The 60948-nt window shown below is 37.3% G+C and overlaps 3 protein-coding genes across 9 annotated transcripts; 2 read left to right on the forward strand and 1 right to left on the reverse strand.

Moving 5' to 3' along the window:
- Positions 1–1246: 1246 nt before the first annotated feature.
- LOC135107965 (peptide deformylase, mitochondrial-like) lies at positions 1247–6349 on the reverse strand. Of its 2 annotated transcripts, none has more exons than XM_064018456.1 (8): positions 6209–6349; positions 5395–5472; positions 4956–5116; positions 4597–4676; positions 3830–3920; positions 2847–2967; positions 1962–2163; positions 1247–1720 (listed from the first exon to the last, which is right to left on the reverse strand). In XM_064018456.1, exons 3-7 carry the CDS (start codon positions 5112–5114, stop codon positions 1970–1972), a joined length of 645 nt encoding a protein of 214 aa, XP_063874526.1. In that variant the 5' UTR covers positions 5115–5116; positions 5395–5472; positions 6209–6349; the 3' UTR covers positions 1247–1720; positions 1962–1969. The 2 variants fall into 2 exon arrangements, with proteins under 2 accessions (XP_063874526.1, XP_063874527.1); XM_064018457.1 differs by lacking the exon at positions 6209–6349 and adding an exon at positions 5730–5752.
- Positions 6350–7052: 703 nt separating this feature from the next.
- On the forward strand, positions 7053–29144 carry LOC135107966 (mucin-2-like). 3 transcript variants are annotated; one of them, XM_064018458.1, is made up of 9 exons: positions 7053–7191; positions 11955–12097; positions 12283–12485; positions 12649–12760; positions 13085–13208; positions 13917–14077; positions 16182–16323; positions 16436–23795; positions 24159–29144. In XM_064018458.1, the coding sequence occupies exons 1-9, from the start codon at positions 7096–7098 to the stop codon at positions 26366–26368; spliced, it is 10551 nt and encodes a 3516-aa protein (XP_063874528.1). In that variant the 5' UTR covers positions 7053–7095; the 3' UTR covers positions 26369–29144. The 3 variants fall into 3 exon arrangements, with proteins under 3 accessions (XP_063874528.1, XP_063874529.1, XP_063874530.1); XM_064018459.1 differs by having other exon boundaries at positions 11958–12097; XM_064018460.1 differs by lacking the exons at positions 7053–7191; positions 11955–12097; positions 12283–12485; ... (1 more) ...; positions 13085–13208; positions 13917–14077 and adding an exon at positions 14086–15220.
- Positions 29145–30706: 1562 nt separating this feature from the next.
- LOC135107967 (dedicator of cytokinesis protein 3-like) lies at positions 30707–60688 on the forward strand. 4 transcript variants are annotated; one of them, XM_064018461.1, is made up of 42 exons: positions 30707–30859; positions 33431–33517; positions 34431–34517; positions 34854–34950; positions 35186–35282; positions 35784–35947; positions 36527–36611; positions 36933–36971; positions 37443–37591; positions 37713–37794; positions 37976–38152; positions 38284–38401; positions 38762–38894; positions 39014–39128; positions 39401–39560; positions 39739–40011; positions 40377–40567; positions 40726–40826; positions 40998–41241; positions 41424–41610; positions 42050–42195; positions 42385–42486; positions 43746–43883; positions 44811–45089; positions 45218–45377; positions 45501–45649; positions 45925–46010; positions 46634–46651; positions 47404–47566; positions 47823–48065; positions 48380–48574; positions 48720–48869; positions 48989–49147; positions 49461–49643; positions 49843–50007; positions 50384–50467; positions 50619–50779; positions 51572–51728; positions 52012–52151; positions 53034–53173; positions 53670–53755; positions 54005–60688. In XM_064018461.1, exons 2-42 carry the CDS (start codon positions 33481–33483, stop codon positions 54365–54367), a joined length of 6003 nt encoding a protein of 2000 aa, XP_063874531.1. In that variant the 5' UTR covers positions 30707–30859; positions 33431–33480; the 3' UTR covers positions 54368–60688. The 4 variants fall into 4 exon arrangements, with proteins under 4 accessions (XP_063874531.1, XP_063874534.1, XP_063874532.1 ...); XM_064018462.1 differs by lacking the exons at positions 30707–30859; positions 46634–46651 and having other exon boundaries at positions 33097–33517; XM_064018463.1 differs by lacking the exons at positions 30707–30859; positions 43746–43883 and having other exon boundaries at positions 33099–33517.
- Positions 60689–60948: the final 260 nt, after the last annotated feature.

The following is a 60948-nucleotide window of genomic DNA, read 5'->3' on the forward strand; positions in this document are numbered from 1 at the left end:
GCTTCTTCGCCCTCAGTCTTAATTTCTTTTCCTTCTTCCTTTGTCGTTCTTTTTTGTTTCTCTTCCTTTTATTCTTTCCTTTACTTCTTGCTCTGTCATTCTTTTCACTTTTTTTTTATTTATCCCTCTTTCTACTTTTTTTGTCTTTTCTTCACCTTCGTCATTTTTTTTTTTTTTTTGTCATTCTTTTCCTTCTTCCTCTCCTCATTTTGCTCTCTTCTTCCTCACTTAATTTTTTTGCAACACGTATCCTAGTACTGCTATGAAGTTTCGCAAATATTTCATTATGAATAAATTCTCTCTCTCTCTCTCTCTCTCTCTCTCTCTCTCTCTCTCTCTCTCTCTCTCTCTCTCTCTCTCTCTCTCTCTCTCTCTCTCTCTCTCTCTCTCTCTCTCTCTCTCTCTCTCTCTTAGAATGATTAGATTTCATAATAATTGTATAATGGATCCAAAGGCATCACACACACACACACACACACACACACACACACACACACACACACACACACACACACACACACACACACACACACACACACACACACACACACACATTCTTCATCCTGAATGTAGTCCGAAGACTTTTCCTTTAGTTTATGTTAAAATTATTCGTTTTCTTTTATTTCAGAGAAAATGTTTTAGATTCTTAACTAAGGTAAACACGATGTAATTCGCTCTTCTACTTCCAATTTCACTATAAATTCCCAAGTACACTCACACAATTGACCTCTTCGTTATTATACAGATAGTTCGTATCTTCACAAATTTTACACTAGTTTTTTTTAGATTAGTCCGTCACTAGTGACGTAGTCCAGCCTCCAACACAATTCATGTTCTCATCTCTTTTAATAAACTCGTGAGCTTTCATCAATCACTTCAATTGAATTTCATAATTGTGACATTCATTACCAGGGTTTCCTCTCATCACTGTTCTTCTCCGTACACGTGCAGCATGTAGTAACTCTTTGATTTCATCGTTTCCATATCGTATATGTCTTATTTCACACATCCCTTTGCTGGTAAAACATTTGATTGCTTTAGTTTTTTTGTTTTTTTTATATCTTGGAGAATGTATTACTCTCTTCCTTCCTCTTGAGCAGTTTACTCCATAACAGTTTAAACAAGGGAGAATGTAAACCAGAAATTATAGATTACAGGGAAGCAAGTCTGCAGTGAGGAAAACCTGAGAACAGGTCTAAAATACACTTACTATTAGAACCACAAATTTAATGAAGCAAAAGAATCATTCACTCTTTGCATCTTTTATTGTTTATAAAAAAATGTGTTTTTCCCTAACTTTATACATACATATTCTGTCTATACAAAACTATCTCTCACAGCCTCACTCAGAGAAGTTTAACAGTTTCATCAAGTACCTGTAACCCTGAGAAGCAGCAGCGTGAATGAACAGACAATAGAAAAGTGGTTCAGGTGTCAACCCACACATCCAGTCAGCCTACTCTTCATTGCTCTGTACTGCAGTGAGAAGCTTGCCAATCACCTCCACAGCAAACCCCTCTTCCTTTCAGCTAGGAAAGACTGCGCTACTGCTTCCCTCATAGATCACACCCCATGGATGAGTTCCAAATTTCAGCAAAAATATAAGTCAACTATTGCTAATGTATCTGTACAGGTTTCCATGAAGCACCATATTAAGTGGTGTTCACCTTGAGTTCAGCATCCACAGTACTACTCTGAAGTTCTGGTATGTATCATCAACCTGGAAAGATAATGAATTACATTCCTCCACTTATTTATATAGATACAAATGTTGTAACTTGCATTTACATTCAGTTTTAGTGTGAAAAGCTTTAACATCCTGACATTATTATCATATTGTTTTCATAGGTTTATACAGTTCTCTCTCTCTCTCTCTCTCTCTCTCTCTCTCTCTCTCTCTCTCTCTCTCTCTCTCTCTCTCTCTCTCTCTCTCTGTAAGCATATGAGAGGAAAATTCTTACCTAACTTTTCACTTTTTATGAAATTCTATTTTCACTCTCCCCTGATGTACATTAATTCTGTGCCAACCATCATTTTGGAAAGTTCTTGATGTCATACAATCAATGTACAGTTTTCCATGAAGGTGGTCCATCTCATGCTGAATGATTCTTGCTAACCACCCTTTTTTCTCCAGCAGCACAGGCTCCCCTTTCTCATCCATACCTGAAACATGACAAAGGAAAACTTATAAGGAAACTTTTCTTTTTTCTTTTTCATTTTACATATGTAATTGCAACACTTATGCAAATTATTATTACTATTATTATAATTACTATTTATCATTATTATTATCCCTCCCTAGCCAAGTTTTGGTCATATGGCAGTGTCGTCTCCAGCTTTGACAGATGCCTTATCCTTATGGGAGGATAACAAAGCAAGGAAGCTGACATGTGCATTATATGCAGAAGTCACTACAACCTCTTAACTCTATTCATAAATATATACTTGATAAATCTTTATAATACTTCAGTTAGGATTCCCACCTTTTTTTTTTTTTTGCACTAGCTTACCTGTCTATCCACCTCTCTCTCTCTCTCTCTCTCTCTCTCTCTCTCTCTCTCTCTCTCTCTCTCTCTCTCTCTCTCTCTCTCTCTCTCTCTCACATTCGCAAACATTCTCTAAGACTGCACATTAAATTTTGTTACAGCCCCTAGGCCTCTTGAGGGAGAGGATCCATCTTCACCAATAATGTGTAAGATTCTACACATGATAATAGCTATGTAATATAGTGTCCCTCATGTATATATATTTAATCTAATGCACACTTTGTACAATATGATGCTTATAAAATATAATATTAGATTCTGAAACATGACAAAAGTATTATCTCTAATGATGTGTCTTACCTGATAGCCTGACAGCTTTATATCTTGGTACCACAGCACTGTAGCCTCGAATACTTTCACAGGACTCAGGAAGCTCTACTTTGCTGTAATCTATAACATCCATCTTGGGGTTTATTACTAACTGTGGAGCAAAATCAGTTATATTAGGATAGAATATGTGCAATTCTTCAACAGTAAGCTTAGAAAGATCTTCAATGAAATTCAATTTTATACTGCCATATGTGTAAATAAAGTGCATGAAAAGTACACATGTAACAAAATAACAATAACTTTCTTTTCCATATATAATACAAATAATGTAAGATAAACTTCTTCAATGTTGATTTATCTTTCATGCCAATCTATCTATCCATATAACAGGCCAATATCTCCACAGTTGTAACCAAAACAAGACATCACACCTTATCTGGAGATTGGAATGAAACAATGGAAGGAGTTTCTATATTATTCTCCCAATTACTAACTCCCAAACAGCTTTCCTTAACAGGCCATTTATGAGTGCATTGCTTCAGCATGCATCATGGAGAACCCTTACAAGTTATCCTTAAAACTTGAGGTTGTTTTGCCTTTGTCAATGAAATCCTTTAATTTATATTAAACCTTAGATGAAGAATATAAATGTGCAATTATCTGTCTCATGCCCATCCTTCTGATGAGCGCTTCATAAACAATGAGGCTACTTGTCAGTTCATATGACACACTGAATTGTCCACGTATCATTCACTCAACACTCACTCTTATGCTTTGAGTACTGATATTTGACTACATACACATTATTTTTCAGGGAAAGATATCTCATTACCTTAGGAAACAAAAAAAAAAATAATAATTAAGTAGAAATTAGTAAAAAATAGAAAATTCTGATGATCTACAATTTCCAAAGTTTTAGTCTCTTAAAGTCCAAATTCAGTGAGCCAATTTTAATTCCTCCACTGAGAAAAAAGTTAACAATCGAAAGAGTATAGAAAGTCTGTTTCACTCACTGTAAGAGGTAAAGTAGACATTTCTCTTGCAGCATACACTTCAGCACCAAACTGTTCTTTTCTTTTAGGAGAAAACTCCAAGAGAATCATACTGGAAAAAAAAAAAAAAAAAAAAAAATATATATATATATATATATATATATATATATATATATATATATATATATATATATATATATATATATATATATATATATATATATATATATATATATATATATATATATATATATATATATATATATATATATATATGAAAATGAACTTTCATTGAACACTCCTTCTGCACATGCAAAATGACATCAAAGAAAAAAATCAGAATACTACTTAACATTAAAAAATGTTACTCAGAAAATAAATATCCATTCTGCTTCTTTTCTGTTTTGTAGGGAGCAATACCCTCTCCTTGAAACTGCATTTCAGACTGTTGCCTTCTCCAAGAAAAGGAGCAGAAAGACCAACAACAACTAATCCATACAGCAACACCTGGTAATGAACACGTAATTCTTTAGCATGTCAGCTAGATGGGCTTTTGTTGAAGATGCTTAAAAGTCAAGTAACCTTCAACACCCACTTTCACTGTGATCTGTTTTGCACTGCCTTTCTATATCAATTTTAGATCCTCTGACCAGCTAGCAATCTTATAAAACAAAGCAATTTATAAATTCTCAGCAAATCTGAAGACTTAAGATTAAAGGCAAAATGCTAGGTGTGGTGGAGCTGAGTGTGTTATTTAACTGTAGACCATGACCAGACTTAATGCATACCTTAATGGGATACCTATTTGAGGAGCAGCCAGCCCAACACTGTCATATCTCTTCATGACTTGCTTCATTTGTAAAATAACCTGAAATTACAATACCTTCATTATACATAAGTTAAATTTCATATACATGAAATTCATTGGCATATAAGAAACAGCAAGTATATCAAACCAATAAAAGATTACAAACTATATCTGTAAATAGTGAAATATAATATAAAGATATCAGGAGTTTCTTACAATTATGACATTATCAACCAGATATGAAGAACCCAACAAAGTGTAGATATCCAATAAAGTGAACCTTGATTGCTGCAAACCATTTTTTCTTTTACAACTAAAGTAATATGTGGCACATCAAACCTGCTTTATTTCTGGGCTGTCAAGATGCTCAACCTCCACGGGCCTGGTTGCTGTTCGTAAAACTGGGTCCCCAACTTGACACACATGAAGAAATGGTGGACTTACTGGCTTGGGATTGAAGAAGCTTTTGTAAGCCTCTATGAAACGCTTTCCGGCCATTGCTGAGAAAAGAACAGTTTTAACATGAAGTTTAAGTATTATAGTATTCCATAAAGTTCAAAGTATAAATTCTAAAAAAAAAAAAAAAAAAGACTAAGTAAAAAACTATTCCAAGCAATGGTGAAGAAAAACAAACAGGTAAACAGAAGAAAATGATAATGTATTTGCACCTTCCTTTCTAAAGTAATCTAACACAATACACCTGCATACACACACTACACAAGCAATCCACAGGAAATAAAGGGAATGGAAAACAAACATGAAATATGGAGAAGCTGACCTGATGCTGTAGAGGCCAACCATTACCGTTCTCTCATTGATGTGTGTACATTAGCTTCCATCACTGTTGTATCAAGTTCTGAAATGAAAATGTCATGATTAGCATAGATTTATAACATAATTCCTTTAATTTAGCTATATTTTACCAGTGATTCATCCATAAACAAATATCCATCAGTTTCCTTAAATAAGTTATAATTACAGACTACATGAACCTAATTACAGTATATAGAAAAGGTAAATTATAACACCTTTGGAGCCACTATAAGACCTACGGAATAATAACCCTAACTGCTCATCTTACATATAACTCAAACCCTGTCAATCACCACACACCACTTAACTTTCCCTAACTGATCCCCGGAAAGGAAAAACTAAGCACGTGACGGACAACACGTGAATAATATCAAGTATAAACAAAACCAAAACAAGATCATTATATAATTTTAAGCTTAATTAACGGGTATTAATGGTGTGATGGCCAGTTATTTAACCTGTATTTAATCACCGGTGACATTTAAAGGGAAAAACTAAGCACGTGACAAACAACACGTAAACAATAACAAGCAGAAAGTAACCCAAAACAAGGTTATTCTATGATTTAAACCATAACTGACATATGATGCGAGGTCCTGACAGTCTGAAGGCAAGTTAATAACCCCTCATTTACTTACCGGTGACATTTAAAGGGAAAAAGTAAGCACGTGATAGACAACACGTGCATAATGCCTAATGCAAACAAGCCAAAACATGGTTATTATATCATTCTAAGTATAACTATGAGGTGCTAACGATGTAGGTAGTTGAGTGATTACCATTACGTGAGAGCGAGGAGTCCCAGCTGACCGCCGCAACACTGTGTCGTCTGCAACACCACAACACAACAACAACACCCTCGCGTTCCTATAATGTTGACACTCCTCCCTCCACGCGCTTATTATCTCTTACTATTTCCTTACTATGCCACTCTCCTCACTATCTCTATGACTTAGAATCTGCATGTTAAATTGTTTTATTTTGTTTATTCTTCGTTCTTTCCTTCCGCGATGTGTGTGAGGATTAACACGGCTGGGTTTTATTATTTAACTATTTCTTCTGTCTTATTTACTGGATTGTATTGGGTTAGATTTGTATGTTTGGTTAATTTATTCATATTAATCTCCCTTATTTGCTTCTCCGACACACAGGGGATTGATACTGCGACTACATTTTTCTCGATATCTCTGAAACAACATTGCAATAAACTGGACTGCAGTAGATGAGCTAAAATCATATTTCTCAACCTAAATCAAGTATAAATCTCTCTGTTATTAGTCGTGTTGTGGAATTAATGCTACCAGGGTTATGTATTTCCTCATGAAAATGAAACCCAATCAACTGGACTTCCATGAGTTAAATAATGTACAGATTATTTTTGTTCATTTAGATGTACATTAACTATATAGTTACATAGTCTTGTAAGGGATTTATAAGAGAGTTTACAAAATACCCCTAAACTCATAAAAGCAAAGGGCAGTAAACTGAACATTGATGAATTAAATAACCCGCATATTATATTTCTCCATCTAGATTTGGCCAGAACATGTAGTTTGGGAGTGTGTATGGGGGATTTCTAGGGGAGGGATTACTTTTCAGGAGGAGATGGATGTGCGTGGCGGGGCGAGCGTCAGCCAATGGGCGGCGCGGGGCTGTAGGGGAGAAGATGGCTGCCTCGGAGGAGGAGTCTGGTCAAAGTGATAGTAAAAATGATGATTCTGCCACACATGAGACTAGCAAGCAATTTTCCACCATTCACCAAGTAAGTTGAGGATCCGAGGAATATTAGAAAAATATTGTGGGCCGCGTCCCTTGCGTAGATAAGCGAGAAATGAGGTCTAAAAACGTTGTTGACAGCCAGAAAATGTCCTTGTTTTTGGTAGAAATACTGTGCTCCCGAGGTGTGTTGGGGCTTGATTTTAGCACCTGTAGCTGTTTTATACACTGCATACCACAAGTTACCATCCCCGCGTGGTAATGATGCACCAAGTATCAAATTAAAGCTGTGTATCGAGAAAAAATAAATATTAGTGGAGTGAAAAATGACTGACGGCGGTCACGTAGACGCTGGAATTTCAGTGGTATTCAATATTTGGGTCAGAATGCATGCATGAGTGTTGCTCTGGTGCTGGTAGCGAAGCTTAGTGCTCGCCATGTCCACAATGAGCCCGAGTGCGGAAAATGGTGACATATTTGGGTAAGATTCTAAGTGTGTACATATGTAAATTTGGTCCCCCCTTCTTTGCGAGTAGTAGACATTCGTGTATGAGTATTTAGGGCCAAGTGAGTGGTGCTATGATGTGTGTACTTGTATAAAGATGCCATCAGTGCTGTGTTCATATGGCCTTCCTCGTCACTTCCACCTTAGGGACAACCACCACCACCACCTCTATATGATTAAAGTGATGCTTAGACTGACATTATATTCTTCGTATCATTAGAATTACTGGTAAGTACATACAAGTACTTTATTTTACCCGTGGGATTTGTCACGGCTTTATTTATTTATTCTATATGTTTATTAAATTTATTATTCCACAAGTTATTTACATGAGTAGACACCCTCATTCCCCCCATCCATGCCTGAATACTTGGCCAAATGTTGTGTGTCTTTCATTTCATGGCAATATTAGTTTAGGTTATAATATTTGTTTGTATGAAATTGTGAACTAAATAATTGACCTCTATACAACATATAATCTTCCATTAATTTGATGTTTCATGCTTCACACTATTATTTTGTCATCATCTCCTAATTTGATATTGAATGCCCTCCCTCATTCTGATCTAATATCATTATAGTAAGCATTCATATAGGTGTGAAAATCAATGACTGCATAATATCATTTTAATTATTGCCCATAACATTCCTGTCATAATTTGCTTCAGTGGAACAAGGTTACTTCAGCTTTCTGTATACTGATATAAGTTTCTTATATATATATATATATATATATATATATATATATATATATATATATATATATATATATATATATATATATATATATATATATATATATATATATATATATTTGTCCATTTCATGATCTTTACTTTTCTTCAGGCTTATCAGCTTAGAGAAAAATGTGGGATTTAATAATTCTAATCACTTACTGATCATTACAGGTTATTATATGGTATTTGCAACTACTGATAGTTTAGCAAATATTTAAAATTTGCAATAAGTCACGATTAAATGCAATTTGATGCTTGTGATATGGAGTTCACTTCCTTTTTTTTTTTTTTTTCTCAGAAGTAATAACATACTTCATAAATTTGTCCTCATTGAGCTGCTTGATGAACTCATCTGATGTAAAAATTATAGAGATATATAAAGGATGCAATTAAAAAGAATTACCTGAAGTTCTTTCCTGCTGCCACTTCTGTCAAATCTTATGTTATTAGTATGGCCACATGTAAAAGATAGGGACTTAGAATAGAAGCTGAGGTGAGTAGCTGTACCATTTACAAAACTAATGTGGTTTATCTGGCCTTAATCCAAACCCTTAAACCCCACTCAGGAATTATGCTATGTTCTGAGGATCTGAGCCTTGTTAATGTAATTTTCCTAGGAAGAGGGTCACTAGAACATGAGATCAGTTGAGCATTCAATTTAAGCTATTGAAATAACAGAAAATGTGGAAAATGTAAGATTATTCCCAATTTGGCTAAAGTACCAAACTGTGCCATCAGACTAACTACTGGACACAGGAGAATGTTAACAAAACCCACTTTCAGCATTATACAGTTGGGAAATCCTCATTCAGCCGCCAAACACAAAATGTGAAGCTGTCTGTATAGAGAAATATCCCCACACATGACTCAGCTATGTTGTTAGGCCTATTAACATGATCATATCTCAGCCTACCATACCTTGCTTGTGACTCTGTAGCATTTATTCTTGACACCACTGCCAGCCATTATCACCTTATTGACATCAGTTCCACAATTCGTTTTCCTAAAAATATATATATATATATATATATATATATATATATATATATATATATATATAAATTGAAAATGCTTCATTAAAATAAAAGTCTAATAAATTAACATATTTGATGACATTTCTATCAGGTTCAATTCAAATCTCATTCCAACAATGTGAAATTATTTTTAAAATTTTAATTAAGTGTTTATTTTGGAATAGAAATATTTTTCAGTTTGATTTAGACCACGTGGCCATTTAAGTTAAACTGACTTATAGAAATGCATGCCTTATTGAAATTTAATGAAAGTCACATTTATTATTGATACAATTTCTGTACTTACATACATTATTGTCTTGATATGATATGCAATTTAACACAGGTAAATATTGTCATCAAACCTTTCCAACACAGTATCTTCCTTGTTGAAAATATCCAAGTGAAATTCAAATGGCTTTATTTAATGCTTGAACAAAAATTCTTTAGGAATCTAATAATTGCTTTGAACAGTTTGTTTAATAAAACCTTACATTAGACAGATTGAATAAATGCTACATAAAAAGGAGAGAAAAACAAGGTTCAGTAATACACTAACTATATTGTCTTATCCAGTGTAGAGTAAATTTTTGCCTGTTCATTCCTCAGAATCAATTCAGTTACATTATTTTCCAAACTTCAGTTTCAATTCAATAGTAATGCACAGTCAATTCCAGTTCAGTGCACCATGTCCAATTTGGTACTCTTACAGTAGTAACAACAGTGTAATGAACATAACATATATTTGCACATTTGTGTTGTAGTCCAATTTTTTTCTATACCTTCATAATTGTGCTGCACTTCTTGCTCATCTGTTTTGAACACTTCTCATAAAATTGATTCCTTTGGCTTAATGAAAGTCTTTATTTTCAAGAGCATATTATCTACCTGTCTGTTTCATATTTTCACCACAGAGATTCATGAAGCAAATATATAGATTTAATGGAAGTGTCAAATTGGAATTGGGCCTGCTGTGACTGTCCAGTCCATTTTCATTGCTCACTAGATGACTGTCCGTTAACTTATCTCCATTTTCAAGAGATAAAGTAGACCCAAAGTTGAAATTTATAATTCAGATTTTCCACTTAAGATTGGAGGGTGAATGAGTAGTGTTAAAGTGTTGCAAAAAGTTCATTTACAATAACCCTACATGAAATTTTAGCCAGCATGGGAGATGCTTGAACAAGTATTGTTCAATGTCTCAAAAACTCAATTCCTCCATCTATCAACTCACCACAACCTTCCAGACAAATATCCCCTCTTCTTCAGTGACATTCAACTGTCCCCATCTTCTACACTGAACATCCTTGGTCTGTCCTTTACTTATAATCTAAACTGGATACTTCATATTTCATCTCAAGCTTAAACAGCTTCTATGAGGTTAGGCATTCTTGGACATCACCAGTTTTTCTCACCCTTCCAGCTGCTAACTCTGTACAGGGGCCTTATCTGTCCATAAATGGAGTATGCTTCACATGTCTGGGGGGGTTCCACTCATAATGCTTTTCTAGATGGGGTGGAATAAAAAGCATTTTGTCTCATCAACTCCTCTTCTCTAACTGACTGTCTTCAGCCTTTTTCTCATTGCCACAGTGTTGCATCCCTTGCTATCTTTTACTACTATTTTCATGCTAACTACTCTTCTGATTCTGCTAACTGCATGCCTCCCCTCCTCCCATGACTTCACTGCACAAGACTTTCTTCTTTTTCTCATCCCTATTCTGTCTACCTCCCTAATGCAAGAGTTAACCAGTATTCTCAGTCATTCATCCCTTTCTGTGATAAAATCTGAACTCCCTGCCTGCTTCTGTATTTCCACCTTCCTGTGACTTGAATTCCTTCAAGAGGGAGATTTCAAGACACTTATCCTTCAATTTTTGACAAATGCTTTGGAGAGATGCTGGGGACCAGCATCTCTGTGGGCTTTTTTATTTGTTTATTTATTTATTTATTTATTTTTATTTATTTATTTATTTATTTATTTATTTATTTTATTTATTTATTTATTTTATTTATTTATTTATTTATTTATTTTATTTATTTATTTTTATTTTTTTATTTTTTTTCCTTGGCCAGTGTCCCTCCAGCATAAAAAGATAAAGGAAGGATGTACATAAGTGATTACATACTGCACTCGTCACACACATCATCTGTTACTTAGTGATTTATGATTCGTGGCTTTATAAATTTGGAAAACAAAAAAAAACAAATTTTTCAGAAAGTAATCTAAAGCTTAGTTTTATGTATTATGAATAGTGGTACTACTGGCTTACTTTGAATAATTTTAAATATGTTCACAATACACTGTTGTCTAAGAGGTTATGATTGGCCAGATTGACTAATGTTTGTCACACAGTGTTAGAGTATTGGGAATTTATCCGTTTATCTTTTATTGATAAGTTGATATAGGATCACTACCTAATGTTGGTAAATTTATAGAATAAGCTTGATAATACCTATGTAATATATTAATATGCATATAATGTATGTTAAAATTACATCACCATGTTCATTAGTAAGGAATTCACTGGTATGACACTCTTCCCCATGTCAGCAGGAGATCGAAAACCAACTGAGCCGGCCAGGTGTGAGCTATGAGAACAGAGTTAGTGCTGTTCTGTCAGGCTGGGAACACCTAGCAGGGACAGTTGAAGGAGATGTTGGCCAGTTGCAGCCCCTTGCAACATTTCTTTATAGGTATGTAATTATTTGTTGCTTTTTATATAGAAAATGCTAATTTTCTAAATGAATGTCATTGCCTGTGTTATTGAATCCCTTTCGTATTAACCTTATTTCATCACACTCCTTTAGCATTAATCTTTGAGAGTATGATTACTATATTATTTTCTTAGCATGAAATTACAAACTGTAAATTTTTTCAGATGGAGTTTACGTTTAATTCTTCAAGGAGAATGGCCTGGTCTTGCCCAAATTGTGAAAACACGGCTTGGTGTGACGTTGCAAAGGTGTTCCAGAGTGGCTGTGCTTCAGCCTCTGTGTCGCACTCTTCTTCCCCTTGTGTCTGACCCTTGGGGTCACACAACAAAGACAATATTTTCTGATTCTGAAGTTCAAGATGAAGAAGGTATGTTAGAATTTATACAAGAATCATCTGTATTTGTCCTCATCAGGTATATAGTCATGTCATGCATAATGTTAATAGTAATTAGTTTTCATCTAAGGGTTTTATGTCTGTAGTTATAGAAAAACAAAAGAATACACATGAAAACTATGTATCAAATTTCCAGCTATAAAATACATCTCCAATGAGACTTGGGAGGTTGTGCGAGTGCGTGTGGACACAATGGTTGAGTCAAGATGTGAGGAACTTGCCTTCAGGGTTCTCAAAGTGTGCATAAGGTATGTAAATGTATTGGTATTTTAATATAGGAATTTTTTTGGCTGCTACTCTTTCTTAATTTTGGATTACATTTTTAAGTGAGTTCATCATAACATTGATTTGGGTAAACTCTTTAAACAACTTACATAATTTATTTTTAATTGCAGTGTTTTCATATAGTGTTGCTGTTTATTGTTGTAAACTTTTATCTTCTCCAAAATGCCAGGAAAATATATTCTCTCTTCCCCAACCAAACAGAAAACAGTTCTCTCATGTAAAGAGTTATCTCATCACTTGCCAATTGCAAGTTAAAAGAAAATTTATTGGTTTCTGTGTTTTGGCAGATGTATACGATTGAGATCAGAAGGCAAGGGTGTCCCACTGTACACAGATGAAGACCATAACCACTTCGTTGATCTCTACTTTGTGTTGCTGTACAAATTTCAGCGCAAAGCCTTTTTAGAAGAAGTAAGTAAAGAATCATTTTGTAAGGTGAAAAGAATGTTGAAGCATTTAGAAGAATGGCTTTAGTATGTACTGTTCTTGTTGCTTTAGAGTGTACAACAACTACAGTGTAGCACCTTTTATTAACTTCACCTCAGATTTTACTGATTACATTTAGTATATATGTTGCGTACTAGATGCATAATTTTCACAAAAAAAATCTAAATTTTAATGTCTGCTTGCTTTTGTTGACATACAGATTATCTTGGATTGAGTCTGAAATTTCTTTTGATCCCATCAAAATATTTATAGAGTAATCTTTTTTTTTCATAGTGATTGGGTATAGAGCATGTTTGTATATGCATTTACTTATTTGTATTTTTACAGGATTGAGGTGAACTCATTATGACATTTTTTAAAGACAATTTATCAGTGTATATGTATGCATGTGTGTGGATGTTTCTGAAACTGTGATAAAAGAGATCTTGACACAGGGTAGTATGCCATTCTGGCAACTGATGGATTAACTGATTGATTTAAGGTGCTAAAATAATAGTGTCATGTGGTATTGCAGTAACCACTGAGGTGAAGAGAAGAATAATTTTTATTTACTATTTAATTATTTTTTTGTTATAAAGCTTATGTTATTCTGATGGGCTTTATTCTGCAATTAGTGATGGGGCAGAAGTAATGGAAGGAATCCACTCATTCAGCATATGTGTTGTTTAACAGGTGAAGGCGCTAGATGTGCATGAAGGAGTCAATCTTGTTCAGCGGCTGGTAACCAAGCAAGACAAGGCAAAAGTTTGGAAGCATCGACTAAAGATTGCTGATCTTGCCATTCAAATATTTTTAGCCACATCAATTGTGAAAAAGTACAGTCATGATTTCTGGTAAGTCCAGTCATAGAATCTTGTTGTTTGGCTAATTTTTTATATTCATTTCAGGTAGTTCCATCCCTCATATTTTAGGCACTCTATTGCTAATGCATAATTTAAGTGTTTGAAACAGATAAATATTCAGAAAAGCAACTTCCTTTTACGATACTAATGTGGCTGGTCAGTTTTTTTTTCTTGTCAGCAAAATTTTATATATATATTAGATATGAAGGCTGTAGGTGTTGTCATCCCCACCAAATTAAAGTCTTGGTCATGTTTAGCTTATCATTAGTAGATCAAATTCTGAGATACACAACAGATTAAATGTAACACATTTTTTACATTGGCTATTCAGGCATTAAGGGAAACTGAGAAGTTGGTAACAGCTTTGTGTGACAGTTGCATCAGTGCACAGTTGAATAAATGTGGTGTAGAAATTTATTATATTCATTATGAAATTACTGGTATAGAGGTTGAGGAAATGTATTTTGTTATCATATAATACAACAAAACTGTTCGGAACCTTGCCTTTACTCAGGTGATATATTTAATTGCATTTTTATTGCATAAGATAAGTTAACAAGAATTGGTAATTAGAGTATTTACACATTCTTTGTTTATTGTTCTGACGAGCATGGCTGGGGATCGTATCCAGGGCTGAGCAATGAAGGTTGATAACTACAACTGCCTCTCACATACTCTGTGGCTATGGCTGGACTGCAGCAGCACACTCCCCTTATTCAGAGTCACCATTCATCAAGGAAGGCTGGCAGGCTATCAACGGCATAAGCAGTGATGAGCTGTTGGTGCTGCCTATTCAGTTTCCTATTCTGTTCTCTTAAGTGGTATGAGAATTCTTTCTGTATCACCTTTGAGCTCTACACACTGCTCGGAATTATTGATGCAGCTCAAGCAGCTCCTCTTTAACAGTTCTGGACAATGCAAAACTTCATAGAACTTCCTGCTAGTAGATGGGGCTGGCTTGGCCGGCTACACAGACTGGCTTTGTTCTGCTTCCAACTTAACTTCTTGCACCTCCTCCATGATGTCTCCAATGGTGCTGTCAGCATAAGATTTGATGAATTCAAGCATGGCCTCACTACTCCTTTCTGCAGAATCTTCCATCAGAATGCACCTGCTTCTCCACAGCTTGTTGATGTGAGTCACCAAAGGGAAGGGCAGAGACTGCCAGGAAAAACTGGGAACGTATACATGTGGAGACATAGGTCAGACACATTAGTATGTGGAAAGGCAGTGGAGGTTATCATACAGAGAGCCTGTGCTTTGCATCACAAAATCAAGCAGGTTTCAAGCAACGTTGCCCCAAGTGTGACTTATCAGTGGTGTAAATAGTTGAGACATTGCTCAACCATGGCCACTTTTACTTTTACTCACTGCTGCTACAATTGTAGTGAGAAAAAGAAAGGGAGATGAAAGTTTCAGAGATGTGAAACAAAGATGTGTTATTTTGCCATGGTGAAATAAATCTATTTATGGTTGAAGTTGTAAGGTAAATGAAGGCAAAAGTTGATTATATTGGAACAAATATGCACAGATGATCTTAATTGGAGAACAGTTTTGTTTCTAGATAGCGCTATGTTGAATGCAAAGAAGTAAGATGAATTACAATTACTCTTGAATGTTTCAAGGGGTAGAAACTGAACATCGGAAATAAGGAATTATTTTAAAGGGGAGGAAAGTGGCAATAGGTGCTTTTGTGTATCCATAAAGATGAATAACTAACTGATAAAAGTTTATCAGGATGATTTTTTATGTCTGAAAGGGATGAAAGAATTACTGTGAATAGGTCTGACACTCTATCCTGAGGTGTCTTGCTTGTTGAGATGGAATAACAGAATGGGATGAAGAGATGAGTGTATAATGTATAGATAGTAACTGCTGAGTGTTCAAGAGGAAGCATCCTGTGTGAGCCAGGAGGACAATATGTCAGAATAGTTGAAAGAGAGAAGTGGTGTGTGATTATTATTGTGTGTTTGTTTTCATCCAGTGTTGTAGTTATTTGGATTGATTGTTATATACAATTTTTTTTACAAAGTGAATAATGAAAGCGACCAATGTGTGATGCTGGTGCATTCATTTTTCATAATTTTTGCTACAGGGCTGTGTTTCTTGAGTGGTGTGGTGTCCAAGAGGCTGCTGCCGTTGCTGATGATGTACTTATTCAAATGATCCACAAGTATATGCAGTTGTGTGAAGCCTCACAGCACATATACTCTATGGGTTCCATCCTTCACAAGAAGGTATGTTTGTAATATTCTGATCTGGAGCATTCTACTGATTTCATAATGCCATTTCCTGCCTTCCATTTTTTATCGTTGAATTTGAGACGCTAATTAAGAATTTTAATTTCAGTTTGGAAATCGCTTGGCTTCACTTGTGACTGAGCTGTTGATTCGTGCCCTCACAATGGACATGAACAGCTTAGAAGCCCTAAAATTGAAGCAGATAGAAGGATCTCAGAAAGAAGAGCAAGTGCAATTGGAACGACAGATGGCTGATGGATTCATGGATCTGGCCACAGTTTTCACCCATCACAAAAGTGTGGCAAGGGAGTGTGTCCTCACTGCATTTAGCCTTCACCCAACCACTGAACGCCTAGTCTTACTCAGCAGTTTTGCTGGCAACTCTCCCTCATCAGATAACTCCCATGTTCTTGAACAACCACACTCATTTTCAAAACACTCCACACCACATACTGCCTCTCTTCTGCCACAATCCTCCTTTTCAACCAGTCAATCCTCTCCTACTTTTATTCCACCCTCTTCATCACCTGTCCCACATTCTTCATCTGATATATCTCAACCACCTTGCTTGTATCAACCAGGATCGCCTCCTCAGTTTTCTTCATCTCCCAGTATCCCACACCTATCCCCCTCTCATATTCCCCCAGCTTCTCATCCAGTACCATCCTCACTAGTGGCATCCTCCCAACCCACCACTGTTCCCACATCTTACACCATTTCCTCTCCCACCCCACACTTTCCATCTGCCACTTTGCGTCCTGAAGCCTCCAATGATGGTACAGAAATGGAACTATCCACCACGTGCCTGCAGTCCACTTCAACCTCTGACATGCAAACAGGCTCCTTCAACACATCAGAGGGCACTGGTGTTGTACAAACTACACAGTCCACCACTTGCCTTCAATTGTCTTCAAGTGATTTTCATACACCACCATGCTCTCAAAATGACTTGCAAATTCCTGATTTGTCCACATTGGAAAACTCCACAGTCAGTGACCCAGTCCACAATAGTCTTAATTACGTTGGTGTTCAAAATAGTGTTAACGTTGATAACATGGAAGTGACTAGTTCCAGTGAAGTACAAGTGAGTCAAAATGATTTACAAACTGATGAGCTTAACATTAAAGGCCGAGTATCTCCAGTGAGTGATCAGAGAGGTCTATCATGTGAAGACCATTGTCTAACAGACATCACGATAGACACAGGACAACCTTACCCAAATATGTCGTCTGTTGCTGATTCTGAAGAGTCGCAGATGACCATTGAAAATAGTGCTCAAATTAAGATGGAAGATCTCTCATTGTCGCAAACCAAAGATATAAGTACTAATGATAAGGAACTGGATAGTATAACCCATGGAGTATCCAGAATGAAAGATGATGTAGACTCTATGGATAAGTTCTACAAAAGCACAGAAAACTTTATTGAACAGTTAAGCCAAGAGCCGCCCATTAAATCTAAATTGACAAATCTTTGCCCAGGGCATCAGAATTATGATGTATTGACCCAGCCTAACCAAGTCCTTGATGCAGAACAGCTAGGCATTACTAAAGAACTCTGTGATGACTTAGCAGTAGTGCTCAGCAGTCCACGGTGGCAAGTGTTGTCGTGGATGCTGGACTGGGGTGAGCTCTCAAAAATTTGTGGGCAGTACATCAAGGATGCTGACAGTGCTAAGAACATGACCAAGGAACTGAAGTATCTCAATATTGATTATAGTCAGTTTCAAAACATGCCATCTGCAGAAATTACGGAGTTCACTGGCATAGAAAAAGGATATGAACACTTTATTGAGCATGAATCTGAAAATGAAGTCTCAGATGATGAGTGCAGTGTGCGTCCTAAGGGAGGTCACATCTCTCCAACTGTCGAATTGAACACTGACTCTGCAAAGATATCAAAAAGGGGAAGAGGACGACCAAAGAAAATGTCACAAATTAGTAGACCTTATGACTCAGACTCAGACCTTGATACTGCTGAACAGTTGAAGGGATCATCCTGTTACATGATTTCAATGTCTGAGTCAGAAGAGTCTGATATAGATAATAAAAATAAGACATACTTGCACATGGACTCTGAGCGAAGTGGGGTCATAGAAGGTAAGAGAGTAACAGCTGTAAGCAATCAAGACCGAAGTAAGCGTATCAGGATTGATGCCGAGACAGGCAAACTGCGAAAAGACAGGAGTTTATTGAATAGCTTGCGACTCTTTAGACACCAGAAATATGGAGGTGATCTTGTGTATGACTCTGAATTTGAAGGGTTACAGCGCTCTGCTGAAAACTTTGCACCTCCTCTCAGTTCGTTGAATCTTAACCCACGTGTTGTACTAACAGAACGGGACAAATCAGCTGTAGATCAGCAGCTTCAGAGGTCAATGACAACAGCTATGGCAGGGAAAAGAGTTGGTTCTGGGAAGGCAACTCTGTCTAGTCAGTCACGTGAATCTTGGAGATATGCAGGATCCTTTGTGGCACCCAATCCCACCAGTGCTGCTCGTCCAGCCACCTCAGTCCCTCTCCCACGCTCCCCTTCAGTCCAGTGTTATGTTCGTCATAAAGATGGTAAAGTGCGCTTTGCTTCCTTCAATAGATCCATTCTGGCTGGCAGTCGCCCCCCTAATCCAGGTGGTCAGAATAACTACTTGAAATTGTTGAAAAGACCAACATCAGGTTATGATGATTCCTATGCAAAATTTTTGCTGCAGCAGAACCCCAGTCTCAAAGGTAAAGGGCCAGAAGATAATGCAACCAGAAAGAGCATGACACTTGATGCCAGCTTAGATTATCTTAAAAAACAAGGTACAACAGTCACTTATAGAAGAAAAACAGGATCAGCCTTAGCTCTTGCAAATGCTCAGAAGACTGTCTTGAACAGAATAATGTCCCCAGAAAATGCTTTATCAGCCATAAGTAGTCGAACTGCTATTGCAATGCCTGTCAGTAACAATCCTCCAAACTTACCTCCATCAGACAAGACAAATCCTGCTAATCTTAGTCGGGTCTTACCCAAAGGCACTACTGTTGTGAGGAAACCCAAATCAGATGGAGCTGGACCCAGCGGCCTCAGCAATAACAGCGGGTCAGGTAGCAGTTCAGGTACGCGAACTGTGGTCTCCCGACCAGGAAGTTTTCCAACTGTGGTTGCTCGTCCCAACACAACAGTCTCATCGGTCGTTCGTTCAGGGAGCTCTGTCATGGCTGTCAGAACAAATGCATCAACTATTCGAACAACCTATTCCCGTGGTGTGGTGGTAACTGGCAGCCTGGGAACACAAGAGGTGGCTACTAACAGAAGTACATCACCTCCATTGACTGACAGCTCTCCATCTACACCAGGAGGTGTCCCTTCTGGGTCAGGATCCTCTTCCTCTTCAACGCCGGCCCCTTTAGTCTCAGCCACGGTGGTAGGTAGTGTCCTCACAACTGTTCCAAGCAGTTCCCCCATGGGGACACAAAGTGGAAATACTGGCAAGCAGCAGCAACAGCAACAGCAACTACTGCAGCAATCCTGGGATGTTGTTCAGAATGAAGGCGTGTGTGTAAGTGGTGTTGAGAGTAATACCACCATCACCCAAATGAGCAGCACCACCAGAGGAGCCACCACTTGTACCACCACCGTGGCTAGCCCTCCGGGGGACACCAGGGCAGCTAGTATGTTAGAGACTTTACTCAGAGACCGACCTGTTCCTCCCAGCCCTCTCCATACCCAGTCCACCACAGCTATCACCACTATTACTGCTGCCCTACCTAGTACCATAACATCTATAGTAGGCAGCAGTAGTGTTCCTATGGCAGTTACTGGGGAGAGCCAAGTGACAAATGCTGTGGTGGGTGCCTTGAGCAGTACTGGCAACAACAGTGGCAATGTGGTCATTGCAAGTGGATCAAATGCCAACAGTGGCGTAATCATGGCGAGTGGTGTTGTTGGAGCGCCCACAGGGGGAGGTGTTGTAGTTGCCAGCAGTGGAATTGTCGGCAGTAGTGGTGTTGGGGTAAACAGTAGTGTTGGTGAGGGTGGCTCTGGAGCAGTGCAGCAGGTGCTTTTGCCTGGCCAAATTGTCCAAGTTCACACCAGTGATGGTACAACAGGCATTGGAATTGTGCAATCTTCCTCATTAGATTTAAGATTACCAGCTGGAACAAGAGTGATAAAACCTGGTGGTGGGACAATACGAACCACAGCTGCACAGCAACAGCAAGTTACAGGAGTAATAAACCAAACTGGTGGTCGCCAGGTCAATGTGTTGCACAATGTAAAAATTCTACAGAATGTGCAAAACAGACAGATTGTCCGCACTGTTGTTGTACCACATCCTGTTGCCCTCCAGGGTCTAAATACTCCATCAGGTCAATTAAAGCCTCAAGTTGTTTCTCTAAGCCAAGGAACCAGCACATCTGTGTCAACAGCAGGAGAGGGCGGGGTGATACAGCCCCAAGTTCCTGCTACCACTGTGAGGGCTAAAATTCCACCTACCACTATTGTCCAGAAAGTATTAAGCCGTAGTGGACTGGTCATCCGCACTGTCAGGCCTCAGACCTCATCTACTCAAGCATCAGGAGATGCAGCTTCTTTTGAAGAAGGATTGGGGGCAAAATTACAACAGCAGCAACAAGCTGCTGATGGAGAGAAAAACACAGGAACCACTGCCACCACTAATGTGACTGTAGCTCGTCTGCCCCAAGATGAAGGTCTTGGTGAACGTCTTAGTCACTACCTGAAGACTGCCCTTGCGAGCTCTACAAGTACCCAAAGTGTTGGAACTCAAACCCTGACAACAGCTGTGAAGCCCTCAGCAGGTCAGTTAGTAAATCAGGTTGCTATGAACCACTTACGAAGTGGGGGCAATGCAGCTCTCTCTCTATCAGGAGGCATCCCTGGAATGAGTGGTCCTCCCAATACCATTTCAACAAGTCCAACACCTCCACAACAAGCAAATATACCTTCTCTTCCTTTAACTCCAACTAATGCAGTCAGTTCCGAAACTTTGGAGCAGATAAGGGAATTTGAATCCGTCTTTGAAAAGGTATCAAATAAATCAGGAAAAGAGGGAGCTGATGGAGAAGCAAGTGTGGACAGCTACACAAGTACTCCTATGTCCTCTGAGGAGTCAATGATTGCTGCACAGCTTTTGAGTATGGCTAATGATAATCCTGCTGTCACAACATCTTCAAGTTATGTATATTCTGTTCCCACAACTGTCTATGATGCAAGTGGAACACGTCTAACTGAAGGAACGTACATAACCATTCCTAGTACCACTCAAGCAGGCACTCTTATTTTAGTCAATCACAGTGGTTCTGGCACAGGATTAGTCACCGTTGCCAGTGGTGTACAGAACCAGCAGCAGCCTCCTCCTGCAGCTTCACCAGCTTTATCTTCTACCTCGTCTCATTCTTCTATTGCATCGTCACCATCATCTACTTCCAGCAAGACTAAAAAACCACCACCAAAGTCAAAAACTGTCCCTCCAGCCACTCCCCCCGTAGTGGCCAAGCCCAAAACCCCACCACCTCCAAAAGCTCCAGCCCCTAAACCAACGGTGGCCAAAACTCAATTGGAAGAAAGTGACGAAACCAAAGCTCGTATTCAGGCTATCCTGGAGCAGTACAAGCAAGATCTGGCCAATACTCCACAGCCTCAACCAGCCCCAAGAAACAGAAAAAACTGCCCTCCTCCAAAAAATGAAGGAAAAACATCCACCAAAAAAAAGAGTCCAGTAAAGAAGGTTGAAGGGGGTGCAGGGAATAGTCCAGCAGTCTCAGAAGGCTCCATAGTTGGGTGCCCTTCCCCAAGTCCATCACCAGGTCCTGCAAATGATAACTCAGTTGGTCCCTCAGGTAGTGCTACAGGTGGCCAACCAGTTCAGTTCTCCCAAGTTGTGGCTAGTCAAGGTAGCACTACTCCCGGAAACCACAGTGTTCCTGATGAGAAGATAAAGGCTGAGGGTAGTCCTGAAGTTGTTGCTTCAGCTCCACAAATACTCCAGGGAGTCATGGTGTCAAATGTAAAGGTTGAAGGAAGTAATTTATCAAGTAATTCAACAAACCTTGCACAAGGCATTGCAGGAGGTAGATTTGTCCAGCTTATTCGACATTGTGGAAAAGTGACAACAATCACAACTCGTCAACCCATGAATAAAGCAAAATCTGCCAGCCAAGGAGGCCCTCCTCCTAATGTCACAATACAGGGGCGGATCAGTATGAATGATCTCATGGAAAGTCATATTGCATCTCTGTTAACTGGAGGAGGTTCAGCTCTGACACAGACTCCATCTGTTGTCAGCAAGATTGTTCAGCAGCAGCAGTTGGCTAGTCACCAAGGAGTTCAACAAGTAGTAGTGCAAACATCAGGAGGACAGCAAGTATTGCAACAGGTAGCAGTTCAACAGCTTCCCACTTCACCGGTCAAACAGCAGCAGCAGCAGCAACAGCAGAAACCCCAACAGAAAAGCAGCGTAATTCAACAACTCTGCATTGCGAGTAAGGAAGAACTGTCGGGTGCAAGTTCACAGACTTCTCAAGTACCAGTCAGTATGGCTTCCTTGTCAAATACTCTTTCCAATAATATGGTCACTATTGCAAACACCAATGTTCTAAGCACACAAGCTGTCTCTAAAATATCTACAAATTCAAGTCCATCACCACCTACAAACACATCAGGCATCCCTTCACCAGCTCTGTCCACTGCAAATAATACTAGTGCTGTTACCACAAGTGGCACAGTTAAACTTCCTTCCCTCTCTTCTATCCCAAACTCTCCACTCACTCCACAAACAAATGCTGTAACATCACCTCCAACTCCACAACCTGTATCAGCCTCCCCTCATACTCCCTCTCCTGCAACAGAGCCATCTCCTACCCCTTCATCTTTTCAAATGGGAGAAGAGAGCAATAGTAGTGAACAGAGCGTTGGTGAAGGTCTTGCAGGACCACTCCCTCCATTTCTCACCTTAAAATCATTCATCATGAGGAGCCCACAGCAGCCTTCACCACAAACTCAGCAAACACAACAGCAAAAAATTCAGCCAGAACAAAAAATATCAGATAAGTGCTTCACTTCAGGAACAGGAATACAAGTCCCTAACAGTTCAGGACCTGCTCAAGAAACCACTACAGTATCCCCTTCAGTAGCACATAACAAAACTCCCCAAAGAGGAAATCAGTCACATGTCCAGTTGCAGATTTCACAACCTCCTAGAAAACCAACCACAGTAATTCGGTCTGGAGGAGGGAATCCTGGAAGAAGATTAGTTGTTGGAGCTGTGGATGCAAATGGAAGGGCAGTACCACAAGGCACAGCAGGTTCTCCTCTTGTCAGTGGCACAGGGGAAGCAGGAATTGCCACATCACCCATGTCAAGCTCCAGTCATGAGGGATCACCAGCCAACACACAGTCTCGCATACGCCTGGCAACAAGACCCCAAGACATGAGAAGTAATTCAATTGACTCCTTAAAAAGTGATCTGAGTAAGTAGTTTTTTTTATGTAAAATATTAGTCTGATAATTATCTTTTTTTTTTTCTCTCTCTCTCTCTCTCCAGCTTAACATGTTTTGTTTAAAAATGCAAAAGGTCTTCATAGAATAATAAAGAAAAGAACAACCATATCTATAATATCTGTACTGTAAGAAATCTGTAATTTTGAAAGTCACTTATTTATCTGTAAATTTGTTGACTGGAGAAACTGTAATGTAAAAAAGGCTACAACCCTTTCTGAACATTATACCTCATTATATTTCAAGAACATGTAAGGTGGAGGATGTTATTTTTATTTATTTTTTTTAATATAACCTATTTGAATATGTTTCCTAATTGTTATGTACTCTTGCAGGTGTTGAAGAGGTTCAGATTCCACCTAGTCCAGCAACATTAACAAAACAGATTCAAAGTGCATACATGACTGAAGCAGCACTGTCTCCCTCAGTCTCACAGTCTCAGCACTCAGGATCCTCCTACTCTTCCCCAAGCACAACACATGATTTACCATTTACTGAAGCTCCTGCTACCTCAGATGATTCTTCGGGAGGTGGTTTGACACAGCCTGGCCACTCCTCAGCACCATCTGCTCCTGGCCTCTCCGTGACAGGGGTCTCTCCTGAAGGTGATACTCAAATGGGAGCATTGACCTCACCATCTGGAGATGTTTACCTTCATCAGTCTGGTACTGGGTTAGGGCTGGAGAGCTTGGAAGCAGGGACACTGCCCCTAGTTTCAGGTATGGAAGTAAGGACACATTCTCCAGCCTTGAGTGATTTGGTGTCCTCAGGACCTCTCCTTACTTGGTCCCCAAGATCTGCAGACTCCATGATGGCACAGTCTCCTTCTTTAAATGATGCTCTCACAGCAAACATTCCTCTTGATGTTAATCACAGTGAAGATTCTCTTTGTGACTCATCCACTGGTTTCCCTGGGCTCTTCTCAATTGAAGGAGATGGTGTTAGTGTGTCTTCAAGCACAAGTGAAGACACTGGAAACACCACAGCTGGGGTTTCAAACAATCAGCAACACACTTTGCAACAAGATCTAGAATCACAGGAACAAATAGAGGTGACGATAGATCTGCATCCCCGAGAAAGTGAACAAGACCACACCATAACCTCTACCAGGTCGCCAACTCAGTTAGAGCTACCTGTGGCCACCCTTCGTGGAATAACTACTCATAGCATACCATCATCAGGGAGCATTGTTATAAACCATGGGTCACAGGAGACACCATGGAGATTTGACAACACTATTGTTTCACAGGCTAAAAGTGTCATTAACCAGACATCAGAACCTACTAATGGGCATCATAATGATAAGCAATCTGCAGATCCTGAAGAAACTGCAGGTCCATCAAACAACATTCAAGGTAAACAGAATGACGGAGTTCAAGCATCATACCAAAAAGGTAAACAGAAAAGAGGAAGCAACACAGAATTAAATGAACAAGAAGTTGAGGATGTCAGAATTGTGGCTGAGGTTGTTGCAATGAAGGGAATGGAGAAAACAAACAAACAAAGCAAATCTGATGGGAAGATTGATGGTGAAGTGAAGAAATCTCAAGAAGGGAATAGTAGAAAGCGCAGTCAGTATTCAGCTTGCCCTCCTGACAAAAGAAAACTAAGTGTAATAAATGAAAATGAAGTAAAGACAGAAGAAATACCAACAAAGAATGGACATGAAGATGATCCTGCACATTCTAATATAAAAATTGGAAACAGTAGTGTTGGTAGAAACAAGCGTAGAAGCTCTCAGCGTGCTGTAGCAGCTTCTAGTAATGCAGTTTCTCCAACTTCAGTGAATCGAACTAGAACAAAGCCTTTGAAAAGTGAAGCCAATATTAAACAGGAGCATGGATCTGGATTATTAGGCATTGACATCAAAGATGAAAAACTTATAAAGCTAGAAAAGGTCATAAAGGAACACAGTGATGGTGGAATCGGAAGAACTAGGGGGGCAAAGAAACGCACAGAAACAGACAGTGTTGGGGAAATAAAGGAGGAAGAGAGTCAAGGGGAGCAAAAGATAAGTGGAGAAATTAAGCAAAGTGAGGATAGCACTGATATGAAGTTTGGTGAAGGGGAGTGTGGTGAGGAGATGAGACGTGGTGGCAGAGGTGCAAGGGCTGCTAGACGAGGTGATGGCTATGTTTTAATGGAAGAGGAAGTGCAAAATCATTTGGATGAGGATTCTGCAGTACCACGGGGGAACCGTGGCCGCCACGTCAGTGGCACCTCGGATACCAGCAGCAATTATAGCGTTGAGTGTGCTGTCACTCCAGCAGTTCTTGACACCCCCAGCATCAGTGGGGGACGGAGACGACGGCGGCACAGCAGAGAAAGCAGTGCCAGCAGCAGGGATGGCAGCCCACTCACAATACATTCTCATGAATTTCCCCCTAGTGGTGTTAATACTAGACGCTCATCCTCACGGGACCATGCCAAGAAAAAGAAATGCTCATGTTGTGTGGGAGGGGAACAAAAGAAAAGTACCTCTGGCAGTGGAAGGAGAGTGTCCACCAGAGCTGCCAGAGGCTCCAGCAGTGGTTCTTTGCAGTGAACAAAACAATTTGTGTTTCTTGCAGTGTAGGACTTTGCTAGAATCCTCATGTATGTATATGTAAAAGTTCCATCTGTAGTGACTGTACAAGAAATACTGGTGATTGAGGAGAGATTCATCCATACTAGCAATAGCACTGCAGTAGATGATAAGCAGCTATATCCCATTCTGTGATTCATTTATGTAGAGGACACTTAATGGCTCACCTGTGGTATTTCTGAGCTAAATATCTTCTCCCAAGACAAAAAGATGTGGCTTCTGTAGTTTTGATGATATTGTTGATCTTTATGAATAATAGTGGCTTTGGAACAACAGTCTTCATCTCTTTCCACAGAATAAGCATTAAGTGTTAACAGTTTAATGTTCCTTTTCATATTTCAAAATATTTTTATACTCTGAAAAACTTGCTCACTTGTGTGAGCTCTTGCAGCACAATTTTTTTTAATGGGATATTAGTGCCATACATTTCCAATTTAAATTGAGTAGACTGCAGACCACTGATTTAAAAAAATCTCTGTGGTCATCAATGGCTTGGCTTGATGCACATTTTTGTATCATGTCAGACCAGTAAGGTCACAATGATCATTTGTACCTGAGTGCTTTTAAACTGGTGTTAGTCCAAGTCTTTTAGACAAATCCAAGTGTGATGCAGTGTTTCCCTCCTGTCTGTCAGTGAATTGACTTCCACTACTTTACAATTCTGAATCAAAGAACTTATCTCTTTTCTCAAAAGTATGTATTGCTTTCATTCGACATAGTTCATTACCATACATAGATTGATTTTTATATGTATATATATTTTTTTCATAATGAAGGCAGTTTTCATATGTTCACAGCTTGAAGGTTTTTAATCTAAAATTTTCTATTAGTCATTTTTTATTTTTTCATCATCTTATCTCCATAATTTCATTTCCATATCATTTACCTGTATGGAAATTATAATTTCCAAATCAGGATTTATTCAACTTAAGAGTTGGCGACTCATCCAATTTGGCACCTTGTTGGGTCACACAGATTGATACGCTTTTGGTGGACGTTGTCTGGTTCTTAAAGCCTGTCCTGCGCAAACTGTAAATACTTTCTCATTAGTGATTTTGCTATATCCAAATTTATATCTTAATTTTTTGAGACCCTCCTTAGTGGGTTATATTATGATTTGTAAAGATAGAAAAGTGGTGTTCTTTAACTCTTAAAATCAATAGGCTAGTATTACTTCCTTGATGGATCAAAAGCTATGTTGAGAAAAAGTGACGTGGCTCCTCAGTGATAGTCCTTTACTCAGTAACTGATGGCCAGTGGAGGAGGAACCAGCGTGCTGTCCATACCAGTACTCTCATAGAATTATTAGTATTTCTACCAAAGGGAATATGTCGCATCTGTAAGTAAAATCTATAGTAAAGCTATATGTTCTCTTTGTGATACATTCCCAGTCTGCAGTACTTTTCTTTTCTTTTTTCTTTTCATGCATAGAAAATTCATGAAGTGTGGATCCATTAGATGTGTTCATTATGGATGTGGGTCTGTTACAACATGGGAACTATAAGCATGTTCATGCTGTGTATTTATCCTTATCTTGTAGCTCTCATAAGAGTGATATGCCAGACTTAAGACTTGCATCTGCTAACACTGTAAAGTTCTGAGAATCAATACGAACAGAGCAGCCATATCAGCACAGAGCTGATAGTCCAGCATCTTGTCTTGTTCAGACTGAATGGGACATGTAAAAATGAAAGACAAAACGAGTTGTGATGTAATAACAATACTGTAACCATAGAAACATTGAACAGAAGTGTACCAGGAAATTAAGTAAGAGACAGACCCACTCCTGTATACATAAAGTAGCTTATCACTGTAGTGTTTGTATTCCCAAGTTTGGGAAAATATGCTTGACCATCATTATCTCTGACAGTGATGGTATTTAATTGTCCTTGCTCTAAGAGAAGTAGTAATGTTAATGCAGAATGTTTGCTTTTTTAATTTCTTGGGAGATCTCTTATTTACATGCCTAGAACCATTTCATTACCAGAAAGGGCACTTGAAATTTATTACTCTTCTGGACAAATCTGAGTTGAATAGGGCAAGTTGTTTTGAATCATATTTCATAATGAAAATATTTATTTTTGAAAATTGGCAGAAATGCAACATCAGCATTGAATGTTTTATATGTTTGTAATTAATAATAGAAATTGCCAAGTATTTTGCATTTCACAGCTGAAGAGTCTTGTACAATCACTTTTTTTTTTTTTTCTTTTTTTTTTCTTCAGAATGCCATTAATTATTCCTTTGTAATTACCTTGAGGGCATCCACATCTTAAGACTACAGTGACTATAGAAATATAAACTATTTTACTTAGATGTATATAAAAGTGTGAAGGTTTCATAATCAGCCCTTGTACTGTTAGCATGTAAAATTGGCTTAGAAACTGACTTGAGTACTCGTTTTTTTGCTTGTAGAAGGCTAGCTCCTGCGTGTGTTTATTTTAATATTGTATTGAATGATGCTTACCAGAGTTATGTAATGATTGTGTTTATAAGGGATTTTTTTATTATTTATACTGTAAATAGCTTGCCAAAGCTCTCCACATGTACACTATTCTCCTGTTCCAGCTAGGAGAAAGCTACTCTAGGCTTTCTCCATTCCTAGTTAAGTGTAAGTTTTCTTGATAAAATGTTAATACCACTCTGTTTGTAAATGGTATTGTGTACAAAATGTTCATTCTTTTTGTATTTGTGTAATGTATGTACAAAACGCATAAATCCTTTCATTTTTGCAGTACGACTAAGTTTTATTTTCCTCTCAGTGTGTAATTTAACACACATGCAGGCATACACAGATCACCAAACATCTATTCTCATCTAAAGCAAGTCCACCCCTCACTTTTCAGCCACGTACATTGTACAGTGGCACCACATCCACTAACTCCAGCTACCTAATTCTTATCACCTGAGAGAGTACCGTATTCCTTCAAGTGTTAGCAGCTCCAGTACAATATCTGTGTCTACCACCTTGCTCACTCCTGTATTTCTCCCACGGTCTCTTGCCTCCTTGCCTTTCCTTTCCCCCAACTACCGCTGTCAGTGATGTATGCTCCCTGTACCCAAGGGAGTTGCCATTAAAACACTGTTTCCTCCAGTATCTCTGATTTCCCTTTGGTAGGTGGGAAAGTTTTCGATGGTGAAATAAGGAGTATTTGCTGTGGAGTGAAGTTACGATTATGTATTTGATATTAGATGAGTTACAGTGCATCAAGTAAAAAAATAGGTTTTCACGTAAACTTGGTGAGAATTATGACAATCTGAATATCTTGTATTACGTGACGTACATAGAGAGATGTGTTCATGTAAGGGGTTCTAGTCAGGAGAGAAAAAAAAAAAAAAACTACTGAAGGAGTCAATCCCAAAAAAAGTGTCCAGATTTTCATAATAAAGTCCTATCCTCAAACTTCCCTCTTATTGAAAGTTGCAAGCCGTGAGAGGAAGCGGACAGGGATCGAACCCCTAGCAAAACACATTACACACCAAAAACAGGCCATAATGTTCATAATGTTGAGTGTCCCGCCAAGCCGCCCCTACAGATGGTGTCTAAGGAGCTGGCGTCTGAGGTCACATGTTGCTGTTGCTGGCTTCAGTGTTGCCAATGATGGTGTGTTGCAAGGTGAGAGCGTCAGGCAACAAACATTACATGGCATCTCGACGTGGTGACTCAAGACTTGCTTCCTCTCCCATCATATCGATATTCCGGCACGTATTGATATTGTAAAATACCAAATATGGAGAAAGAATTATGTAACGATTGTATCAGTCAGCATTCTACAGAATTATAGTTCTATAGTTACAGTTTTACACTATTGTAGTTCTGCTATAGTTCTACTAGCATAGTTCTACACTATTACTTGTACTTCTAATCAGTTTCTCATGATGTCACAGTCGCTGTCACGTGGAGATGAGGAAGAGGAAGAGCTCGGCACCCCGTCTCCCCCCTCCCCTCATCTGCCCCTCTCTCTCTCTCTCTCTCTCTCTCTCTCTCTCTCTCTCTCTCCCAGCTGGCGTCTCGTGAGTATGCTTTAATTAATTCACTACCCAAGCCTCAGCCCAGCTTCACCTTGTCTCACTCCTCTCCTGCCACACATGAACCACCTCTTACCCATCCCTCATCCCTTTCTCTTTTACCTTAGTCCCTACATATCCTTGTTTCGTACGTGTCTTGTACAAATCCTATGCGCCCTTGTTCCTGGTGAACTCCCGTCCCTGAGTGACAGGATGTTGCCCCGCCCCCGCCGCCCTGTTATGCGACTCCCCCTCCTCCCTGCCGCAGCTGCTCTCCTCCCGGACAGGTCTACCCTAGAGACCCTCTTTATAGGATCTCTAGTATAGCCTTGTCCCGGTGGTAGGGCAGCAGAGTTGGGGGCTGTCCTTTCATTTATCTCAGCCCCCGTCTTCTCACAATCTCCAGACCCGCCCCTGGCCCTCGCCGCGCGTCGCTTCCGTCACGTATTACTGTTGAATGTTTTCGAATTGTTTTTCGTTGCTATTATTCTTGTTATAGGCGCTGTCAGTATTAGGAGTACATTCATAGTGCAGTGTAAAGCATGCTGATGGCTTGCATGCAGAGTAATTACATATCTGGCCAGCGTCTCTCTCCTTCCTTCTCTACAATGGCGGTGCAGCGTCAGTGTGTTGGTGAGCTGGTGTGCGTGTCATATGTATTGTGCTGGGTCATCATCATTGTTTGATTCCCTAAGTAGCCGTGTCCTGCCATTGTCTGAGATATAACTTACGTCAGTCTTAGAAAGCTAATCGTGTAGGAGTCCTGTCTGGCATTATTCTTCCATTGTTATGAATGAATCACTCCAGCAGCATTTCCTTCTCTTGTTTGCATCTCAGAATACCCGCGGAGGCATATAACGATACAATGATGAAAGTGTGTGTGCTCGTGAAAGTAAATCGAGGCAGCGGAACTTGTCCAATACATAATCAAGTTTCTCGTGGTTGCTGACACCTGTCCGCACCGCCGCAGGGGATGGAGGCTGGCGGGGCAGGGGAGGAGGGGAGGGGACTCGCCACTGCGCCACCCCATCAGGAAATTGGCAATGAGTAGCGGGGTGACGCCAAGTCTAACTCTGCTAACACAATGACGCTGTCTTTTTTGTTAAAATAAAAGCTAGTTACTGACATTATTCCTACTGTGAAAACCTAGTTTTTACCGTTTATTAAGCATCATGAAGAAAGATGTAATGACATGCAAATTAAGAACTTAACCGTAACTACCCTAAAATGTGAAGTTCTTCAAGGTGATCGGGATGCCTGGCACTAGGGCACAACTGCATGCACGAGAGAACTTGCTATATTGCATCAAACAGTTCGAGAGGTGAAAGCAGCGGTGATATATGCTGAATTATTGACAAACAGATTCAACTAGACCCGATTTTTACGTGGCCTTACGTGATGACGGAAGATCGGGATGCTGGACGTGTGAGAATGTGCATAGCGGTGCCCAGTGTTAGCTGCGCATTATTATTCTAATATTCCTACACGCGACATGCCTCCAGTAGTGCGCATATAGCTCGTTCTCTTGACTTGTCACATCCTTAGTCATGCATTGTTTTTTATAAATGTAGTTGTTAACATTGCATTTGCACACGCGACATGCCTTAAGTAATCAAATATAATTCACACATGTTTGTAAATAAAAGCCTTATTATCTTCAGCATATGCAAAGAAGAAGAAGTATATATCGAGATTAGCTATTACAAGACGATAGTTCCTATTGTATGCATAATGGATATTGCATCCAGCCTTCAGTAATGTGGGTAGTCATTCGATCTATTACCCAAAATTACTCATAAACTAAAGCTTACGTGTATTGGTAAAAAAAATAAATAAAAAATAAATAAATGAAAAAAAAAAAAAAAAAAAAAAAAAAAAAAAATATATATATATATATATATATATATATATATATATATATATATATATATATATATATATATATATATATATATATATATATATATATATATATATATATATATATATATATATATATATATATATATATATATATATATATATATATATATATATATATATATATAAAACATTTGATAATGAAGAAAGATAACTAACTTAACTGTAAAATATGAGAACAATAATAGTGTATAATAATATATGAAAACAATTCACAGACTCGTTACTTAGAATATCCATAAAAAAAAAAAAAATAACGCACTTGAACAAACAAATTTATTACTAAAATAATTAATGGATGCTTTCATTATCTAGAATAATTTCGTCTACTAAGGAGCATCAAGACGCCTCAAAAACTAAGCTGATCCCATCTTTTCATTCCTTTGCTCTTGTCGCCTGATTCCTTTCTGGAAGTGACATGTTGCACTAGATATGTTCATCTATTTTCTTCTCTCTTGGCCTGTTTCCCTGAGACATAAAAATAGCAATGAACGAATTAACGTGCTTTAGGAAAAATATAAAATTTTTGGAAGAGTGGTAGATGAATAGAATAAACTCAGTAATCAAATTGTTAATGCCGAGTTACTAAGAAGCTGAAAAAGAAGATTAGATAGATCTATGGATGAGAACGGTAGATGTGATTCATGTGGGGACTGCCACGTGTAGACATTCTACACCTTGCAGCTTCCTTTGTTTTTTTATATCTTTAGGGAGAGTCTGGGGGGAGGGCGGGAAGAGGGTAGATTAAAAAGGCCTGAATTCCTGACACAGAAATTGGAATTAGCCGAAATGCTTTGGAGAAAAGAGTGGTAGATGAATGTAAGTTGCGAGTCATTAGGAAACTTTTAAAGAAGATTAGACAAAGTTATGGGTGAGGACGATAGCTATAATTCATGGACGGCTTCTTGCAGCTTCCCTCATGTTCTTATGTCCTTATGGAAAATTTAGGGGCGGGGAGAAGTTAAATTTGGCGGGAGGAGAGGCGGCGGCGAGGGAGGCGCCACCTGTGCCAGCTTGAGGAAGGACCAAAGTAAATAGTCAATATGCACATCTTAACAGAGCTGTCATGATGCAACCTTTTACCTCCATTTCTAGACCCCTGCTGTAGTGATTAGCGTCTCTGCCACCCCCATGGAAGCCTGAATATGTGGACACCAACCAAAAACCAGAAATTTGGAGTAGGTGAGTACCAGAGGGGCGAAGGGCGGGGTGGTTACTGGATCGCTGGCACTACAAATGTCAGGTTCCTGTCCCCCCTTGGCCCTGTGTGGCGCGATGGCCTTGCTGGGCGTGATGCTCCTCTGCTTTGAGGGCTTGTGGTGCGTGTCAGTTAGTTAGGTAGTTTGTTGATTGACTTTTTGTTGTTGCGTGTCATTTGGTTGGGTTTCAGTATATATATGTTAGGTTGTTAGCTTTCAGTATTCACGGTTCAGTATTTTGTATTTGGTGAGCAGTGTCAGTTAGTTTATGGTCAGTTAGTCAGTCAGTAATTAGTTTAGTATCAGTTGGTTAGTTATCACTATTCATTAATATAGTTTTAGGTTATAGTTACCACTTAACATTCACGGTTCACCAGTATTTTGTAGCTATTTTGTCAGTAGTGGTTGATAATCAGGTTATAGTTACCACTTAACATCCACGGTTCACCAGTATTTTGTAGCTATTTTGTCAGTAGTGGTTGATAATCAGTAACTTAATCAACAGCAATTTATTGTCAGTCAGTCAGTTGTTTTTAGTCTTAGTCAGTCACCAATTGTCTCCAGCCAGTCTGTCATCTCCAGTACTTCTCAGTCATTATCAGCTTATTAGTTTGTCAGTCAGTGGATTGTGGTCAGTCAGTCAATCACCAGCAGTTTCCAGCCAGGCAGTCATTACCAGTATTTTCCAGTTATTATCAAAAGTTTACAGTCAGTCACCCTCACCAGCAGTTTATAATCAGTCATCCTCAGCAGTTAGTACTCTGTTAGTCACAAGTATTTCACTGTTAGTCAGTCTTCAGAGATAGTTTTCAATCATTCAAACTAAACTTGATCAAAATATGAATATAATACAGCATTGCTAGATAACTTGTATAATGCAAAACCTTTTCTCACAGCGATCCACAATTTTCACCATGACTCAGTCCCACAAACCCTTCGCCTTGATGTTGGGGAGACGGTGCAGGTGTTGGAGGAGTGTGCAGGTGAGTGGCCACTAAGGTTTGGATCACACCCATCTTTGACTTGAGAATGAAGGAAACCACTTGTCATTTTGCTAGTAGTAGTATTCCCTCCTCATGACAGCAAAACTCTGATGTAGTCTGTAAGTACTGCATATAGATTATCTCAATGTTCAGGAGTGTAATCAGAAACTTGGACCAAAGTATGAGATTAGATTGTAGTTGTCATAATAATGGAGTACTATTAATGAGTATTGAGAATCTTTCTTTATTGGGATATCATAAACTTTTGCTTTTTTCCAGAAACTGTAACTCTTAATGATAAACGATCATTAATATTCTACTTATTACCATTTCTAGGATGGTACAGGGGGTTCTCGACACGGAATAGGAACTTAAAGGGTATATTTCCTGCCCAGTTTATCCACCTGAAGCCATTCAAGATCGACAATGAAGGGTAAAGTCTAAATATAGTGATCACTTTTCCTATTGGAGCAAATATCCCAACATTTGTCATTGATTTTTAACTCAATATGATGGGCAAAAAATACAGTATTCTGAATTTTATATTAGCTCATTGTTTTAAATTTCTTACACTCTTGTATTATGCATAGTAATGAGTATTGAAATTATATTAGCTGTCATTCACAATTTTTTTGCAACCTGTTCCATATTACAAGGTTGTTCCTCAGGTTGTATGAGACGGTGACCCCAGTGGAGGACCCTGTTGTGCAAGAAGCTGCATCAGTCTTACGAGAATGGGGACAAATATGGAAAAACCTCTATGTAGTAAGTATGATTGAGACACTATATGCAGTCCACTAAAATATGTTGTTCTACTTTCAGTGTGTGAGTGTAGATATAGCTTACTTCTTAGGAGTCCATAGATAAGTGGCTTTCCTAGAGCAGTATCATTCTTAGAAATTGCTTAGAATATAAGGGAAAGCAGCTCGACAATTAGGCATAAGCTATTGACGATAGGAATGTGCTATTAGAATCAGTTATAACTTTTAATGCAATCCCCTATCTTCCTCATCAACTTTTCATTAACTAGGCAAATTAGGCTGATCTGGAAAAGGGAAGGAGATTTCATAAGGGTGATACAGAGAAAAATGGTTGTGCAGGTAAATATACTTTAGGTTTTTAAATTTGCATTACAGTGTAATTAAGTTTAGTTTATTTGAAGTGTTCCTTCCATCACCGTAGTTACATGAGACTGGAGACTGTTGGTGCTAGAACAGACAGTGAAATTGCATGTTCCAGTAAAAAAAAAAAAAAATGAAATTTCAGCAACTTGGGACTCCATATGGGGAGCAGGAACTGTGGGATTCTGTCCGCAAGGCCATGATGGACGTGGCCGACTGGCGGAAGCAACTCATCACAGGGACTCTCACGTCAGACCAAATAACGCAACTCAAGCTGAAAATCACTCAAAAAATCGACTGGGGAAACAGGTGAGTTCCTCTCCATATGCAGTATGTACCAAATCAGTAGCTTCTTAAGTGCCATGTACATCGTTTGTTGTATCATTTGTTTCTTTTAGAATTATTTTGAAGGTTCTATATCTGTAATAGTTTGGGTATTTTTTCTGTATGTATATTGAGAATAATGACTTTTTATTCTAGTACTTGGTCTTAAACTAAGTACATTGTTATTAGATGATACTACTGGTAGCATATGAAAGTATGAGTATGCAGTACACATACATCTTATACATTGGTTATAATCATCCCTATAGGTTTCCCAGTAGTCCTCTTACGTGGTTGCTGTTTGCTGTTACCCTGTAAAGCTCAATCATTCTTTCTTCATTAGCGTTATTTAGCATGTATTTTTACATATACACACCAAGACTGTCTCTCCCAAAAAGGCCAAGGCAAGGCACAACTTTCATATCCATACTCATTCACACCACTCCCTTGTCCCTTTGGCCCCTGATGGAGAATAGAAAGTATTCCTGCCCTCACTTAACAGGGATCAGTTGCACAGCTTGGAGAGTTGTATGTGGGTATTAATGGAAATGTCATCACTTTCAGGAAGCTTGGGCTGGACCTTGTGCCTCGGGTGGAGGGGGAGATGGTGGACCCGGATGCTGTGAGTGTGGTGGCGCTCCATCGGGTGGTGAGTGTCTGCTGGTTCTCATTTCATGTTCCATTATTTATGTGGTGGTTTTGTTACTTATCAATGTGTCTTGCAAGAGTTGAGAAATTATTTTTGTTATTGAAAATAATTTTGCTCTATTTCTTCAACTTATTCAATCATACAGTTTGTGTAGTATTTTATTTCTTGGCAATGAAAGGCACATCTAGCAGTAATTCTTATATGGAAAAGATTGATTTCAAATTTATATGATAGTCTTTAATTGTAAAGAATATTTAAAGCTAAATATTTATTAAACTTATTTCACTTTTATTCACTAACATTGTACTGTCTGTATTCCAGCACGCTCTGAGTTCAGAGGCTTCCCAGTCACATTCTCAGGTGGGTGAAATCTACGCTTCAGCACTGCATCTGTATGCATCCAAACCAGTGTACTTCATTATCTTAAGGAATTCATGTTTTGTTTTGAGAGTTATATAAATGAGGGATCTTTGACATATTACAAATCTAGGATATGATTTTATTTTTATGTATTTCAACATTAACAGCTTGAGTAGCAATTGTAATGTAATTTTAATTCTAATTTATACATGCTGTGGTGGGCATTGATATTTAAAACTAACTGGGAAAATAATGATAAGATGTCTATGAGATGGAGATATTGAATGGGACCAAAGGCATGAAATATATATGCTATGATAACATATGATAAACAGAGAGGATTGTGTCCCAAAGTTTCATGATGATGTTATGTATTGTGCACAGACATTATAAATTCAGATAGTAGAGTCATTATCCATTTCAGTTTCAGAACCAAAGACTTACTAAATATCAATAATTTGTGTTGTGCAGGGGCTTGGTACTCTGGCCAAGAGGAAGGAGAAGAGGAAGGTGCTGAGCCATCACTTGTTCTTCTGCATGCGGGATTTTTCATACCATTTAGGGGAAGATGCGGAAGTGTATTTTTCTCTGTATGATTCACAGAAACAGAAGTTTATCAGGTAACTATTTACTTGGATTTGTTATTTACATATTCCATGATTTATTTAATATAGAAGTGCAAAAGATAATTTGATCTTGATAATTTCTTGCTTTTCTAATATTTTGTGTTCCATTTTTCAGTGAAAGATTTCTAGTCAAACTATCAAAGGAAGGATTTTCTAATTATGTAGAAAAGATTCATTCTAATTGCACCATATTTACAGTAAGTAAGAGGATTAGTCATAGGTATTACATATATTTAAGGTATTGAAATGCTGAATTTGAAATGTTCTGATATTATAGAATTCTACATTGGAATTCAACAACAACATACTGTTAATATAAAATTTACCAGTGGGACATGTAGCCAGAATGTTTTAAATACTGTTGTTCCAATCTCTCAGGATCTGGGAAGTGGTGATCTGGTATCAGATTTGTATATTGTTGCCCATGTTGTGAGAGTTGGAAGGATGCTCTTCTCAGAGTCAGTAAAGAAGAATTCTTCGCATAATTACCGAAGACCATATGGAGTAGCCGTGTTCAGATTAGCTCAAACAGTGTTGCAAGGAGGAGATGGAGAGGTATGGCAGTTTTCACTGTTGAATTTGGTGGTCTTTGAATTTCCAAATGTGTAAATATCTAATTATATATTGAAATATTCAGTATTTCACTGTTTTTTTTATACTTTTACTTAATTTCTCTATTGATGCAGGTTGAACTGACAGGGAAACTCTTTACATCCGATGAGAAAGACTTCTGGCAACTGCATGAATTTATCATAAAGAAACAAACTAATAAGTGTAATATATTGTCCAATAATGTTAGCTATGGTAAGTTTTGTCCCTTTCCTTTAAAGTGACCAGTATGTTTATTAAGTCTTGAAAACACAGAGTTATGGTAGTTGTGAAGGTAGACAGAATTGTTGTGTCTAGATGTCTGCTTCACAGACACTGCAAAAATTTTTTTCATTTTTGTCCTAGAAGTTAATTCAGGAGAGAGAGAGAGAGAGAGAGAGAGAGAGAGAGAGAGAGAGAGAGAGAGAGAGAGAGAGAGAGAGAGAGAGAGAGAGAGAGAGAGAGAAACACTAAGCTATTCTCTAGAAACTTGCCATTAGGAGACCAAGGCTGACACAAGTGAACACAGAACATGTTTCATATGAAGATGTGCTTGAAATATCTTGCTTCCTGTAGGGCTGGTGGTGAGTGTCAAGATGGTCCATGGAGAGCTGGAACAAGCTACTAAAGAGAATCCCCTTTTGCTCAAGAATGTTTGTGTTACCAAAAAACTTGGCTTTTCTGATGTCATAATGCCTGGTGATGTCAGGTATGTAATATATGTGTTTGTGGGTTAGTATAGTTGACACTGATACCTTTAACTCCACCATTATATATCATATACATATTCAAACATTGTAGTATACCAAATATAAATTTTCTCCACAGAAATGACTTGTACGTAACATTGAACAATGGGGAATTTGAGAGAGGAGGTAAATCTGTTGGGAAGAACATTGAGGTGTTGGTGCTGGCGCTGGATGCTGATGGACACCCACTGCAGGTAATGGACTCATCTGACATGACAGCTTTCCTTTGCAGTTGTAACTTCTGTGTTTGAGTGATATGTTTGACAAGTCTGACATATTAGATATAGTTTGATGCAGTTGTTATATATAGGAGATTTATGAAAGAAGAATGTTGATTGGTAACACTTAGCAAACTCATTTACTGTAGTGAGTAATATGAGGAGGTTTGTTTTTCTTTGTCATAAGGGAGGAAAACAGGTAAGAATTCTACCTCAGTTATTTAATTTATCTCTTGTTTAATTTCCAGTGCATATACAGTGGTATGGGCCATGAAGGGACCACAGAGCACTCTTCTATGATCATGTACCATAACAATTCTCCGCGATGGATGGAACGTCTAAAAGTAGCCATCCCCATAGATCAGTTTGCAGGAGCTCACCTCAGATTAGAATACAGCCATTGCTCAAGTAAGTTCTTTCTTTTGCTGGTGACAAAATATGCATTTATGTCCATTCTTATGTATCTTATCTATCTGTATGTCTTCTCAGATGTCTTTTTAAAATTCTCATTTAAAGCCATGAAATGAGTCTCCACTTGTTCATGTCCACATTCTTTAATATTAATTCCTACTTTTATAACTTTCAGCTCGGGAAAAGAATGAGAAGAAGTTTTTTGGATTCTCATTCATACGTCTGATGGATGACGAGGGTGGGACAACTCTGCGTGACGGCTCCCATGAGCTGTGTGTGTACAAGTGTGATGAGAGATCCCGTCTGGCTGACCCCATGGAGTATCTCACCATGCCCTACCTCTCCAAGGCAGCTGCAGACTGTGTCTATTCCCTACCTTTCCAGCGATCTCCAAAAGAAATAATTGTTGTAGATACTCTTCTCTGCTCAACCAAACTTACACAAAATGGTAAAGTAAATTCTGAATACATTTTTGTGATTGTTTTATTAGTTGCGTTTTTTAAATGAGACTATTGTCATTTCTTGGTATATGCAGATATTATGTTCCAAGTTACTTACTGCTATTTTAATGTTCAAAACTTTATTTATTTTTTTGTAAGAGCTATTAATAATTATCAGTACAGTAGAAGAAGGATTGGTCCCCCTTTCTCTACAGACTTAAAGGTCTAATTCAAGAAATTTATCTAGCTGCATGTCCTCTGCTGTTCCCCATTGAAGGGAAATGTCAACATGGCATAGAGATGATGCTGCTGTATATATCCAGTATAGACTGAAGCATGCAGCCTATTAATGTCTTTTGTTTTTCTCTTTCAGTTGATCTTTTGTCTTTGTTGCGATGGCGATCAGCTCCAGAGGGCATTGGTGAGACTCTCTCCAGGTTGACGCGGGTTGATGGTGCCGAGACAGTAAAGTTCCTACAAGATGTGCTTGATGCACTGTTTGCGATGTTCTCAACTGATGATGGGAACTCTACTCAGTATTCAGGCCATGTCTTCCAGGCCTTGGTGAGGCTCTTTAAGGTTTTGCTTCATTGCTACCAAGTATTGTAGATGTTTGATTTTTATCATTTCAATTAATTTTCAAAAAGTGCAAGTTGGATGATTTTAATTTTTTGTATGGATTTGTTACATAATTTAATTATCAAACAATTTTTCCCTTCCAGGTCTTTATATTTAGTCTTCTAGAAGACAGTAAGTTTGAACACTTCAAGCCTGTCATGGATGCCTATATCACTGGACACTTTGCAGCTGCTCTTGTTTACAAGTATGTACTTGTGCTATTGTGGTTTTGTTGGTTTATAGAAATTATCAATATCATCATAATACAATGTCTTGTGTGATAGCTGGATTTTTTGTTATTTATTGTATTCATTAACTGATTTCTCAGGTAATTTAAACTAAAACTGTTATCAACATTGTTTTCCCAATATGACAGGGGTCTCATCAGCTGCGTGAAGCACTTATCAGACCTCTGCCCTCAGACGGAAAAACAAGAACCTATCATGAGATGTTTTCGTTCTCTTGAATATATCTTTAAATTCATCATTCAGTCAAGATTACTCTTTGCAAGGGCAACAGGAGGACAAAATGAGGATTCCTTTAGAGTTGATGTGGATTCCTTGTTTGAGTCATTTGCTCGCATGCTAAACATGAATCTTGAAAATATTGAGGCTTCCCAGGTAAGTTTTGTAATGACGTTGATGTGCATTTAGTGTTTAATTTTTCATCATGGTTCAGATTGTACTGGAAAATTTGTTGATACTGTTGTGAAATGACAATTTTATGATGGGTAGAAATGGTTTAATTCATAAGATTTACTGTAAATAGTGAAAAATGTTAATATTTCCATCTTTGTGTACAGATGACTCTGTTAGAACACCTACAAGGAACATGTGATCAACTGAGTAGAGTGTTGACTCCAGGGGAAGTTGCCAACCATATCAATACTTTATTTAATGCAACACCTGTGGAGTCATCAAGAGTAATTACAAGAGCCAAACTTCATGCAATGAAAAATGCTGTCAACTCAACAATTTTTGATGATGATGGTAAGTATGATCTTCATTATTTAAATCTGACCTGTTCATATTGATTTAAGATGGCATACAGTTATTTAAGATGACTTTTACTTTATTCAAGTATGTGTTTGGATACATTCAGTAGGACATGAAATGTGTGGCACAAGTCCCTGTTCCTTGCTCCTCATCCCATTTATTCAAGAATTTGTGTTGTTATCTCACTGATATAACTGATTCTTAATCTCTCGGTGTGGTGATTACTTACATCTCTAACCTTTCTAGGATTATTTGAAGGACTTAGATATTAATATTTAAAGTAATGGTTTGTGTTGGATGGGGATGATAACTTTATTTATGCACAAAGCACAAATCTATAATGTCAATAAATTGTTCTATAACAGATTTTACAGACTGAAACGTGAAACTTAAAGCACCACTGTAATGTGTGATACTTTCCTTTTCTCTGCAGAGGGTCGAGAGTTGCTGCTGCAAACCATCTGTACTCATCTGAGGCAACACCTGGACAATCGACAGGAGCTGGCCCTTTGTGCTGATGTTCTGCAGGATATAATTATTCTCACTCATAAACACACCAAAAGATTCCCCTCTAGTAAGGTAGGTCATTGCTAACTTTATGAGAATAGTATTTTGCATCTTGTGTTTCCTGTGTGTGGGGTGAAAATGGAAAGGTTGGAGGTTTGAAATGAAGGACATTGTATGAGTACATAGTGATCATAATGCTTGTACAAAATTTTCATAACTTGTTCTGCTAACTTTCAAGTAACTTCTCATTTCTTTTTCCAGCTACCAGCAACACTTCATCAAGATATTGAAGAGATAATGCTGAACTTGTTCAATGTTTTGGTTCAAGTTATATTAACCTTGGAAAGATCTGCACCTAGCTCAGTAAGCAGACTTTCCTTGTTCCCTGTTGTACTTGTAATTTCCAGTGTAAAGTAGTGATGCTGATTTGGCAACAGTTTTTCAAACTGCTGGCATTTCAGGTGCCAATAAGAGATACTTACTTTTTAAGAATAAGTTATTAAATTTATTTAGCTAATAGATTAAATTATTCCTTTGCCATTGTAATGATATATGTAATTGCAATTTTTTTATCCTGATTGAATTTTGTTCTGGTTAAATTGTTTTAAAATCAACTAATGCAGTATTAGTGAAGGAACACAAGTGAAGACAACTTCTCAGAAGTCTGCAGTGTGCAAGTTGATGAAAAATGATGATAGGTGTCAAGCCAGACAGGATATTAAGACTAATTTATTGAGAGACATGATATATGCCTGGGTGGTTCAACTTTTTCAACATCTTGGGCCATTTCAGTACTAAATGGTTACAGGGAGGGCCATATATATATATATATATATAATCCTACTTCCTATTACTATTTCATATACAGGCACAGAAACTTCGTCTGTGTTTTTCGTGTACAAGATAAATTTATAATACAAGCGGTTGCAGGCCACAGATAATCAACTGGTGGACCACTTATGGCCCGTGGGCACGTAGTTGGACCACCCTGATATATACTGAAGATACATTGTATTCTAAGTAATATTATAAGAGAAAGTATGCTTTGATGGTATGGTTGTGTATGAAATGGGATGTAGTATGGAGATCGTACAGGATAATATAAATATCTAACCTACAGCAGCCGTCCTGTCCTGTTTACCACAGAGTAATGCTGATGATGATGATAATGGTGATTGCTTTCTCCAGTGTGCTATTCTTTCATATTGGTTTCTTGTTAGCAGAGTGGTGGGGTGCTTAGGAATTACTGTTAAGCTGCAGTGGGCGTTTTGAAATACATCACTTCAAGTCATCTTTACAGTTGATGTTTTTTGGAGCATGAAGAGCCAGATCATATATCACAAGCTTTATAACATATTGCTATATAGTTGCTGTAGAATGTAGTGAAATAAGAAACAGTGATTTATATTGGCAAATGTATATTTAGTGTCTGATGGATGGAGCTACTGAAATATTTTATTACTGGGCTTGTACATTCAATATCTATTAATCTTATTACAGTGCTTCTGTTGGTAGCAAGTATGTTTCCACGTACAATTGAGTAACACTGTAGACCTGGATGTTTTTAGATCTGAATAAATATTGAATGTTTCTTAGATAAATGACAAAATAAATTTCTGTAGGGTGCAAGTACTTTAAAACCAGAAGCGATGGGTCTAACGCAGCTTCTCTCAGCCTTGAAGACCACTTTTGTCCCCACACAAGCCTCGCTAGTCTTGGGCAGCTTGTGTGTCAACCTTTCCGTGCAGGATGACATTCGGGTATTCCGTTAACCATTTACCAATTTGGGAAGCGGTTATGGGCCACATTAACAGTGCTTTAGGAGTCTTCCTAATCTAGTAAGCTTAAGAGCTTCAGTAATATTTGGGTTATTAACTGACAGTTCAGGCTGTGTGGCACATTTCTGTTAACCCAAGTGATAATCTTTTATCATCATCATCATTTAGCAAGGAGAGCAAACTTGCTCATTTCTTCATGTATGGAGAATGACTATTGTAGACAAGCATTTTGAAGTTATATTGATTTTCTTATTTTCTTTTACACCAGTTATACTTTTGTAATGTGAAGTGCATTTTTTAATTTCTAAGTAATTTGAAATTAAATTTAAGATAAACTTTATTTTCTAAAAATATAGTGTAGTGGATAGATATGTACTTCAGTATACAAGAGAGCAAAAATAGAACAAATATGATTATTCCATATATCCATTCTCCTCGTTAATCATGTCATAAAATCTTGCATGCATGCCATGTGTGTACATACATAGTACTAATGAATAACAGAAACATTTTAAACCCTGCTACCAATTAATTTATGCATCATAGCCATACAAACCTGTGATGTAAAGCAAATGAGGCTTCATTGTCTGAGCAGTTCAGTATTTCCTTCACATCCATAGAGAGGGGGTGTGGAGCTCTGTCTGCATGGGTGGAACCTGTGGCAGAAAGAATCATCTATGCATACTAAATTATGTCATATATTTATATGCAGGGTCCATCTCTAACTGATCTATGGCATTGATTTGCGTTATAAATCTTCATATTGCATGTTTCACTTGTATTTGTGCACTGTGGATGGATTTGCTATGAAAAAAAAATTGCCTGTTAAGAATAAGTTCTGTGAAATTTTTGTCATTATTTTGGTTCGTGTTGAATAAACATTAGTTAATTTACTTTGAATTTACACAGGGATCTTTGGTAGCCTCCCTCATGGGCATCCTACAGCTGATGCGAGAACCTCACTACACCAAGCTGTGGGATGCTCACATGATCTCAGGAATACACCACCTCCGCCACCTTCTCCATTCAACCATTGTTCTGTTGGCTGACCTTGTTCGAGCTGCTGTCTTTCCAAGTGATTGGTTTGTCATGCGCATGGTCACCAATTACACCATTCTTGCAGCCATGCAGGAAATTGCACAGCCTCTCATTGCCACCTTCTTAAAGCAAGGAAGATTTGATAATCAGGTAAGCTTACAGTCATAAGTAATGTTTTGTGAAGTATACATATTATGTTTAATTTTTTCACAGTCCTCACTATATTGTCTCAGAATTTCCATGAAAGAACAGTCCAAGTATTTATGTTACTCTTTCAGCTCTGGAGCAGTTACTTGAATCTGGCTGTTGGGTTTCTAACACAGCCTTGCCTGCAGCTGGAACAGTTTTCTCAGCAAAAGCGACATAAAGTGTTAGAACGCTACAATGATATGAGAGTTCTGATGGGATTTCAAATTCTTTCTATGTGGCGTGAATTAGGTAAGCTATTTACTCTATAAATCTTCATTGAAAGAATTTTTTTCATCTTCTGCTCATTATGTGTTTCCTCTTAAATGTATTTTAGTTAAGGTCCTTTAATAATTGAAATTGAAATATTTCCAGATGATCACCGGCTTCACTTTATCCCTGGCATGGTTGGCCCATTTCTAGAAGTGACTCTGGTGCCTGAACCAGAGCTGAGGAAGGCCACTTTGCCAATCTTTTTTGACATGATGCAGGCTGAGCAACAGGCAAAGGGTAGCTTTAAACAAGTAAGCAGGCATTTGAGATTTTACTTGGATGAAAACATGTTCTCAAAGATTGCCATAGAATAAAGTATTTGGTTGTCATAAGAAATATTTCCCTAGAAATCCTCTGATCCTAAAGTAGAAGGTTCAGAATCTTTGAATTCTGTTTGATGTCCTGTTATTTTCCAAAATTATTCAGTACATTAATTTAACTATGTTAGAGTGTAAGCAACAAGTTAAAAGCTGCATAATTAATCTATGCCTAAGATAAAAATAAACCACATGACCACAAATTGCAGGTTGAAACAGAGCTGATAGATAAGCTGGACATTCTCGTGAGTGAGAACAAGGGTGATGATGAGTACCGCCAGCTGTTCAACACAATGTGAGTATCTGTCTCATTCCCCCTGCCTGGTGCTGATGCTCCTCTTGGCCATTGAAGTAGGAATAGAATATTGTTTGGCCTAACCATAACAAAAATCTTTCTGAAACTAGATTTAAGAACTTTTGAGCCTCATTTTATGCATTAAAGGTCTTGTATGCTGTTCAGAGGTTACCAAGAATAAGTTTAGGACTGAATGGAAAATGTGCTTTGCTGAGAGTGAGACAAAGTATATATAAAAAGAGAGTTTTGACAATAGCACCACTCTTGCCATCTGTAAATATAGGAAATGGCCAACATTATAGCATGTACCCAACATATTTTTCTCCTTAGTTTTAAGATTCTAATAAGAACTTATAGTGAAGCTGGTAAGGAGCTTTATAAATACAATGCAAAAGATAAGTTTTAGGTTATTATATTGTATAATATGAAATTTATCTCTTATTTTCATAATTAGTGAGCTAAGATTTGCATTTTTGGATAAGGTTTGCATCTTACAACTTACTTAGATAATGCTTCAGTTTTGAAGTTAGAGGCAGGAGAAACTTATGCACTAATATATTTCATGCTTAAGATATCCACCATCTTTATTAATGATTTAATGCTTTTCATGCCATGCCATCTAGGGAGCATTTGAGTGCTGTGTAAGTTAGCCATAAGTTTATGATGGTTTTGTGCATGACTATTTGATAAGAGTTTGCTTAGCCTATACAGGACACACATCTGCATGAAGAAATATATAGTAGATGCTCACTTTATTGTTGTTTACTTCTTTATTCATAATTTGCATTGAACAACTATTTTTCTTCTCCCTTTAGAAGTAAGTAGATTTGTCTTTTAAGTTTAGGAAAGTTGATTCTTCTATCTTTCCTTTCTGTAGCATTTTGTCATAGTTAAATTCATTAGATCAGTGAGCAGCTGCCATATACATGTTGATTTGTAAATTGTACTTCATGGGCTGTTGGTCTGTGAAGTCTGGGAAACAAGATTTGAGTGTGTTTTTGTGTGGTTATTAGTGTTTGCGTTGGTGTGGGTTCAGGTGTGTGTGTGTGTGTGTGTGTGTGTGTGTGTGTTGGAGGTATGGGTTGGGTGTGCATTCTGTAACTCGCACTTATTTTTCATTTATTTTATTTAAGTTTATTTATTTTTTTATGTAAAATATCAGTTTGCTGTGTGATTGATTGGAAACTTCTTATTTGTATTTGAGTTGCACTTAAACTATTTGTGTTTGTAGATATAAGTAACCTCTACATAGAAAGAGATAAGATGTATGACATTTGATATTGTACATATTAACAAAATAGAAAAAAAAAGAATATTATTTATGAAAAAATTTTATTACCACCACAAAGTACTTGGGATTGGATTTTAATTATTTTCTAATTTATCAAACCAGTCTGTTAGAGAAAGTCCGCTCAGATGACCCAGTGTGGCGGGAGAGTGGCACGGCCTTCATCAACTCTGTGACGCGGCTGCTGGAGAGGCTGCTTGACTACCGCAATGTTATGCAGGGTGACGAGAACTGTGACAAGAGGATGAGCTGCACGGTGAACCTTTTGGTGAGTGAAGTGGACCTTTGAATGTAGGCACCATCACCTGCCTACTGGAAAATAAGGAATGTGAAAGTTTTGGAAGTTAATGGTCTGAATCTGCATCTCAGTGAATTTATTAAGCATAGCTAACTGATTCATCACTGTTCTCTTTATGCAGGTATTGTAATATTTCATACAATTACATATATTATCAGTTATTTACATGATATGTATTCAGGAAAATGATATAAAAGATTACTTATGTTTATATTTTTCTCCCAAGAATTTCTACAAGAATGAGATCAACAGACAAGAAATGTATATACGGTACATTTATAAGTTACATGACCTGCACGTCCCAGCTGGTAACTTCACCGAGGCAGCCTTCACACTGCAGCTGCATGCCAATCAGCTGTCCTGGACACAGCGGATGCTCCATGCAGACCACCTCTATCCGGCACAGACAGAGACACAGAGAAAGGAATTAATATATATGAAAATTATCAACTACTTTGATAAGGGGAAGGTATTATTATTATTGGCCATTGATGTGCTTATGTTTTGAATTTTTATCAGGGAAAGACTATTTTGTAGACGTGGAAAGATGGAGTGTAGTAAAGTTGTGCATGAAACTATGCCTTTCCACTAGGGGCTGACGGAGCTAAGAGCGTGAATGATGCATGTATGAGTGCGTGATGCTTTGGTTAGGTCACTTTATGTAGGATTGCTGGCCTAGTAAATAGGTAAATAGGAAAGATGAATGTATGAAAATTATTAGAATGTATATATATGCAATTTTTATTGAACAGTTATACATCAGAACTTTGTTTTATCTTGCAGTGCTGGGAACAAGGCATTCCACTGTTGGAAGAGCTGGCCAATCAGTATAGGACCTGCCTCTTTGACTACCAGAAGCTGAGTGAGGTGCTGAGACGACAGGCATCATTCTATGAGAAAATCCTGAGTGGCAAGCGCTATGACCATGAGTACTTTCGAGTTGGATTTTATGGTCTTGGACTTCCACTTTTTGTTCGAGTGAGTGTTATGTATTTATTTATGTTTTTTTGTCTTTATGTGCATATATACTTAAAATAACTTGGCTTGAGAAGTATAAATGAATAGTGATCTTTTGATTCTAATCTATTACATTGTTTTGTGATGACATATTACTCTTTTGCAGAATAAAGTCTTCATATATCGAGGGCTAGAATATGAACAGATTGGAGCCTTTACCCAACGAATTCAGACAGAGTTCCCACAGGCAAAGATGTTATCTCACAACACCCCTCCTGATGATACAATACGTTCCTCAGATGGGCAATATATTCAGGTAATCTTTCCTGTGAATATATACCTGATACCTGAAATGAAAACAGGATCAATGAAAGCAACAACATGTACTACAATTCTTCGCTCAGTTGATTTGCTTCTTTAACCGTTCTGTTTAAGATATGTGCAGTGAAAGCCTTGCCAGAGATCAACCCATTATTTGAGGGTGTAGAGGTGGATGAACGGATCCTCAAGTATTATTCCAATAACCACGTACGCCAGTTTGTGTATGACAGGCCGACTCACCGAGGTCCTGCAGATAAGGATAATGAGTTCAAGGTATGACAGCATTATACCATGATGCTTTGCTATATAAAATCACGATCATTTATTCTTGAGTGCAGTGAAATTATGTATGTTTTCTTGAATATGTAATTGTGTTTGATTATTGTGTGGGTTGTGTTGTCTTTTTTGCAAGGTAACCTCTTTTCTATCATTGAACTTTGTTACTTTTTTTTTTTTTAAGTAGTTTAAGTTATTGATGATTAATATGGTAATGGGTGTACTAATTCTATGACTTATATTGTTCTTTTTAATTAACAATAAGATTCTGTTCTTATTATTTGCTAAAAGAGATTTGGTTACATTTCAGAACCTGTGGATAGAAAGAACTACCTACACTACAGAATTTGAGCTGCCTGGCATTCTGAAATGGTTTGAGGTGGTGGACCAGAGGATGGAACAGCTCTGCCCTCCACAGTATGCCTGTGAGACGGTGGACAGGCATAACAAACAGCTTAGACAAATTATAATTCACTACCGGGCTAATCCTCAGGTATTTGTTGTTATTTGATATATTGGATCTTTATTACTCTAATTTTTGAAGTGTTAAAACTTCTTTTATTGATTGAGTAATGAGGTAACTCCTCATTGTGCTGGAGTGTATGAAGGTTTTGACTATATATGGAGTACAGAAAGGTCTACATATAGCATGAATCGAGTACATACAATACCATATCTGTTGCCTCCCACAGGATAACATCCAGCTCTTCACCATGAGACTGCAGGGCACAATAGATGCTGCAGTCAATGGAGGTATTGCTAAGTACCAGGATGCCTTCTTTGGGCCAGATTACCTTGTGGTCTACCCAGAAAATGCTGACCATGTCAACAGGCTGAAGGTTCTTCTGTCGGATCAGGTATGTTGAGTGGCTGTACCTTTTTGTCATAGAGCACTTTATGTATATTTTCTTTGATTATTTGTATGCCTTGTATCCCTTTTCATGAGGGACTGATAAAGCTAAGAATGTGGATGATGTGTGTATGAGTGTGTGTGGTGCTCTGGCTGGGCCACTCTATATGGGATTGCTGGTTATTAGATAACCTGTATATATATATATATATATATATATATATATATATATATATATATATATATATATATATATATATATATATATATATATATAGATATTTGTCACTTTTCTTCAGTACTCCTTTAATTTCTTTATGCTAATTGGCCATTACATACATTTATTTGTTTGTGTGTTTGATTTCAACTTCTGCTTCTCTCAGACAATGATCCTTGAAGGTGCCTTAGATCTTCATGGCAGAATTGCTCCATCAGCCAACCAGCCGCTACACAAACGTCTTGTTGAGGTGAGATGATGGTATTAGGTGGATTTTCCTTTGAACAATAATAAATTAGTGGTTGAAACTAAATTGTGGGCTAATAAACTGTAATGAATGTGTGAGTCTTGAAGCAGTGGATTTTTTTTTTTATTGTATGCGCTAATGAGGAATCTTCCAGGTGTTTGAGGGGTTGAGGAGCAAAGTACGAAAGATGTGCTCCACACCTCAGTCCCAGCGGTCCACCTCCTCCCTGCAGTCCACACCGCCCCCCCCACCCACCCACCGACGTGCTGACTCAGACCCTGCCACTGAGTTCAGGAGAACAGGCTCAATTATCAAGTAAGAGACTCTAGGAATTCAACATTTTTGTCTTTTATGTTCATGATTATATCTGATTGATTGTTTAAATGATGATTGCAGTTATTCATATATTTTGCATATTGTTCAAGGTTATATTCTCCTACAGGGGAATAACAAAACCTGAAATTTAGAGTGGCAAATACTAGCCATGAATAATATTGATTGACTCTTAATTAGTTTTCTTGTCTCTCAGACATGGAGATTAAGAATTCGTGTCTCCGCATTTCATCAGGTTTGCTTTCCATGATATTTTGATGATGCTTCACAGTTGATTAGTAATAGTTTCATTGATGATAGTGCAAACATCCCTTCCCTAACAGCCCCTGCTGAAGGTGACTATTGGCACACCTGCACAACCCTGTAGCGTAACCACAGACAGTCCTGTGTTGCTGTTACCCACAGTGATCCCTGTCTGAGCTTGCCTAGTACATCCAATTTTGCGTCCATTCCCTTGGGGGAGTTTTTAGGAACAGGCATCGGATACAGATAGATTGTTAAATAGTGTGCATATACTAAAATATTTTGGATGAAATTGAATATGTCATCAACAGCTAAAACTATTTCTGAGTTGAATTTAAATTCACTAATACATAACATTAACAATTGCTTAGATATTTTTTTTATTAAGTCAAAACTGATAATCATAAATGATTATGATCATGATAGATGAAAGATTAAAAGTCAAAACTGATAATCATAAATGATTATGATCATGATAGATGAAAGATTAATCAGATAAGAAACCACATCATATGTTTTCTTACATTTCAGTTCTCCCCTGCCTCCATTACCATCTGACAAAGGTGCAATTAGCTTAAGTTCTTCCTCCACATCGGGACACTCCTCACAGCGGTCCTCTCAGTCCTCGTCACTGTATGCCCACTTCCATTCAGCCTCCCATGATGATGATCTCTATGCCAAACCTCAGGTGATGAGTGTTCTAAAACCATGAAACTTGAAACATCTGATGTAATAAATAATGAAAGCTGCAATTTACTTTGCAGACAAGCTATGAAATTTAAAAGCCAAGTTGTGAAAATCTCATTCACAGTGAAATTCTGGATGCTGTTTTTTTTTTAGATCCCATTGTAGAAGTTTCAATAATGAAAGCTTTTCATATATATATGACTTTTTATGTGATGTGTCTGATGTATTTGTGTTGAATCATTAAATAACTTGGAATATTTTGGTAATTCACATTTTCTGCCAAGGAATGGGATGGAAACCTGGGAGTGCAGCGAGACTCCCGGCCACGTTCAGCCTTCATCTCAGACAGCAGAGGCTCTTCACCAAAGTCACTCTCAAAGTCACTTAATAATGACTACATGATTGTCCCTCCACCTAAACCCAGGTTGGATAGTACTAACGCTTTGTAAATCCGTGTTTACTTCCATGGCAAATGTATGTCATCTATCTTACCTTGCCTCTTAAATGAATGATTATGATACTGCCTTTGATTTTCAGTTATAATGTAATTTGGTGGTTTTGCTCTTAACATTTGTTTGTTCTTGTTAGAATGCTGCTTCAGTGTCCTATCATCTATTTCATCTCTTCACGCCTGAAATTCTCCGGGAAGGTGACAGTTGGCCTAGAGATCCTATTTATATTTATCTTCCTTTTTTTGCTTTACCTGTTGATGGGAATGCAAGGGTATCATGCTGATTTAGGATTTATTGGATGAGGAACAATTGGCATCTGACCTGGTCTTCATTACCAGCAGACCCATCAGTGTTGGTATGGTGGTATGGTCATTCTTGGCATGAATTGTTTACATGGTACAGCAAACCTTAACATTGCTGTGCCATTGAGAATCCTAGGAACATTATGTCAATTAGAATGAATATGTGACCTTATGCAGAGAAAGAATAGGATTTACATATTCTCTGAACCTGGTGACAGTGCAGTCTTTACATGGTATAACTTCACTTGTAAGAGTGAAATGCGAGTCTAAAATTATGATCTGCATGAATAGAAATTTAATGTACTGTCAGGCCATGATAGTTGTGCCTTACATCCCTTTATAGTGACAAGATCATAGCACACACACATTTATACTAATGCTATTCAACATATAGATGTAGATGCCTATGTGTAAAAATACCACATAGTGTTATTTAAGTTCGCATGATTCACTCTTCATTTAAGTGAGAATGTATATATCACTTAATGCATGAATGAAGCATTATAGCTCATCACAAACAGGAACTGATGAATACCATGGTGCTTATTTCAGTGATGAGGGTCATAGATGGAGATACTCCCGCCCCCCTAGTCCTCGTCCAGCCCGGAGCTCTATCACCCAAGACTCAGCAAACTCCTCATGGTGTGACTCGCAGGGCTCAGACGAGTCATTACCTCCGCTACCCCCAAGAGGTATGTTGACTGTGAGGTGTGCTGATTAGTGGTTCATGTTTTGTGATGTACAATGTGAGTTGTTTGGTGTAAATTTTCTATTGCCACAGTCCTCTTCAACAATGGATTTAATAGTATTCCATTACCACCTGAAGAAAAAAGGAAATGAAGTGTATAATTCACATTGTGGTGATTAGATGGTGTGTCTCTGAATGCTGTTTTCTTTTATTATTAGATAGATGGATTATTATTTACATTAATTTTGTAACTGATAATTGTACTATACCTGACTTCATTTCCTTCATCCTGCACCTAACAAAGTTTCCTGTTAGCAAAATCAAATTGAACATTACATAATGCTTGTAGTGCATTAGGGTACAAACCATGTTATTCTTGGAGTTGTCTATTCAGAAGGCACTCAGAAACCAAATGGATGTGAATGTTAAGGTGCATCATATCAGTTGTGATTGTGATTGTATAGAAGTGTTCCATTTTCTTCCACCTTCCTCAACGGCAGTTGGGGAGCGGCCAGCCAGGTCTATAAGTCTTGGTGGAGAGGAAGAAGCACCTCCTCCCGTGCTTCCCAAGAGGATGGGCAAGAAGGTACGTGCCTCGAGTTTCCCTGTTGGAGAACATATTAGTATCTTAGATGAGTAGCAGGCAGTATAGCTGAATTCTGAACTTTGTGATGAGAAGTGATGAGCATCTTTTATACACTTTGTATTTCATTGCCATTTTTTTATTGTACAGTGTCTCTGTGTGTGTACTGACATTCCAGTCGTCCACGGTAGTCATAAGGGTATCATTACAAAAACACAGCACACGAAATTTTGTATGTGTAATTTTGTACAGTGTCCATCGACTGCCATGTTTGGGTGTGAGCAACTCCTGGGTGATGGTGTGGATGGACTCGGCTATAGTGGCGGTGGCCTTAGTAACGGCTTTCCTGCCTCCACCCCTGGCACCCCTCCGCTGGTCTCCCCACGCAACCACCGCACCCCACCACCACCACCCATACCCCCTAAAGCCATTTCAACTCCTCTCACACCACTCTCTCCACCCACCGGCTTCTCCCCTAATACTTCAGCTGAGGATCTAACTCCAACCACACCAACTAATATAAACCTGAGGAACCTTGATGAGCTGCAGCACAACCTTCTTGAAAACTACTCTGTACCCCCCCGTCTGCAGCCTCCTCCCCCTCCCTCTCCATGAAAGTGTTAATATTCCAGTGTTCTCATTTTTCTCTTCCTTCCCTACATCCTTACATCTGTTCTTAACTACTACTTGATGCACATTGTTTCTTTTCTTTTTTATTATTTTGCACAGAAATGTTAAAAACTTTGTTAATTTTTTTTGGAGCTTTATTTTTGATGATAATATTGTTTTTTAGTATGTTAGTTATATATATTTTTTTTTAGCCAGAAACAAAAATAAAATACTTTGACCTCAGCACACTAGTAATTTATTAAATTAATTTTTTTGGATACAGTATGTGGACTAAGCTATTTTAAAGCACTGAATTTTTTTTTTTCCTGCATTTTTTATTATGGATCAGGCTTATTAATTTGTGAAGATTTGACTTGCACATCAGTAACCATCATACATGATAATATGATTCATATTTGTTAACAATTTCTACAGAAAAACCAGTGAGTTATTTGCTAATTATTTATAGATGCATTTATGAAAACTGTTCAGGAAAATAGCACAATCATTTATATCAGTTATATAAATGTTTTCAACATTTTCAAAGAAATAGTACAATCATTCCCTGATCATTCCTTTTATTAAATGGTCACTCAGCCATGCACAATTAGCTATCACTTTATATATATATATATATATATATATATATATATATATATATATATATATATATATATATATATATATATATATATATATATATATATATATATATGAAATCAAATATACGTACGTATATATATATATATATATATATGCAGACAGATATTATTATTGATGATTATCTTAGTCCACAAAATGTTATCCCTCAAAGTTTTGTGTTACATGTCATTGAGCATGACAGTTTTTATTCTTGGTAAAAGTAACATTATTTTTTCACGACAAAATTAAGAACAGATTATACATATATACAGACAAAGATATATATATATTTTTTTTTCTATGAAGACTTGCTTAAAGTTTCCTGGAATTAATCAATGGGTTCTACTGAAGACTTGTTTGCTTCAGCTTTCCTTGAATTGGTTAACTTGCTTTTCTGGGGCACTCCTTTCTCCTGGTGTAGCACGCACTGCGGTTTCCTTGCCGACAGCCAACTAATATTGTGTTCTGTCCTCTTTATGTACATATTTTCACACCCTTGGAGCACTTTCCTCTGAGTGTGTTTGTAGATATTTGTTAATTTGACTTAGTATTATTGTTTATCCCCTGTATTCACTTTAACTCATTGTTGTTGTCTTGGTCAGCTTTATTTGTCATTAGTTGTATAGTTGTGGTTGAATATTCATGGTAGAACAGTGTCGTAAACTTATTTTCTTCTCTCCCAAGTGTACATACAAGAAATGCCTCAATGAAAATGTTACAATGTTTCAAATACTACTTGCATAAAAGTGTTTTCACGTTAACATTTTTTCAGTATAAGATTAAAACAAAAGTAATAATATGCTATAAGAGAACCATTGTTCTCATATGATTCAAAATGCTTTTCATTTGATAATATAGTTTTATTCTGTGAAGTAATTAAGCTCTCAAGTAAGCTTTATATCTCCAGTTGTGATTTCGGAGTTCCTTTTTTCATATAAATATCACTAACCGTCACTAGCAGAATGTTATCAGTTTTGCACATTTAAAGTATATCAATGTAAGCCTTCACCATGTAGCTTGTTTGGTATTTAATAATATGCCACAAATACAGAGGCTTGTTGACCACTTCACAAATCTGTCATGCACTTCATAAATCAACATTAGCATATCAAGCCTCAGTTGTTCCAGATTCAACTGAGGGTTTGCAAAAACATGGATTAAATTGTGTAAAGTTGTGTAAATATCTTGGAATCTATATATAAAAGTACAACGTAGCATTACTGTTATTTTTTGGACTATTGAGGGCACAGATACAATTGAGGCTCAACCTTGTATAATAATGCATCAGGTCAAACCCCACAATAAATGCTTTTATCTATTCTTGTTATGATACTTCCAGGTAGACAATAATTTTTTTACATTAAAATTACAGAGATTAAAATTTTTCAAACATATAATTATTATGAAATTTTCAGAGAGGTGCAAATCATGAACACATATCAGATTTACCGTAATTTAGATTTAGTAGTTGAGATAGATAGTAGCTGTTTGTCCTTTTAGCTTTATATATCAGTTACCTCCAAAATATACAAGTTTGATATGCTAGGGAAAACCTATCACTGAGAACTTAGTGCTGCATACAGTAGGTATCTGCAGTATGCATGTATAGTAGTTAGGTAGCATGATAAGGTCTTTCAATTAAGAAGACATTATATGTAATTATACAGGACTATAGTACTATATATATATAATTACAAATGATATTATATCTTAGATCTGAAAGATACTTGCCCAGATTACCATAGCATGTTTATTAGAAAGAACAACTTCAGTCTAGTCACTGCAGAAGACAAGTTGGGCAAAATGTATGGCTACTGTAGGGATGTATGTAGTGTGCAGGAATGCATAGTTTTTGGGGTATGTCTCAAATTAGGTGCACCCTTTACATAACTGGTTCTATATGATGACTCATCAAAATGTAACCAAAGTAGTGCATATGTTAACTGCTTCTTTAAACTGCAGTTTATTTTAATGCAATCTTGTTCTGCATTTACTGAAGCTTATCTCAGTCCCAGGATTAATTTGGAGCAGTGGAACAGTTACTTCAGATTTGGATCTTGATTACAGGTGCAACGAAAATACTACTCATTGACTCGTCTCTTATTTTACATCACATTATGTTTGCATTTTGTATGATACCAGTATTATATAAAAGTTGTATATTTTATTTGAGTTTATTAGTTTGTACAATACAAGAAAATTGATAAATAGAGATTTATACATCAGCAGTCCCTTGTAATGTAATGCAAACAATATTAAAGAAAGCTTTACCAGGGCAGCCTCTTATATTGAATACCTTGATATATCATAGAGGGATAAAGTCTCAGCAAAAAGTTTAGCAGGGCAGGTGTTGGTGCTAGACATAGGATGCAGTAAGTTCTTTAAAGATGGTGAATACAGAGTAATGAAAAAATAGTCTTGCTCCAGAATAAAAGATAACGAGTTCATACAAAGACTTGCAAAATTGAACTGAAGCTACCAATGGTTGAGAAGTAATGATGTGTAGCTTTGCATGCACTTACTACACAAAACTACTAATAACTTTACTGCTTATTTGAATATTTTTACATCAGGAACAGCATGATGGTGATGTATATGTTATGCAGTCTTCTCCTCTTTACATTTAGTGTTCCTTAAATATATTTGCATCTCATGGTAGTCCGTGCATTCAGAGTAGTTGTCATTAACATTATTTGTAGAAGTCTAATGGCATGAATTGGGGTTCATTGCACATTTTTCTCATGTAATTATAATGATGTATGCATTGTTTTAACTTCTGTAAAGCTTTTGTGATTGTGTCAGTACACATTCAAGAGATGTTGTGGTTAGACATGTAAGGATCTGTGTTGTGCTTAGATATGTAAGATAAAACATTCATAGTTCATATTTTGCACTCCATTTGCCCACATCATAATTTTTACTAGTTATTTGAATGTTCTTTGATGTTTTACTGAAGTGGCAGATAATTATCAAATTTTGGTTGTCTATTTTTGCATAGAAAGCAAGAATTATCTATAGAATTTACAAATTGTTTTTGAAGTACTGGCTTATATGCATTGCAAGAGTCACATATGCTGTGCCAGAGCTGGGCTAGAAGCAAACTTTTTAGCTGCAAAAATTTTGAAATAGTTGTAACTCCTTTTGGTACTAACATTCACTCAGAAAGTTGGACAACATGTTTAAGAATATCATCATGTTTAGCACATATATAAAGGAAACTTTTAACTGTGTATGGAGCTATTAACCAGTAGGTGTTTTGTACTAGAAGTGTAGTACATGAAGCACTGAAGGGGCAGGAACCCTCAGTGGTGCTTTAGATATAAAGTTATTGCTTTTTCTATGACAAACCAGCAACATAGAAGTTACAGATCCCTTCTCTTATTGAAGTTCGTAAATAAGGAAATGCTCAACCATCGGCAAATGGGGTTAAGTTTAAGAAGAGAAGAATTTAAGCAGTCAAAATATGTATTATCTTTCCTAAATATATTTTATTAATTATTCACTCTGTGTTAAAGGAGGTGTGAGTATAAGATTATATTGGTAGTTTAGATTTTTACTGAATACTGTAATTTTAGATTGATCTAGCATATCTTTTACATATTAAGTGATTTTAGAAAACAAGTAAGCCTAGGCATTTCATAATTTCTGCTGGTATTCTCCACTTCCAAAAAAACTAAATGAGTTCTGAATGAATGAAGAAAATAATAAAAATAATTGATTTCAGTTTATAGTCTGACAAGCTTAAGGGAACCTAAGTTTAATTAGATCATAAATAGTTTTGTTGGCCAGTAATTTACTAGTTCTCTTCATAAAATCATAGTTCAGCATATATGTGTACATGAATAGATAACTTTAATATGTATACTACAATGTATAGGTAGTCAGTTACTTGCTTTGGTTAAACATTTTAGGATGCAAGTCTTGATTTCTCCAGCAGTGTACTATGTGCAGATCTGTGATGCCTGAGATAGTCCTGACAGAAGTGTACATGACCTGTGACACTTGTAGATGCTTCAGACAACTGTTGTAGTGAGCCTAATATTACAAATACTGCAGATATTTCAGAATTCAAGAAAGCAAGAGTGAAACTTAGAAAGCCCTGAATCTAAATGTCATACTTGCAATTTGTGAATGAGTGATACAGTTCATGGTATTTTGTAATAAACTGAAGGTAAATCGAGTAAACAAACCATTTGAGCCTAGAAAACATTATGCAATAAATTTATGGAAGATCAGGAAGTATGTATCATAAGTCACTTAAGTGCCTGTATTGGAAATATTTCTGATATTTTGATGGAGTACTTGCAAAAAGTTACATAATTTTTTCTCATTTCAAAGTTAGTTGTATTAAAGGTGAAGAGTTATTTCATGAAATATGAACCATGAACTATTACTTCACAGGCCATGTCATGTTGTTTATATTTTTTCCATACCTATATTTGATTCTTTGTTTTGAAAGTTATAATATTAGCATCTCTCAGTATATCAGCTGTGTGTGTGTGTGTGTGTGTGTGTGTGTGTGTGTGTGTATTACAACATGGAGCTTTATCTTTTAATTAAAGGATGATGAGGTGCATATGATTTGCCGTATCTTCACAAATACATTTCTTCCTCAGTACTACTTGTTTTCTGTACAGAAAGTGCACATTTATTTATTTCTAGCAGCCAAAAAATCTCTTCATTATGTTAAATAATCACTAGATAATTATAATAATAATTGTAGAAGTGGTACAGTTATTACTATTATTGCAATTTCATTACTATTATTATATTGTTTTAGATTTACCTACTTAAAACAAAATCAAAAGCATTAAATAATCGACTCTTTCTCAAACTAGTTCACAATCCTTCTAAACCCAGAAGTGTTGGAACAAAGATACAGAACTATGACTGCTGTCTTTCAAATGCTAATCCTTAGTGCATTTATTCCTTGATTTACATTTTTGTAAGTTTAGGGAGTGTAGTATGTATATCACTGAGCAGTGTTTTTCCTTTTCTTTCTTTTTTTTTTTTTCAAGGATATTTATTGAAAATATGATCTAAAAAGAAAATGTTTTGTCAAAGGAGGAATGCAAGTGGTTATTGTTATTTACAACTTTACAACAAAGTACAGGTAAATTGCATTAAGTTGCAATTTCATCATTGCCCTCTCTCTTTCCCTGCATCCCTATGTATTGCTGTCTTCCAGTAGTGGTGTTGAGGTGCAATGGTAACACTACTGTGAGTTTTGAGAACACTAATTTTATACCTTTTGCATAATTGAGTTTAGGTGGGAACTGGTGCCAGTTTTGATGAAACATAAAATAATGGTTTGTAGGAACTGAGCGTTGGAAGTTGATGACATATCAGCACTTGGAAGTGCACTAGTGCATGTATGCAGTGAAGCTTTGACAAGAAGGAACACTATCTCATTATACAGACATTGTGGTTTTGATATATGTATGGAGGAATAACATTTTTGTGCAGTGTTATTTGTGACTGTAACATGTACTGTGTACTAATGAGAACTAGATAGTGCTAATAAGTATGTGAAGTAATAAGTGAAATATATTATACTCTATCAGTGAATATGGTACAGTAGCAGGTCTTGAGGAACGTATTTCTTTGTAAATAGAAAAATCTGTACAGAACAGGAATCATGTAAATTACATTTAATACACTCAAGAAAATAAATGTGCCATTATAGGGGTTTTATCTTTAATCCATTATAAAGTATAGTGTTCAACACCAAATGGATCAGCAGCTGCCACTGTGTGTGTGTGTGTGTGTGTGTGTGTGTGTGTTCCAATAACATAGGAGACACCTTTGATGGCAATTGTATTTGTTTTCCTTTAAGAACAATGCTACAAACCTTGACCTGTCTCCTTTGCATGGCCTAGTCTTCACACAGTTAGCTGGATTTCCATGTTTTCAGGAGGTGTGAGAATGAACAGTTCATGAGTGGA

This window comes from Scylla paramamosain, chromosome 16, assembly GCF_035594125.1.
Source record: "Scylla paramamosain isolate STU-SP2022 chromosome 16, ASM3559412v1, whole genome shotgun sequence".
Lineage (NCBI taxonomy): Eukaryota > Metazoa > Arthropoda > Malacostraca > Decapoda > Portunidae > Scylla > Scylla paramamosain.

Coding starts and splice junctions, on each gene's coding strand:
- LOC135107967 (XM_064018461.1), top strand. CDS start 33,481: ATGTGGACACCAACCAAAAACCAGAAATTTGGAGTAG. Junction 39,129..39,400: donor CTGATGGACACCCACTGCAG/GTAATGGACTCA, acceptor TTTAATTTCCAG/TGCATATACAGTGGTATGGG. Junction 52,152..53,033: donor GTCCCTCCACCTAAACCCAG/GTTGGATAGTAC, acceptor TGCTTATTTCAG/TGATGAGGGTCATAGATGGA.
- LOC135107966 (XM_064018458.1), top strand. CDS start 7,096: ATGGCTGCCTCGGAGGAGGAGTCTGGTCAAAGTGATAGTAAAAATGAT. Junction 12,098..12,282: donor CTTGCAACATTTCTTTATAG/GTATGTAATTAT, acceptor AAATTTTTTCAG/ATGGAGTTTACGTTTAATTC. Junction 23,796..24,158: donor CTCCTTAAAAAGTGATCTGA/GTAAGTAGTTTT, acceptor GTACTCTTGCAG/GTGTTGAAGAGGTTCAGATT.
- LOC135107965 (XM_064018456.1), bottom strand. CDS start 5,114: ATGGCCGGAAAGCGTTTCATAGAGGCTTACAAAAGCTTCTTCAATCCC. Junction 4,677..4,955: donor ACAGCCCAGAAATAAAGCAG/GTTTGATGTGCC, acceptor TTGTAATTTCAG/GTTATTTTACAAATGAAGCA. Junction 2,968..3,829: donor TGTCTACTTTACCTCTTACA/GTGAGTGAAACA, acceptor TTTGCTCCACAG/TTAGTAATAAACCCCAAGAT.